This window comes from Teleopsis dalmanni, chromosome 2 (genome assembly GCF_002237135.1).
Source record: "Teleopsis dalmanni isolate 2A chromosome 2, ASM223713v2, whole genome shotgun sequence".
Lineage (NCBI taxonomy): Eukaryota > Metazoa > Arthropoda > Insecta > Diptera > Diopsidae > Teleopsis > Teleopsis dalmanni.
In genome coordinates, this window is record NC_051847.1 from 227444204 (window position 1) to 227505908 (window position 61705).

At 30.2% G+C, this 61705-nt stretch overlaps 2 protein-coding genes and 1 long non-coding RNA gene across 8 annotated transcripts; 1 reads left to right on the forward strand and 2 right to left on the reverse strand.

Annotated features, from left to right (window-relative positions):
• Nucleotides 1-2443: 2443 nt before the first annotated feature.
• Nucleotides 2444-25778, forward strand: LOC119677963 (putative thiamine transporter SLC35F3). 6 transcript variants are annotated; one of them, XR_005252303.1, is made up of 11 exons: nucleotides 2444-2629; nucleotides 9538-10033; nucleotides 10086-10524; nucleotides 10593-10771; nucleotides 10904-11032; nucleotides 11099-11288; nucleotides 11353-11442; nucleotides 12458-12587; nucleotides 17042-17071; nucleotides 21719-21932; nucleotides 24651-24723. XR_005252303.1 is itself a non-coding variant. In XM_038089556.1 (11 exons), the coding sequence occupies exons 2-11, from the start codon at nucleotides 9614-9616 to the stop codon at nucleotides 25035-25037; spliced, it is 2064 nt and encodes a 687-aa protein (XP_037945484.1). In that variant the 5' UTR covers nucleotides 2444-2629; nucleotides 9538-9613; the 3' UTR covers nucleotides 25038-25778. The 6 variants fall into 6 exon arrangements, 5 of the variants coding, with proteins under 5 accessions (XP_037945484.1, XP_037945479.1, XP_037945481.1 ...); XM_038089556.1 differs by lacking the exon at nucleotides 21719-21932 and adding an exon at nucleotides 12944-13013 and having other exon boundaries at nucleotides 24651-25778; XM_038089551.1 differs by lacking the exons at nucleotides 17042-17071; nucleotides 21719-21932 and adding an exon at nucleotides 12944-13013 and having other exon boundaries at nucleotides 24651-25778.
• Nucleotides 24998-28165, reverse strand: LOC119677964. The gene is made up of 3 exons (XR_005252304.1): nucleotides 27875-28165; nucleotides 27428-27806; nucleotides 24998-25083 (listed from the first exon to the last, which is right to left on the reverse strand). It is a non-coding gene; the product is annotated as an uncharacterized LOC119677964 (long non-coding RNA).
• Nucleotides 28166-30631: 2466 nt separating this feature from the next.
• Nucleotides 30632-37209, reverse strand: LOC119676803. The gene is made up of 7 exons (XM_038088062.1): nucleotides 36150-37209; nucleotides 35787-36082; nucleotides 35533-35713; nucleotides 35348-35465; nucleotides 34224-34753; nucleotides 33680-33797; nucleotides 30632-33598 (listed from the first exon to the last, which is right to left on the reverse strand). The coding sequence occupies exons 1-7, from the start codon at nucleotides 37061-37063 to the stop codon at nucleotides 33332-33334; spliced, it is 2424 nt and encodes an 807-aa protein (XP_037943990.1). The 5' UTR covers nucleotides 37064-37209; the 3' UTR covers nucleotides 30632-33331.
• Nucleotides 37210-61705: the final 24496 nt, after the last annotated feature.

The following is a 61705-nucleotide window of genomic DNA, read 5'->3' on the forward strand; positions in this document are numbered from 1 at the left end:
AGTTGATCTTTCTTTTAAATCTAATTTGAGCCCAATCGGCCTACCGGAACTACCCGAAATTTTTGTCCAAACATGGGGATTTTACCGTGGTCCCAAGATTACTTAAAAACAATGATAGGTAGAAAGCTGAATTTTGGTGTCCGGAAAACTTGCGTTATTATCTAGATTCAAAAATTTTTTATGGTTTTTCGCCCACTGCCACACCCACCCCCCATACAAAATTTTCATATTAAATCATTTATTATCGTTAAAAACACTTTTTGCACTTATTGGACTACACATATACGTGAGTTACATAGCAACACAACTTTATGCAAAAAATGGGCATGATCCGCCCATTAGTTCCTAAGTTATTTGCAGTTTATGCAACTTTAGCGAAATTATGATTTCGTAAAAATTGAACCAACTTTAAACCCTTATAGCTTTTTTACTATTTATTCAAAAATGATCATTTTTAATTTTTTTTAAAGCTTACAATATTGTTATTCATTATGTGAAAAAAAAATTTCAATTTTAATTATCAAAAAAATTTTATTAGCGAAATTGCACAAAAAGTCAGCATTTTTTTCATGGCTATTTTCACTTCTATCTGCGATACCCAAAAAATGTATCCGAGTTTTTTCATGAAATTTTTCCTACTAATAGCCAAATAGTTAAACTTTACAACAAAAAAAAATTGGCCTGCGCACTTTTTGTTTTACACCTATTTCAGGCCTGAGAAACCCGCGAAAAATTACGAAAAATATGACCTTCAATAAACCCCATTTATTTCAACAACAAATTTAATAAATAATAACAAAAAGACATTTATAATTTTATAAATATTTAATTTATTTATATTTCATATTTCAACTGAATCGGTTGAAGAATAACGAAGTTATAACACATTATGTTTAGACGCCTGACCGGAAGTGTTCATATTTTTAATACGCATTACTTGCTTGTGTGAAATTGAATAGCTGTACATTCAAGGTTAAACGCTGTGATCATATAATCTAATATTTATAGATTTATAGATTAGATAGCATGCAGTCATCTTTATGCAATTTCAGTTTTTTCAGACTCACTAAATTTCAGTAGACTCCCCACTAAAAAGTATTGCCAAAAGTTCAAAGTGATTTTTAAACCTCTGAGTTTTCTTAATACCAATATAGGTTAACAACACAATATGTGTCGTTAGGTCTAAGTACCTATAGGTTAAGTAAGTCATAACCTAACCTTTTCTAGACACTTTTTATGTGTCACGGAGTACATCAAATGATGAAATGCACGAGTAACAAATTTTCAATGACGGAATACCACATGTTATATCAGATAGTTGAAGATAATGCTTTTATATCTGTTATAAAATTGAAATTGTGTCGAAATTGTCTGATATTTAGATAGTAGTTCTTATTTAAATATCATAAAAAATGTTTTTAACAAAAATCAGCGCTACAAAGTCTATGTAATGGTTTGTTGTAATTGTAATTTTTGAAAATTGTTGATAAATATTATAAAACTAAAATTAATTAATTAACTTTATTTCTTAAAAAAATTTAAAACTATAGGGTTCCTATATATTTACGTTTAAAGACCTTACAATTATAATATTTTCTATAAACAGGGAATTAAATCTCAACTGTGAATGTATGTCAGTCCCAACCAAACGACGTCTAAGCATAAGAACTCACAAAAGAAAAAGTTCTATCGCGATTAAAATCATTTTAACCAACCAACTTAGGCATATAAACACCCATACTTAAAACAAAAAAAAAACAATAGCAGTGAAAAATTACCAAAAGTAAGAGAGGTAAGAAGAATAAAGTAAAACAAAAACAAACCGGAAGAAAAACAAAAGTGTGATTCCGGAAAAAAAAGTATTTTCTATAGAAAACCTCCCGTGAAACATTTTTAATGTTTGATTCTTCATTCAAATAGGCATGTTGTCAAAATATTGGTAATATTCTCACAAAACATGGTAAATTGTTGATTTGAGCCACTGTAGCTGCATCAATTATTAATAAACGCATTGAAATAATCATTCGTTGTTGTTGTTGTAGTGTTTTGGTGTAATTTATTTGTCCTCAAATAGATTCAAAATCGCCGGTTAGTTAGTCTCACGCAATATATTTGTGTTTGCTCCGCAATACAACAACAACAACAGTAGCAACAACAGCAACAAAAAGGACAACGAGAATGACAACAACAAAACATAAACAAAAGTATAGCCTACGGGGCGCTATTAGGAGGATATGCCAATCAGCATCGGAGCCGAGCCAATGCATGCATAACAAGTGTTTTTCTTCGAAGAGCAAACTTTCGCTCAGAGAATAAATAGAGCTCAGCAATTAATAAAAAGCTTTCAAATGTAAACCATTCTCTCGCTGGTCTGCTGTGTGGCTCAACCCACATGTTAAGCACAATTTAGCCTTTTCTCGAGAAATATGTGCACTAGGCAAACGGTCACTAGCCGAATTCTGCTCCTTTCAGTTAATGTTTAGTTCTCAAGTATTTCAGTTGTGATTAAGGTAAACGCATCTAAATTATTTCTACAGCGTTTACTACTCAATTAGGTTACAGAAAAAAAATTTTTAAGTTTATAAAATTATGAAAAACAGTTAAGAATATAATTTTTTTCAATATTTAGGTAAGTGTGTATGCATTGATGCTGTATATTTTGTTGTACTTTTAGTTTTAAGTTCAAATTGAATTGAATTTTAATTGAAAATTTTTAAACGTTATAAATTGATAAATGTCGATATTTTTGTATATATAATTTTAATTTTATGTATTTTCAGTCACAATTGAAAATTATATAAAAAGTGCTGTGTTAGTAGGTTTTCAATAGTTCATTGCTATTGATAGATAGATTGATAGAACTTGTGCAATAGTTAAGAAATAAAAAAGAAAACTAAAATTTAATTATAGAAATACAACATATAATCTGACATAAACTAACTAAAGAAAAAGAAACACATACATACATACTTACATTTGAAAAAATAAGAAAAAACTGTTAAAATGAAAAAATGCTACGGAAAAGTGTGCAAAAATGCAAAATGTAGTGAAAATTTGATTTGTGTAGGTATACGTGCAGATGTTCTGGGCACATAGAAGAAAACTCAAGTACATTGAAAATTTTGAACTGAATTTGCACAAACTCGGGCAGCTGCAAGCTTCGTGTACTTCGTTTGCATGTTCTATGATGTGAGTTACAATGCTCATTGAATTACCGAGCATTTCGAACATTTCGAGCGGGTTGGAGGTGTTTGGGACGTTGGGGGCGTTGTGAACAATTTTGGTACAGTATGCATAAAAGAAGATACTTTGCTTAACTCTTCTTAAGGATAACATCAAAACAAAAAAAAACTGTCTGCAGAATAAACACAAAATCAATCTTCAACAATTATATAAAATAATTTAATTATACTAATTATAGCAATTAATTTATAAATAAATATATGTATGTATATAAGTATATTTATGTTCACATATTTCAAAAAAATAAATTTGGATAAAGCTAAAGTCGATTCATAGTCGATTTTTTTAAAACCGCCACAAAGCATTATTCAAGAAAATTGCACCACTTAAAAGGCATTAAAACACAAACTATTAACATAAGTTAACCACTACAAATAAAAAATATACAAAAAATATACACACCTACAATGTAGCTACAATGTAGCCATACATACTGTTGTTCGCCAAAGCGCTCCGCTCTGCTGCCCCTGTTTTGCTTAGCATAGAAAGCAATACTCCCTCCTTTCATAGAATCCGGAATGAAAACCAACAGCTGCTGTTTGTTTTAATTTTCGACACAAGTAAGACATAGCCGTAGCCTACAGCGCCTATGAATGAATGAATTTAATGGATTCTTTTTCTCTTCAGAGCTTTCTATTGCATGTGTATGTGTGTATGTGCATTCGTTGCATTTAAAATATGTTTTTGTTATTGTCATTTTGTGGTTATATTGCTTGAGTTGAATATTTTTGGTTAGAATATCAAGTGCTATGCTTGACCATATCCATTAAATTGTCAAAGTTAATACATTTTACAATTACGTATACGCTGTGTTAAACCACACCGACGCATTCTCTCTCACTCTCATTCTTTTCCTACATGAGCGCTTGGTCTCATTTATGTACAGCTTGTCTAGGCAAGCATTTATACTATGCCAAACTGCGCTTTAAAATATTTTAATATTTACTCACAGTTAAGCTCTTTTTTAAATGTTAACTAAAAATTTACTCATAACCACAAGTTCCCGGGCAGTACTCAGCAGCAGCATAACTGTTGTTTGTTGTTGCCTTTTCATATTGACATATTTCTCTAATGTATTTATTAACACTTAGTCTGACGTACAGTCTCCTGTCCATCAATTAACATGACTGCTCAGCTCCATAAATTAGTGCGGATTACATTTTGAGTAGACACTCAAATGAAATGATGAATTACCGCAGAGCTTGATGGGCAACATTTTGTGGTTTCTGTACTTTCTGTACTTTCTGTGGTTCAAGTTCTTTCACAAACATTTTATAATCACTGACAAGGCACCCGGAGGATATTTTATTGTTGAAATTTGATATAAATCAAATAAATTGTAGTAAGTAAGTGTTAGTGTGTGCATTGTGTGATATGTAATTAAAATGATAATTCATGGCTCATAATTAAGCTCCAAAATTATTTGTAAAAATCATAGTTGAAATTTTTATTTATTTTATAATAAATTAATGTAAAAGTATGGGAACATTGTCAAATTGTAATAATTTTGATCCTTGAAGCGACATCGTAAGTTAATCCTAACTATTACTTACTGTAGCTAAACCTCTTATAGAAATAATAGTTAATTGTGTGTTGCAAACTTGTTGCAAACTAGGAGTTCACACATACAAAGACTTTTTCAAATACATTTTCCTTCCTCGCTTGGCAGAAAAGTTAGTAAAAGAGCCTGCGGTACTGTACTAAATATGCACTAAACTTTAAGTGTTATTCACTCGGAGGAATCGACTGCTGAGTTCGATAACAAACGCATTTGCAAACATTTTATGTACCCAGTCACACCTTTATAAGTTTTTTGTTGTTTTTACGGTAAGTAAATAGCCAGACTTGAACCCACCAAAACCCTTGATAATATAGTTGCAGTGAGTGTTCTACTGCAAGAGAGAGTCTCAGAAGCTTATGGTTGTTAGCTTTAAATGCTCATATATAGGTTATCCCAGGTGAATGCTTTTATGTTGGTGCAGTATCTATTCGAAAATGCAAGCACAATGCAAATTTATGACATTACAAATGTATGAGTGCATTATCGATAAATGAGAGTAAACTTCAATTAATAGGATGACTCCCTTGATGAGAGTTCTGGGCGGTCCATAAAGTAAATTTGAAATATGTTTGCTATCTTTCATTGTGGAATTCAATGCAATAAAACCTGATTGGCGTTATGAGTAAGTACAGTCTAGATTTTAAGATTTTTAATAGATGTATATAAAAGCAATATTTTCAATTGATGAAATTTATGCACGTCGTAAGTATATATATTTGTTTTGTTAAAATACCTTAAATAAATTATTGGACAGCCAAATTGACGCATTTAAAATAATTCATTACTTCATGAGTCGTAAGAATAAATTTTTATTTCAGATATGTGGGAACTTTTAGACTTCTTGAAAATTAAACCTTTTTGTTTTATATTTGAAATAAAGACCGTTAGCGGTGAAAAATAGTTTCAATTAATTAATTTTTTTTTTTATTTAAAAAAAAAATATTTTGAAATATCATTACAATATATTATTGTAGTGAAATACAACAACAAAAATTTATTTTTATATTATTTTAATTAATTGAATTTTTGGCTGACCATACAGCTGTTTCGAGTATTGCCAAATACCCATCATCAGTGGTCTTGGAAATAATTCTTGTATTTAATTATTCGTAAATAATTATTTTTTGAGACTGCAAGTACCAAAAAATAATTCTTGCAAAAAATTATTGTATTAAATTAAATTATTTGATATTTGTTCTTACAAAAAATCATTATATCTATTGAATCATAATATCTATTTAAAAAGAAACTAGAAAACATAAATAACAAACAATAGTATAATCTAAAGAAAAAGTAATTAACATTTATAATTATTTAATGCACACCAAAAGTACCAAACGTAATTTAGTTGAAGTCCCTCAGTTGTAAAATTATTTCCGCGGCATTGAGTAATTTAACAAATTGCCATTAAACATAAACACTTACAGTTTTTGTAGTTTCAAGGTAAAGTGCCTTGTTTACCATTCATGTACCAACACCCAAGGTACGCCTGTCATTTGCTCCACTCACACACACTCACACACACACACGCACGTTTAATACTCGAGTGTAGGCATTTAAAGAAGCCAGCTGCTCAACACGACACACAATGGAAGTGCTTAGTGCAGCACAAGCTTAAAGTGTTGTCCTTTCTATCACTTCTAGCACAGTTTCTTTTTATTTCCACTTGATTTGATTTTTTTTGTTTTTCGTACACAACGAAAGTTAAACAGCAGCCCATGTATGTGTGATGAAGCTTTTACCCAAAGGCGGCATATGCCATCATTGTCAACATTAGCGTCAGCATCCTGTTAAATGCTGCTATTTATATGCATGCCGCAGTGGTGTGCTTGAGTGTGTGCTGTTAAAAATGCTGTACTGTTACTTTTTAAATTGTCAAGCCGATGCGATAAGTCAAGTGGGTTTGTGTGTGTGTATGTGTGTACGATTAAAATGCCATAACAGAACAACAGGTGAACGGACATGTTGGCAATTGTCACAGTTGCTTGTGTTGTTTGTGGTCTCTTCGCTACTACACTTACAGCGTGTGTGTGTGGTTGTATATTGCATTTTATCGTCTTAAATGTCTGCACTTTCGTTTCAGCTTTGTGTGCTTCAAAGTATAAATTTTTTATATGCAAAACGTACTGCAATTACTCATGTGCCTGCAGGTCTCGTATAGCAGGCAACCCCATAGAAAGGGGTTGGTTGACATTACATTTTAATGAATTGTGTAACTGCATTGAAAGCAGCAAATACTGCATTAAAATTTTATATTAGAAAATGAACTTGCAGTATTTCAAAGAGACAAACATTAGTAAATTGTTAGTTCATAAACTTATGGAAGCATGAATTTGACAATAAAATAATAGCAATTAACCTTTAAGTTATGACCTTTATTCTGTGCATTTCAATTCAACAAAACTTTTGTGTTTTATAGAAAATTAATACTAATTCTAGTTAAACTGAACAGTATATTTATAAATTATATTAAGCCTAATCCATCAAGAACAAATACTACTTACATAGAATCGCCAGGTATGTTTAATGTTAAATATCTTAATCCATTAAATGATTTATTAGTTTCATGCCGGATGGTTCTTTTCCAAGGGCAGCATGACAGGCCTCTGCGTATGGTTTTCTTAGTTTGTGAGTTGCAGGCGCGTTTCATTGTTTCATATATTTCGCAGACATCTGTTGTAAAAGACTGCAGCATGCGACTAGTTTCAGTGGTCATCAGCCATGTTTCAGAGCTATACAGCAGAATTGATTTGACACATGCATTATATAGATCAGACTCTAACCTCTAGTTTAACTCTAGGTACCTAAAATCTTTAACTGAATGGATTAACATAAACAAATTTACAGAATGCAACTCGATAGACTGTTTTCATAATTCAATAAATAATTCAGCCCACTTATCAGTACTTTTTTCTTCTCTTAATTTATTAAGATAAAATACGTGAATATTTGTATTATTGTACGTAATAATTAGAGCTACTCATAAGAATAAGCGCACTAAAATATGCAACGAAAAAGTGTTATATTTAAAAAGTGCTTCGAAGGAAGATTTAGCAGATTTCAGTGATATATTGTTTAGACATGTTTAATAGTTTAGTTAGGGAGTAATATATTTAAGATAAATAAATTAAAGATTATACAATAAAACTGCTTATTACAATTAGAGTATTAAAACATGGTTTATTGATATTTAAATGAATTGCTAAGAGTTTCTGCAGTTGAACAATTAAGGTTGCAAGAATTTGAAACATCCTGACTACGACCAAAGATGATTGTATTCCATTTACTAATTTTAAAAAATGGTTCTAAAAATTATCTTAAAATTGAATTAGTCAAGATGATTGAATTTTTCACAATTATTTCGTAAAAACTTATATGGAATCAATTTTGTTATTATTTGCTGACTTTGAAGTTCTAAATGAACCTTCTAAATGAATGATACCTATTGTATTAATTGTGACCACTAGTTTCAAACTGGAAATACTTCGCTTCAACATGTTTGTGGAAGTAAAGCAATATTTTACGCAATCCAAACTTTCTCTCTCCAAACTTATGTCTGTCTACAGCAGTGACGACTGCTCTATGGTGCGAAGGTGTGCACCATAGAGCATAGAACATAGAACATAATTTGCAAATTGTCAAATAATATATATAAATTTATTAAATATCTTTACATCAAGAATTGATATTGTTTATTACATTTTCATATATTCATATATTCATATAAATTTTTAAAGATTAATGTTTTAGCAAAAACAATTAAATATAATTGTCTATGAAAACTCAATTAATTTTCTTCTCTTAGCTACCATATTCGTTAGTTATGCTCATAAGTTTGCAGCTCATATCGCAAAACATTTCTATCATATTTCGTCTTTCCCCTTTAAGCAATTGCATTCATAAATTTCTGTCATAAATGTACAAAAAAGTAGAAGAGCAAAATAATGTGCTCTAGCTTAAAATATGAGAAATAGAGATTGGGAATTGTATGAGAGTAATTTTCTGTTCTAATCGAATATCAATTGCATGTATAAGAATCCAACATGTTAACTTGCCGAAGCGGTTAGATGTGCAGCTAAAGTTTGCAGCTCATACATTTCTCTCAAATTTCGTCTCTCCCCTTTTAGCTGTTACTTCAGCGAATAATAGCCGCTTTGTGTGCGGAGTAGCTGGACGCACATTTATACGTTACAAGTGCGTTCGATTTTGTTTGATCACTATATAAACATGTATGGTTCTAAGTACAAACTCTTTTGTTTAAAAAAAATTTGGTTTTAGTCAAAACCTAATACTTTAAAGAACTTAATACATTATATTAAAATAAATACTAAAAACACGCGAAAAATTTTTTCTGTGGCCATCCACACACCGTCCAAGGTAGAAAAATAAAGTTGAATCTGAAATAGTTGACGTAGTGGCAAAATAAAAACAAATTTTCAAGCCAGTTTACTTATGAATAATGACCCCAACACGAACGCCAAGAAATGTTGTTTTTACCTTTGATATACTAAATTATTTGAGTGCTTAAGGTGCCCATCAAATGCTAGGCAACCTTTAAAGGTTTTACGAATACCTTAATTAGCATAGCCACGAGTGGTTTTGATGCACGTTTCTGATAAAGAAAAAAATTATTTTTAGCTTATTACCAAAACCTAGAATTTTTCTTTTTCATTATATTTAGTAGTTTTCACACACAACTAACAACTAAAACCATTTTATTTTTTTTTTTGTAGTTTTGCTCAAAATCAACTACTTTTTTCAACTGCTTATTAATAATGTTTAAGAGAAAACATACCTATCAGCGATAGCATGACCCGTGACGGAGAAATACCCGCCATTTTCAACCCCAAACGGGTGCGAACACCATCTGTGGTAGTGACGGGTGAATCTTCACCGAATGGACCACCGTATGGCGGTTTCACAAACATACTCAACACAAGTAACCCGCAAATTACCCACCAAGACTCAATATCATCGAGTCAACAAGATCCCAATGAGGTCATAACAATACATCCTGATGCACGTGAGTCCTGTCCTATCAGTGTCGGTGGTGGTGGTGGTGTTGGACCCACGCGTGTTACGATGTTAGGTGGTGCTGGTGGTTATGGCAGTAGCGGTGGCAATGAATCCGACACACCAACAACGGAGCATGGTCATGATGCTACACAGGTACATTTTCGTAGACTTAGAGCGTGTAAGCAATCATGTTGCTCTGAGTTAGCACAAAAGGTAAAACCAAAATTTCAAAATGGTCCAAGGTTCTACCTAAATTATTTTTCAGATGTACTTTGGGGTTTGCGTCACAATTCTAGTAACAGCATCATGGGTTGGTGCAACGCATTGTATAAAATTTCTATACTTAAATCGCAAAGCATACTCAATACTCGATGACATTGACACCACATCAAGTCGTGCTGTCGAGTTAGAGCTCGTCACTAATATGGATGATCGCAGCAATGGTGTATTGACCATTAGTGATAACTCATTAGGAGTAACTGAAGTCGAAGAAGATGCCACAAAAATCTTTCACATACCTGATAGTGCACCACAAACTAGCATATTCAGTGCGCCATTCTTCGCAGCATGGTTTTTCACAAATTTTTCATTTTTATTTTTTCCCATCTACGTACTGGGAAGAGTATCTTTGAGACAATGTGATAAGCCAAGCGAAATACTTGGTGATGTGTTGCGTGGCTTCCGAGACCGCGGTTTTACAATAGGTAATTAAAGTCATAAAAATATAATTGTCTTTGATTATTCTCATTTAACCTTCTGTTTCTAATTTTAGGTCGTTTTCTAAATCGTTGTTTATCATTTTGCATACTCTGGCTTATTACCACCTACCTCTACACACTCTCGTTACGTGTTCTATATGCCACCGATGCTATGGCGCTTTTTGCCACCAATGTGGCTTGTGTCTACCTCCTTTCCTGGGTCATTCTACACGAACAATTTGTGGGCGTGAGGGTAATTGTTGATTGTTGATGTGTTCATTTCACATTTTGTTTTCCATTTCAATTGATCAATAAATTATAATTACCCCTTGGCGATATTAAATGTACGAGTACATTGACTATATTCTATTACTTTGCGTTTCAGATTGTGGCCGTCATACTTTGTGATACTGGCATTGCGCTGCTGGCGTACATGGACGGCATAACCGAAAGCCCAACGCTCAGCGGCGTTGTGCTAGCAACACTCGCAGCAGCAGGCTATGCTGTTTTCAGGGTGAGTATAATAAGTTTCATTCATCAGAAACTATTCATCAGTATGTTGATATGTTTTTTCATATAGGTGATGTTTCGTAAAGTTATGGGTGATCCGCCGATTGGACAAATTGCCTTCGCATTTACGACGCTTGGCTTCTTAAATGCACTTTTAATGTGGCCAGTTTGTGTTGCTCTCTATTTGACCAGCACAGAAACTATGCCATCGGATAGAATGCCTTGGACTATTTTATTGATTGCTAGTATTCTATTACTGGGTATGTTTATATTTGGGGAAAAATGTGCAAAATGCAATTCTAAATACCAAAATTTTTGTTGTAGTTTTCCATATTCTAATGCAGTTCAGTGCAGCTGTCACTTACAATATGTTTGTGACTTTAGGCCTTATAACCGCAGTTCCAGTTTCAGGAGGTAAGACAATGTGTAGTTATAGTATATAGTAGTATACGATTTATAGAACACATAAAAGTATATATCATGAGTATGTATATGGGATGACGCTAGTAAGTATCCGGTGGTTTTTGTTACCAGATGGTGTTGATACCCATATATCCCATATATATATGTTATTTGTCGAAATATAGAAAGTAATATTATTTTGAAAATTAGTGAGCTTCCTCAACGTAAACCGGTGTATCTTGCTCTATTTGTTCAGTCTCTAAAAGAATCAACAAAATTTTGCAAGTAGCGAGGCAAGACCGACACTCAAGAAAGTTTTAAATTTAGAAATAATAGGCTACGCAAAGCAGCTTGATAGTTGGGTACCATATCTTGAATCTTGCATTGACAAAGAAATTAGACTGGTCGAATTACCATCAGTTAAACGCTGCTTAATTTCAACAAAATCGAATCATTTTGAAGCAAATCATTAGGGATCATGAAAAATGGATTAAAAACGAGAATGTCGAACGCAAGTGATCTTTTTTAAAGGCCAGTGAACTTCCAAAAACAATTTCAAACCCTAAATTGATTACAAAAAAGGTTATGTTGTGTGTCTTTTGGGATTGAAAGGAAATTGTCTAAAACAACTACTCACAACTCGACGCGGTACTGCTACAATATTACTACCAACTTAAGGAGTAAAAATTAAGGCCTGAGATGTTAAGAAGATTACATACTTTGATGTTTACGTGTTCCTATAGACATTTTAAAATTTCGTCTGTTTGTTTCTTAATTTTGTCTTTAACTCTCAGTATATCCAGGTCAAGATGTACCTCATCATTTCTAACGTATTGTGCTCAAGTGTTTCACCATGACTGTGGTCAATGACATCAGCTTAATATCTGAATATATCGATTTGAGTTGCGCACAATTAGTCAATCCACATTAAATAATTACAGATTCTAATATGTATAAATAAGATTACTTATTAATGCTAAGATATCTAGAAATACCAAATATTGTTGATTGGTTTTAATTATTGCAGCACTAGACGTCGTTTTGTATGGTGCAACCTTCGCTGGTATGAAACTAGCAGGCGTCATCCTGATAGCTGTGGGCTTTTTCCTTGTGATGTTTCCAGAAAACTGGCCAGATTACATCACAAGACTATTAAGGTAAGTACCGATAATATTAGAAATCGTAGCGTTATCTTAAAATTATGCTAGTTTAATATATATAAAAGTATGTATATTAATTGTATTAATTTGTATATTATGGTATATGAGTTGTAAGCTAAATTTCTATCAATTTATTTTATAAATTAATTATTATAAATAATGCTAAACATTAATCAAATCAATTTAATATGTATAAAAAATATTATTCAAACATTTCACTTAACCAAACTAAATTAAACTAAATTAAACTAAATTAAACTAAATTAAAATAATTTAAAATAAATTACTAAATTCATATTTGGTATTAAATCATAAATTTTATTTCATTTCTATACCTAAAATATGTATTTCAGAAAAAGTGGTCGTGCTATACTGCGTTACCAATGTTGTTGTGAATTAGAAGAGGTTTACTATCCCCATTCGGTAGGCGTTAAAAACTATCATAATTACATACCATAAAAGTTAAAATTTAAGTTTTTTTTAAAACAAAAGCAAAAACAAAAGCAAAAGTCAAAAATAAAAAATAAAAAATAAAAATAAGAACACTTTCAAACATCCTTGAAAGGCGAAGCTGCTGTAGTTAACGCTTTTTCAACCAATACCAAAAGGAATACTCGTCTAAAACCGGGCGCCTTGAAAATACACTGTAAAAAATTTACAAAATTTATGAAATTTAATGTAAAATTTTTGCAGCATTTTTTTTTAAATTAGATATACATACATTTTGTTTTAAATATGAAAAGTAAAAAAGTAAAAAAGAAACAGAGACTTTTTACTGAAGCGCTGAATTATTGTATACTTTGTTCTTTTCAAATTTATTTCCACCACTTTGTGGCTTCTTTATATCTTCAACTATACTTGAGACTTCGATGACCTTTGAAACTAAGTATATGTATTTTCTGTGAAGAGTTCATTTACATATTTTTATAATTTTTTATTATTTTTAAAGCAGATGAATTGCGATTTTTTCCATTGTACCATTGTAAAAATTTTTTATTGATGTTGTGCTCTCTTTCAAACAGCAATTGCCTTGCGGTATATTAGTCTTGCGGTATTAACGTCAATGTAGTACTTTTTGATATCACTGGGTTCTCAATATACGATTGCCAAATATCCAGCGGCTAAGAAGTTCAAGCGAATACTCGTACTCAATCGGTACTGATCAGTTCTAGAATATGAAACTGAACTGAATTAGCATTAGTATTTTTTACGAACTGTCTGATCCACCGCAGACTTTCAGTAAAGAATCTTTTAACAATATACCATAAGTATCTTGAACTTCTTAGCACTGACATAAGACGTAATCTTTTTGGCAGTTTCAAAATTTTGTTTGTTACATTGTTGGCTAAAATTATTAATATAATATATTTTACTATTTATATATAAAAAATGCATTAAAAGTTAAAATATTCATATATATATATATATATATATACAAAATATATATGTTAAGTGTATTTTTCTTTGAATATTTTATTTCTGTATAATTCTGTATAATTCAAAAAAAAAAAAAGCGAAACGTATTCCTACACAATATTTATAGTTGTTGCAATCATTTGTAAATAGATGTTCTATGTAAGAAATTATTTTGTTTTATGGTTTTTGCTGCAACTTTCGATTTTTGAAAAGGCGGGTCTTCTTCTTCTTCTTCTTCTGTTTTTTGTTGACTTTTCAATGCACTTTCAAGACACCGCTTAGCTTTTTTACTGAAGCACAAACAGAAAATATATCCAATCACGCATGCGAAAGATACTTTTCGTGTGTTTCACTATTGTTTTAATTTCCTCTTTTGTTTTTGATTTCCTTCATTTTTGTGTTCCTTTGTCCTTTATCTTTCTTTGCTTCTCAATATATATAATACTGTATATTACTATATATATTACTATACTATATAATATATATATTATTATAATATATATCAATACATACTACCTTAATCTCCTAAAAGATGTTATATTTTATGGCGAATTTGTAGCCACAGTGGTTTCGATTCAAGCTTTAAGATATTTTCAGCATAAAATGTGTTATTTTTAAAACTCTAACTCTATATCTATAAGATTTCAAAATGCGATTTAAGAATTGCATCACAGAATATATAATATATGGTGGGACGTTGGAACAGCGCACTGTCCAACAAGTGGCCCCACTGATGTGAAGGATTGGTCGAAGTAGACCACGAAACGACTTGAGTTCTTTTTTGTCCTTCGATTTTCGGATATCGTTATTGAGTTAAAGCAAAATATATCATATGTATGTAAAATGGAATATGGTCTTAGCCTCACAATCGATCGGAGCAGTTGTGATTATTGCATCTCTTTTTTGCTAAGATTAATAAAATATTTATTTAAGAACAGTATTTTTACTTAATAACTATATTTGCTTATAGATTTTTAACGATTTATACCCTTGAATATATTAAAATCACATGATTTAAACTTTTATTTAAAAATTAAAAGTTTATTATTCAGAGAGGTTTCGAAAAGTAGTGAACTACAACAACAAAAATTTTTTTTATTTTATTTTAATTAATTGAATTTATGGCTGACCATAATACAGCTGTTGCAAGTATTGCTAAATACCCATTGGAGATATTTCTTGTATTTAATTATTTGTAAATAATTTTTTGAGACTGCAAATACCAGAGATTAGTACTTGCTAGTATAGTTAACTAATTAATTAGTTGACTTTGAACACTACGAACCGAAGCGGATACAACTAAAAATGATGTTGAATATTAATTTCCCAATAAACAAACTGATTAATTTTATAAAAGATTAATTATTATTATAATTACTACTTATAGTATATATTATAAGTGCCCGTATATATAATATTACTACTTCATATCTGTTAATTTACACTTACTCATTCTATATTCATATCGAGTAATTTAGAATATAATTTATGATACTTTTAAAATAGATTTAAAACAATCTTCAGTTAAAAAAAAAAATTCATTGTTTCTAACGAACAATGATCAGTAAAAATTTTTGTTGGGCTATGGGCCATGACTAAATTGGCCAAGAGTCAACATGCTTAATATTATAAAAGGCCATGAAAGTAGTGAATGAATTGGGCTTCTATATTTTTTACCTTTCGGTATATATTTTCAAAGAAATGATCTCCAAATATATGACTGCAGAAGCTATTTACAATATATTGTAAAAGAGAACACCATTACAGACTCTTGCTTATTATTTCTTATTATTATTTTGAATTAATCATTTTATTATTACAAACAATTGATTAATTTATGTAGAGATATAATTCCCACATAAATTATTGACCTATGATTCAAAACACGCCTTCAGAAAATTGTGACGTTCCGTAAAAAAAAAAGAAAAGTATTTCGCAATATATCACTGGTAATAGTTTCGCATTAAGTCATAATTACAGTATAGTACAAAATTTCTTATTAAATTTCTAGGAATTATGTCTACTAAAATCCGTGTTCAGCGAGGAACTAAAAGGTGTTACGTTTCAATTAAATATATTCTTAACTGTATGGCTTTGCTATGGTAAGGTTTTTTAAATAAAGAATTTTAGTTCAGAACAACATCAAGAACTGAAGAGGTTACCGTATTACGATATACCGTAGCGTGCCTTAATCTGGTATAAACACTGTTATGGCTATACTGAACAAATATGTAGTGACAATTACTGAAGAAAATACTACAATTTATCAATTTGATTTGTTTGAATTATTTGAAAGACGACGTGTTAAAACATATATCAATATAACCTTTTATCAATTACATATATTCCCTTTTAAAACAATTGAACCTTTGCTTAAGTCATCCTATTTCTAATTTATTTCCTTCCTTATCTCTCTTTTCAATTTTTCATACAGAAAATCTGAGTATTTCATTAGATGAGTAAATCATATATTAATAGTAATTTTGTTATAATCATATGCATAATTGTATATAAACTCCATGACTCTCCATGACTTAAAGAACTAGTAGTAGAGAAAGAATGATGTAATATTCCGGTCATGCCATAAAAAATCGATGGGATATATCTTTGTATCCTGATTTAAAAAAATAAAGCGTCCTTAATTCTTAAACATACTTGCGAATATTTAGTTCTACTCCTCATTATTTGCAAATATGACAATTTATCAACTCACAGTATAACAATTCCACTTTATAAGAGCTCAGATTAAATATAATACTTGTAATAAAAACCATATACAATATATATAAATAAATAATATAGTGAAATAAAATCGTAAAAGAACTCAAAACCATATTTTTATGCATGATTTAAAACTATCGAAATTGGCTTATTAATTATTTAATTTTGTATATTCGTAATTAATTGTTTAAAATTGCTATTTATATACATAATTATGTATACATAACTACAAGCTATCTTTATTATTTATTACTTGGATTATTTTTGATTGTTCCTCATATAAAAACGGTATCGATATTTCATTATATTTGCAGAAATATCATCTTATTGGGTCACAACGCGAGGTGAGTTTCGGCGTTTCTATCGCGTTTAGCAAAACTCTACTTTATTTTCTATTTATAATATTTTTAATTCTATTTATGTTTAGTTTTAAAATTATTAACAATTAACAATTTACTAATAATAATAATAACAATAATAATAATAAATATTGTTTTACACCAAAAACTGCAAATTTTTTGTTTTGGAAGTTTCAATTTCTTGTTTGAATTTTTTTCTACTTTTTTTTGAATTAGTAGGTTAATACTTGTACATGTTTTTCTTCTTTTTTCTTTAAATATATATTTTAAACCTTAACTTTAGTTTAAAACCTTTTCAAAAGACTGTCTATTAAAATTTATTATTTACAGTGTATTTAAGAAAATAATGCTATTGTATTGCTTTGAAGAAATGTCCAAAATTACAGATTTGAAGCTGGGGAACAGAATTTTTTAGTACTTAAGATTAGATTTACCATAATCACCTCTTCGGAGATGGATTAACAAGTTATTACTGAAACCTGCTTAATCTGTTATTATTATTTTATAAGAATTTTTGCAATATTATCTGACACTATATTTATCCAAGGCAATAAAATGGCAGATAAACTTGTAAAAAGAGACGCGGCCTTAAAAATGATAGGCCCATAACCATTCTGTGGTCTAGCCAAAGAAACTGTATCTATTCTTATGAACGATGCAGAGGAAAAAGTAAGGCTAGCAAGACTTTCACAATCTAAAATGCTTTTAGTGGCTTACAACCTTAAACGCTTTAAAGATTGCATAGCACAATCAAAAAATAACCTAAGAATTATCACAGTGACCGGATTACTGACCAGTCACTATAGATTGAATAATAACCTATCGAATTTAGGAATTCAATCCAACTCAGACTGCAGATACTGTAGAGAAGAAAGAAAAACTGCATGCCATATGGTTGGGGAGTGCCCGGCACTAATGCACAACGGAAGAAACACTTAAGAGAGTATTTCATGGATCATAAGGATTCAAGTCTAGGAAAGTTAGGCTCTATACTATCTTTCATTAAAGAAATCGGAGAAACACTGTTATCCGACTAAGGGACATAATATAACTTTTAGGTCGCAGTGCACGATCCTTTCTTTTAATAATAATAATATATACCTATGTTTATGAAATAATAGAAAGTAATATATACCATTTCGTAGTTCCAATAGTCATCAACGCATTTAGATTGAGATTTCAATTAATTTTGTATTTTAAAATTATTTGTTAGTTAAGACATGAAACAATATTTGATCGTTCCCCAGGGGTATTTTTCAGTACTAGATCATTTGGGATAATTTATGATGGCTTGAGAGCACATAACTGGTGGCAACATATTGATAACATGGATGTTCATTTCTAAAGCACCCAAAATTTGAGGTTTCTCCACATAAAACAATCTTTAGCGCAGTCTCACAAAAACGAACTATTATTAAAAATGGATAATGAATTCAGGAAGCAGATCACGGAGTTATAGAAACAAGTTTAGAATAGAAAAATTCTGTTCCTTAATAATTAAAGAAATATTCCTTACATTTAATGAATATTAATACTAATGTATAATGCATTATTCTCCAAGAAGACACTACAAATGAATTGCTTAAGTTTTGGTTAAGATATTAAAATATCCATACTCCAATACTTTATTTAAAAAAAACTAAGAAAACTACAAAAAAAAAGTACTACGAACTCAATTACGCCTACAACTGCATTATCCTTTGCTGAATTGCAATGTGTCCTTTTTTTGATTAATTTTATTAATTAATTTGATTAATTTGAAGTTTCCTTACTTGAGTGCCATTACTGTTATTTTAAAACTGAAACTGAAACTAAAACTTAAATTTATTTTTTACATATTTGATTATAATAAATAAATTATTGTTTTTGTATTGTTTTATTGAAAAATATTTTAAATACTTTCTCGATTTATGCATAAAATATTGTTTGGTATGTAAATACTGTGTGTATGTGTGTATATGTTAACATATTGAAAATATATAGAAATATAAGTAAAAGTGACTTATCCCGAATAAATACAGACCATACTGCGGATATATTAACATATATTTCAATACAATATATCAGCTTATCTTGAACTTTAATCTGTAATTAAATTGCATTTTTTCATTTATTACTTGCTTAGCAGCTTTTGCTTCTCAAACTTTCATTTGATTAAAATTGATTAAAATTAATTAATTTTATTTGAGTTTCTGTTAAGATAAGTACCAAAATAATTTTTAATTTATGTAAGTCAAATAATAATTAATTTATACGAATTAAGCAAAACACGTATCACTTCTAGAAGCTGAGATATTAACAATGGCAAATCTTATGAAGAACCAAATCTTATTTTACTTAATAAATGATAAAAAGACAAAAGTATTTACAAAAAATACTTCTATAATAAAATATTATATTCAGAGTACACATTAGACAGCTTCTAATGACAGCTCAGACATTCAGAGAATTCACTTATCAAAACTGAGAACTTATTAACTTGCAGAATCAGTCGTAAGTTTTAGAAAAAAAATTGTTAACTTAAAGAATACGTTAAACGTCATACGTTTAATAAATTAAAAATGAATAAAAAATCAAAACAGTATATATACATATATATAATGTAGTACGGACTGCTCTCTGACAACCCTGAGAACTTCTAGAGAACTTCTGCTCCTGAGAACTTATTACCTTGAAGAAACAGTCGTTAGTTTTAGAAACAGTTTTCATAAGTTAAAGAATACGACTAGAATACGTTAAACGTGGAACATTTTATAAATATAAAAAGGAATAAAAATCAAAACAATATATATACATATTTATAATGTGGTACGGGCTGCTCTCTGACAACCCTGAGAACTTCTAGAGAACTTCTGCTCTCTGAGAACTTATTAACTTGCAGAATCAGTCGTTAGTTTTAGAAATAGTTTTTATAAGTTAAAGAATACGAAAATTAATACAAATAATCAAAACAGTATATAACATATATATAATGTAGTACGGGTTGCTCTCTGACATCTTCAATCTTTCTTCTTTGAAATCTATTACTAAAAACTTAAACTTATCAAATTGTATTTAAATTTATACCTCGATATAATTATATGATTTATATGCTTATTTTCAGTCATCATATTCATGATGAATGTTTCCATAGGGTTCTCATGTCATGTTTCCATAGGGTTCTTATTATGAGATTTCCGTCCTTCTCACAATTTAATATTCTACCTAGTGAGGATTAAAAAGATACTTGTATTCCTGGTTCTACAGTTATTTGCATAACTTTAACCAAAGTAATGTAAAAAAGAATCATCTTCGAGAACCAAGATAAGTTATCAAAAAACGATAAGGGCTCCATGGCATGTCGGTTTCATGACTTTCGATGTCAGTTTCTGATCGTTTTTTCGTGTCCTCGAAGATGGACTTTGTGTAATTTGCTAGTTGAATATTTAATAATTGAGAGAGGCATAAACATTTCCCTCTTGTATCTACATCTACACACACATACATACACATATATTTAAACATTGCCAAGCCGCTTTTTTTAACAAAAAATCCAATGGCGCTCTATTTTGATTTCAAATGCCTAACTTGCCTTTAACTATTATTAATTTTTTCGACTTTTTCTTCTGTTTCTGCTGTGTTTCTGTTATTTATATTTTAACTTTATTATCTATCAAATAAATAAATATAAATTCAACTTTTAATGTTTATATTTTAACCGTTGTTTGAAGAGCACAAGATAAACTGTAATTTGTTGAATTCTTAATGTTTTTGACTTAAATCAAATTAACATTATATTTTGATTAAATTTCTAAAATACTCATTACACAATATAATCACATATATTATTAATACCTACATATATACTATTATGAAAACTTATACCTAACTAACATTTACCACATTAATCTAGCTATTATTACTAAAATTTCTCTCTCACTTTCTTTTCCAAAAATAACCAAAAAAAAAAACAAAAAAAAATACGATGCATAAAATTTATTAAAAAAAATGACCATATTTACTAAACGTCAAATAATTAAATAATTTTAATAATAAAATTATAATTAAAATTTTATAAAAACAAAAAAAAACAAAATCAAAAAATAATTCTGCAGTCGGCCGGCATTTTGTAGACGAGATGTTGTGGTCGCCTCGCCGCCCACAACACGGTAGGCGGCATGCACCAGCACTTGCAACACCCTTAAGCCAATTATTTAGAGGACACAATTTTTTAAATGCAAAGCTAATTTTGATACCAAAAAAAAAAAAACAAAAACATATATGAAAAATTTTTAACAAATTCAATTTGCAAAAAAAAACATTCAGGCGCACAAAAACCCACTAAATTAAGCACTATTTCCGGTAAGTATATATACGTGTGACGTCATTTTTTGTTATATGAATGTACATAACATATATGTTGAAAATGAAGAAGCAGTTATAAGCCATTCAAGCTCTTATGGAGTTATATTTTCTTTATTTTTTTTGTTTATAGAAAAATTTTTTATTTGATTAAATGAAGAAAAACAAAAACTACAATAAAGACTTCAATTTTTATTTAATTAATTAATTAATTAATTTCTTCCAATTCATTTGATTGTATTTTTGTGTACGTATGTATAGTGTTAAGCAAACCCCTTTTTTAATTTGCAGATCTCAGCAAATATACGCGACAGATTTTAAAACAGATCGTAAGCATATCTATAGCGCCGTCAATACAAAAAGTTTTTAGTTAATTTATTGTAAAAAAATATATAAAAATCGAAAACCGAAACGATTATATAAGTATGTCAACAACATATGTAAAACTCAATAAATTAGCTCCCACTACTATTAAACTGGTGAGCAGAAGAAGGTTCCAAAAAATGTAAATATTTAACTAGCGAATGCCTAGGACTTACTATATTTAGTCCTTAACACTGTCGTTCTACTAGCTCACCCGCTGTGCCGCTATGTAAATACGCTGCCTACTGCCTACCATATTGTACATACACCCACCAATATAGCGCGATAACGCTTTTCGGAGCGTTTCTTACCATGCTATTAGTACTATTAGTAGTTCTCTAATATATTGCTCAGATACTTCTAATCACCGGCTTTATCACTACTCTCTACTCCTTACACTTTCCTAACTACTTTCTTAACTTTCAGTATTTTTGTAGAAATCCAATTGCAGTGCATGGTAATACGTAAAAATATGTATCACAGATTTTTTGGACTTGGTTTTTTGTTTGTGCATAAATTGTATCGAGTATTGTACAGTTAATTTGTATATAACAACCAGTAGCTTATATTAATGAATTGCCTATTTTATATGAAATACTCTATTATATTTTACAGCTTCTCTACTCTAATTATCCTTTCGGGCTTCTGCACTGTAATTTTTTTTTCAATTCTCGTACGATTATAACGCTTTTCGATTTCTTATAAATTCATTTTTCTACTCTTTAAGTTTCAATTAATTAATTTTTTATTAAATTGTTTTTATCAGTAAATCAGTAAAAATTCTGTAAAATATAAATTTTATGGAACACATTTTTACTTTATAATAACACAATAGGATTAAGAAAATAATTGATTAATAGAATAATAAAATTATATAAAGTAGGCGGCTTAGATGTCAAAAGTCAAAATTTGTCATTTTTTTATACATTTGTGTGACGCTTTAACTTATTTAAACCATGATTCTTTGAAATTTTCACCACCATCAAATATGGTCTATATTCCCCAATAGATGCCAAGATTATTGTTCTATTAAAGGTTCCGTTCTAAAATAACAGTTACCTATAAAGTGTCATATGACCGATCAGTAAGTGCAATAGACCAGCCCTACCAAGTGAATTTTTGATTTCTCGGTTTTGCGTTACTGCCCTAAACAGAAAGGGCAGTGATCTAAGTGATTTACAATTAACGCGTTCACACCGCTCTCTTAAATAATTATTTCAGTTCTTAACTAGAGCATATCTGATGAAAAGTTAAATTTTAATAAAGTTTATACTGAGAGACAACGTACGAGTTAATATAACATACAACATAACCACACAATAGTTGATAATGTCAAAATAGGAGATAAATTTCAATGATATAACTTTAGGGTTTTTTAACTCTGATATAACTCATCATACCATTGAAAATATATGGCAAAAAACAGAAAAATAGGTAAATGGAATATTTTAATCATTTAGAGTTTACCTACAATCAAATTTATAAATTTTACTGAATAGTAAATATCTCTAGCAAATTAGAATATATTAAGAAACTAATGATATAATTAATCATAGCTTAGCATATATAGTACGTAATAGAGTCAATAGTACTGGACGATGTTTCTTGGTACATTAGGACGAATGACATCCTCAGAGACCTCAAGATTGATTCCATCAAAAAATACATAAAGGATAGAGCCCTGAAATTATTTGCGAAATCTGACAGACTTACTAATAACGCGTTATCAAATCTCAGAATGGTTACAGGCTCCTCGGGGAGATATGCAGATCCGAGGTCAATTATTGCTTAGTCTGATGAAGTGATAAACAATAATCCAGTCAAGGCGCAAAGAGGGGTTTTGAAGAAACCTCGCAGTTAATAGAGAGTAAAAGTGCTCGGGTGCACTGACTCAACTAGCCGCAACATAATATAATAATAGTACTGGACGATAGTGTCCAAAACTAGAACAAATGTGTCTTCTGCTATAACTGAATAAGTGAATTGGAAAGAAATATATTATAGGCAATTCCATTTAAAGTGTATTTAATTATAAATTTGAGAGATATAAGAAAAGAAAGAGCTTATCACGTATTTTTAAATATATTGTTTGCAAATACATTTTACGATATAAATCATTAATATATTCCATCATTTTCATAATCATATTCTAACGATTATGTCCAACAATGTTCAATGCTGCGTTTAAATCTGAAATCAATTCCATTAAGATATTGCCATATATTGTAGATATGTGTGATCTCTTAGGTAATAAACTCAATAACCAAACTCAAGATATTCCCATATATTGTAGACATGTGTCATCACTGCTTTAAAAACGATATTCAACAAACCATTCATTAACTGTTAAGAACTTCAACTAAAATTATAACTCCTAAAGTTTAGCTTTATAAAATAATCCATTATTTGTTATTTTATTGCTCAAGACGTCAGTCTTTGTTGATCTCATAATAACTTTACTTATACCCATGGACTTGGCTAATATCATTATAGAAGAATCAAAATCATCAAAGACACACTATGTTCCTGTCCAAAGCAGAGTAAAAACGAATGACTTTTACTATTATTATAAAGTAATATATATAGTAGTATCTATAATGTCACATTACAAAAATTAGAAACAATTCCAGTTTGTTTTAAAAAAATGACAAATTTTTGATTATATTAAGGCACATACGTTCAAAACGACACAAGAGGCTTCAATACAATTTTCATTAGAACATTTTTCTTATTTATTCCTTTACACATTTTTACTAATTCTTAAAAAAATATACTAATATTTATTTTTATATAATTTTTTTATCGAAAACTTAACAAAAAACCATGAACGCTTAACGAAATAATGAATCGTCAAATTCAGATGGGGTCGCGGACCTCGCAGCGGCTCGCTAGCGGGTCATCATCCAACCATTATAGACTACAGGACGGGCTATATAAAATCCCATCTGCGCTCACCCTCGGGCCGTGTGAGATGACTGATCTTTCACCCACTGGCTTTTTATATAGCAACGCTAATCAACATACCTCCCATCACCAACAGCATTCAAATTATTCAACTTCCTCAGGGCAACCTACGAGCAGTTATAGCAGCAGCATACGTGCTCCGCCTGTAGGCAGTGGTGGCGGACGACTCTTCTCCTATTTCGGCAATGAATACGAACGGGAACGTAAAAAGTCAGAAACTTCATTCTTTAATTTAGGTTTTCGGCGTAAGTCGACTGTCGTTTACTATGCAGCTACCGATTGATTAAATGGAACCCATGTGTTCACACGCACATCAATCGATTTAGATGCTAGTTCAATTTAATTTAAGTTAAAAAAGTGATAAATTATTAATCAACCATTAAAAAGTAAACTAGTATTAAGTATTTAGTAATTAATGTAAGTAGTTAAGTGTACGTGTTGTAACTAGATGTTTTGTAATTGTAAACATTTGTCAAATTTTCTAAATGTATAGATTATAAGATTAAAAGTCTAAAACTTTAACAATTGACATTAAAATATAATAACACTTAAAACGCATTTCTAAGCTCAAATAACTGTTGGTATAAAGCAAACATATATAATAAACATTTATATCTTTTCTATACATTAATATTACAGCTGGCTTAATATATTATATCTGGATGATTGACATTTAGAAAGTAGTCTAGATATAATGTATTAACTTCAGTGAAGGTACGGTATGAGTCTTGCAATATCTACACCTTTCAGGTGTATTGTAACACTTTCATACATACTAGCTATGGATAATACGTGTAAACACATTATATTATATTGAGTCAATATTTATCATTAGTAAAATAGTCATTCAATATAATTAGCTAGGACATAAAATATAAATATATATACAATACACTTAATTATCCTCTCAATATTAGAAATCCTAATGCTAAGGAAGGAAAGCTGTTGTAGTGTAGTTTGACTGAAAATAATTTTTTTGTAAAATATATAATAATAATCGCAATAAACAAAATTCAATAAAATAAAAATTATTATAATAAAATTGTAAAATAATATAACAAAATAAAAATGTTAAAAGATATTCAATAAATAAGGTCGGCCTAGGTTACGCTAAAATAGTCCTGAATCCGCGACAATATTGTTAGAAAGTAATTGATTTGCGCGTTCAATTATATTAAGTAAATATTTATCGTATTGTGAGATAAGTTTCACTTAATGTAATTAAACAGTATTTATATATATTTATATTTATAACAATTCTCAAATTGAAACAAATTAAATTATGATAACAATTATCTTTGTTTATATATAGCAACTATATATAAACGAAGCAAATTATCACTGCATAAAATTTAATTTGTAATTATTTAATAATTAAAAGCTATTCGAATTATTATTTAAATCATTAGAAATATTTAAGTCACATTCTTACAGCGATAAATATAAAAGCACCAGTGCCCAATTTCATCTTGGCACAATGCAAGGCAATAAAAATATCTATTGCCCCGGATTTCTACTCATTTATTGAAAAATATTACATTATAAATATTTAACTAATTATACTATGTTAATTAAAACGATTAATTATTCCACTTTAACTGTATAAAAATTGTCAGTTTTTGTATTTAATAGGAAGGAAAAAAAATTTATTTTTAAAACTGTTCTAATTATTATATGTACATATTTATATATTTATATAGTTAACATAATTATTTTATATATTTTATAAATAAATAAATTTATCTTTTTTAATTTCCTTATAAATATTTGACAATTTCTTTAATTTTTGAACCTTAGAACCTTAACAAGAGAGAATCTAATAACTTAGTTGATAGGTGATTAGTCACCAAAATGAGGTAAGTACCTGAAAAGTAAAAGGAATCTACAAAAAACTGGGAAGATTGCAGAAAATCATTTGATTGAAGTCAAACTAATAATAAAATCAGTAAGTACAATAATAATTTGTTTTATTGCCAAGAGCGAAACATTTTCCCTAAGTCTGAAATTTGTAAAACTCAGACAAAAATAAGTTAAAAAACTGAAACACATGTTAAACCCCCTTTAGCTAGAAAGCTAGTTTTTACGACTAGAAACGTCTAAACTGTTTCGCCATTAATCAAAACCACACTAACATTGAATTATTATTTACTATTATTATTAGACCTTATCCTGTCTTATATTTTATTTTACTTTTACTGTGAGTACTTTGTCCTTGTTCTCTCTTGCATATATATAATACTTTGACCGCATATTCATAGAGAATATCTACTTCTATTCCTTTTCTTGTCCAGTTTTAATTGAGTAAAGGTCCCTTGATTTACAATTACTTATTATAGTAACATTGGAAGTAAGTAGTAAGTAAGTTAAATAGTTTAAAAACTTAATTACAAATTGTGGGTTACTAACAAAGAAGTGTGCATATATAATATTCAATGTAAAAATAAATGGTTTGACTGAAATATAACTATAGTACTAATAATGATGTATATACTATACATTGTAATAGTAAATTAAAGAAAAATATTGTAGTTAATTGAGATCCATTTCAAAATTTTAGTGATATCGCTAACACAACACAACATAAATACTGCATAATGTTTGCTTAGGTCTTTGAATGAGGAATATGTTATGAAGAATTCAAATTGAATTCTCTTGAATAATTTATTGAATTACCTTCTGTTATATTGTCTCTAGAGCTCTTGGAGAATATATTCAGTCTCTCATTCTTTCAATAATCTCTTTCAGGAATAATCTCCAATTCTCCTTGTCAACAGTTGTGTAACCACAATTAAACTTAATTGGAATGCATACATACATGTGTTATATGTAACACATGAAAGTATCTTCGTAAGTAGCCCATTATAAATATATACACACGTTTATTAACGTTTTTTAAGTCAATATAAAATCATAGAACCACATTATATATGTTTGTTGCAGCCAATGTAGTTTTAGTACTAGTTTCTTACTTGATTTGTTTTCTTCCCACACGGAAGTGAAGGATAACACTTGAGCAACGAGAGCAAAGTATTTCAAAAGGTGCACCCAGTCGCTACAAAAAAAACATACATCTATATATTATATGAATATAAACAATGAAATATACTGAACGTTTCTTACGAAATGACAAAACGCCCATATTTCTATCAGAAAATATATTCTTATGAAACACATATATTCTTATGGTGCATTCATTACTTAAAATTCCACTCTTGTGAAAATGGGGCCACTTTCTAAAAATCTTGTACCAATTCGTAATATAGTTCCAGATTTTCAATTGTTCTTAACAAAGAAGCTACTGTACAATACTCGGATCCTTATTTTCATCCGAGTACGTTTTGTGACTCACAGCTTCATTAACATTACATCACATTTTTTTTAAGAATTCGGAAAAATTTCAGTAACAAGCAAAAATTTGTTATTTTTTTTAGTAAACATTGATAATTAAATTTGACAGTTTAAATTTTAATTTAAATTTTCAGTTATATTTTCATTTACGAAAAGTGAAAATTTAATAAATTATCAGCGAGTCCACTGAGTATATTTACTTTGGCGGTGGAAGAAACGTTTGAAGTCAAAAGTCAAGAAGTAGTGATAATTGAAAAAGTAAGTAGAATCGCATAACTTCATATGAGGTGCTATGTGCATTTCGTAGACTCAAGTATTCGGTACTGAAAATCTAGTACAACTATTTATATGGTTGCTTCTGCACGTTTCATCTCTTACTTTATCATTGCAAAATTAGATTTACTTTAATTTTGGGAGTGATTAAGAAAGGATCTGTGACTTTTGAAATCCATGACTATTGAATATCATATTTCACCTAAATGCATCTATTTTGTTTCAAATCAACCCCAAAAATAAATAAAAATTCTTTGTTCAATCCATGCTAACAATCACTAATCTATTACTTTCTTACTTCCTGTATAGAGAAAAAAAAAGAGTAGGCGAAAATATTTTTAAAAAATCTATGTTCATAAGTTGAACTATAGAAAATCATTTTCAAACAAAATTTCAAGCAGATAGCATCAAAAATCAAAATTCTACAAAATTAAAACCTAAAACAAAAAAAAGGTAAAATTTTTTATAAATTATTGAAAATTGATTATATTGCGGCCAGACTGAGACGTTAGAAGTGTTCAGAAACTTTTGTCTTTCGTGGCGTCCCTTTAACCGTTCTGAATATACACATGCGCATTGTTTCAATACTGTTTCAAATTATATTGTAGACGCAAGAACGAAGATGTATTCGCCGGAGGAATTCTACTATCGCAAGACCTATGTTACCAAGTATGGTAAGTACACCAATTTTCGCTTTAGTTTTTATTTAATTAAAAATATAAATAATACATAATTATATATGTAAGGACTACATAACATACATATTAATTATATAATGAATTATATAATAATCATGTAATATATTATATAATAATTGCTAAAATAAATTTGTAGCCCTTTTAACTACCCTCTCATTCCCACTTGCACCGTTCGTTGTTAAAGCTAATATATAGCTTAATATTTTGTTCCGTCGACAATAAAGACTTCATTACGGAAAGGCTAAGCATTCACTTAGGGACTGCTTTAATCATTGTGAAATGGGGACTTACATATAACGCAAACAAAAACGATACAAAAAGTAAAAAAAAAAATGAAAAAATTTAGGAAATCAAAATCTGTCATTATTTGACATAATTTGATAGTTCAAATTTTTTCTTCAAAAATTAGAAGTCTAGTTTAAAAATATTATGTAGTTTTTGTTGTAACCAGAGTTGGAGATAGTGTACGGCACTTATATGTCTGAATAGCCCCGATCGCTAGTAGAGTCTATGACAGTTGTCGTTGTTGTTGTTATCAACTTCTATTTAGACTATTTGGTTTCGAGAAGATTAAAACGTTAGAACTCGTCGATTTTTGGCACCAAATCTAAAATTAAGCGTATTGATTTATAGATCTGAATTAGCTATGCTAACACATCAACATTAATTATATGAGCCACTACAATTGCTGAGGTAATTAGTTAGGATATAAATTAATTAGGATTAGGATAGGTTATTAGTGTTTAGTTAAAAATGTGAAATAATTAAGCTCAACATTTTTACTATTCTTTGAAAATTTATTGACATTTAATTGCAGTATTAAGTGTCCACTGTGTTGATGTTAGCCAGATATCACTTTAGCGGGGGAGCACTATATTGATAATAACTAATAACAAAGTCTCACTATAAACAAGCTTTTTTATTGCAGTTTTTGTTTACATTAGGGACTCTAACGAAAAATCACATCTGTTGGAATAAACTTAAGGTCGTTCAATAATATATTTAATTATTTAAATATATATATTATATTATGTATATATATATATATTATATTTATATATTATTTAAACATATATGATATGTATTTTTGTTATTAAGAAATGATAACATCCTTCGATATTATACATTTTGGCACTGCATCATCACTTTCTTACTCTAATTTCTATTTGAATCAGCTAACTGCCTAATATTGTCTTTTCTAAATTGTCAAATATTCTCAATTTTTAGTAATTTATATTGAAGAAGAATCATAACAAATACAAATAAATACATAACAAAGTCAAAAGGTTTGAACATAGTTAACTATCACAGAACTATTTACGTTATAACAATTTACAATTATATAGTTATACCATAAACGAATACAAATATAAATTAAGAATTACTAACTATAATATAATTTTAATTTGTCTTTATTAGAAATATAAATTTTCTATAAATTGTATTTGCGAACAAATCTTTCTTAATCTAAAAACATACTTAATTTTCTTACTACAACATAGCGTATATAAAAATTTTTTAATATAATATAATATAATATAATATAATATAATATATATATATTTGCATGTATAATAAAATTTGTATTTTAAAAATATAAAAAGGCACAATATATTTCCTAAACGTTGATTATTCGAGTTGAGACTATAATTTTAAAATTGGACGGACATTAGTCGTTAGTATTTAAAGTTTATAGTTTAGTAAAACAATTCAAGATCAAAGAACACCAATTATTCAGTACAAATATTTACAATACAAAGCATTACAGATTAAAGATAATACAAAATTAGATACTTCAAGATAGTATTTAAGTAACAAGTTTGTGGAAATGAATGAGAAAAAATATTCAGACCCGTTCAGGAGGAGGTACTCGTTCTACTGCTTTTCAATAGCCGCTTTCCGATTTGCCGATCAACTATTGTGACCGTTTATTGACTATGACTATGAAAAATGTGTGAAAATATTTAAAAACAACAGACGCGATATTTCGCTAATGCAACTATCGACACACTCAGCTACAGCTACTGCTTGCAAGATTTTTTGTTTTTTATTTCTCCTAGCAATGATGTCCTTACGCACCAAGTGGCGAACTGGTTTGCAATTTTTTAATTTTTTTTATATTAAATCATCATCGCCATTAGAATTTAAAATAAAAAATTGTATATATTGTGACAAAAAGTTCTCAGGGTACAGATAATAAAGTAAAATTACGCCGTTTTCATGTGTCCATTAATGATGATCAACTATATATCCTTTATATCCTCAAAAAAACAAAAACCAAAAAAAAAAAATTAATTCATGCAATTCGACCGACGTATAAATATTAAAGTATAATTTTTTGCAGCCGTTCCTCGAGATTCTCCTTTTTTACTTGGTTTGGCAACGGCTTTGCATTACGGGTGCTGCTTTTTTGTATCTGCAGTATTCGCCTTTAAGAAAAAATGTGTGCAAAAATTTGTAATAAGAAGCTACACACTTTTCAACCCTGTCTCCAGTTTTGATGTGTTGGACGGACGTGTCGCATTAGACTTTTTAGTAGTTTATTAATTTGGACAGTAAAAAAGCGGCTGTGCTCAAGCGCACCCTTAACAATCTAAACAGCCACAATATCGCCAAGGCTTAGCTGTAGCTATGCAATTATTATTATTTTTTCACTTTTAGATATTAACAGGTTTTTCATCCTTCCTGCCTCTGCTCTGCCTGTTGCCTGTTGAATCTGTTAAATCTGTTGAATTGAATTTGTCGCTCAGTGTCGGTCAGTGTGTTTCGTGAGCTGTCGCTTGCAGAGCTACAGCTGTTATCTTTCATGCCTATTAACATGAATCTTTGTAGTTTTGAGATACAAGATATACACAATACACGATTCACATATCAAATATAGGAAATATAGGAAAAAATTGTTTTCATTTTTTGTTGACATAGGAATTTCCGTTTTGCGCTTTGCGCCGTTTTGCCAATTATTGTTGTTGAGGAGAGCATGAATGAGTAACTTGAGTCTATGTTTGAGGTGGTGCTGTGGCATCATTTTTCATTTTTCATTTTTCATATTTCTTTACTTGCGCTTTTCTTGATTTTAACATTTTTTATTCCATTCTGAATGAAAAACTGACAAATAACTAGATGCTTTGTAATAGATTGTGTCTACAACTTAATCGCCTTGCATAAAAGACGGCATTGTTCGGGGAGAGATATATATCAATAATGATGATTCTTTGCTGTTGCTGCTTTTTTTGTTGTCACATAATTAATATATATACGATTCCTTGTTAGTTAGCATTTTTATTGGTGTAAAAAAAGTGGAGTGCGGGTGAAAATTGAGCAAATCAAATTTTCTAACATTTACTTAGTATGTCAGACAAGAGTGTTTCATATAGTTCTAGATATACTCCTTAATTATTCATATATCTAGGATCTTTAAATACTGCAAAGAATAGTTCTAGATTTTCTTACTCCGATCTTCATCGGTTTATTTATTTATTCTTGAGTTTATGAGAGCTGTTTTCTATTTTTGGAACTTGAATTTTTTGTACTGTATTGCAAATCTGTTGAAAAAAGTTTTTTGACATTTCGCCGGCTATTGTTTCATCCAATTGATTTATGTTATAATGGGTTTCCAAACACTTATATATATGAAGTTGTTCGTTGTTGTTTTAAATTACTTGGAATGTTTAATATCTTTTTATTTTATATTTGTTATAATAAATTTGTTTTTGTTTTCTTTGTTACTTCTGTAATGCTTAAAGTTGTTTCTATAATATACCTCTCCATCTGAAATTGTTTGATTTATTCTGAATTCAATATTCTTTACATTTTAAAACATATTTCATTCCATGGAATGTTTAATATTGTTTTTGGACGGATTTTTAATAAATCAATTGAAATGTTTTTTTTTCTGTGTCGTTTCTATAATACAGGTAACTATCTGTAGTTATTTCATTTATTCTGTAATTAGGATTCTTTATCTTTAATTATTAATTCCTTGGAATGTTACTTAATAATATTTTTGGACGGATTTGTTATAATAAATGATATTAAATGTTTATTTGCTGCTTCTTGCTGCTTTCTACTTATCTATTTAAGGTTGGTTAATTTGTTTTGAAGTGGAGATTTTTTATCTTTTTGAATTCCTTGGAATGCTTAATATTTTTGGACAGATTTTTTGTTATTAATTTTTATGTTAGATCTTTGTCCTAACTGCCCATTCCTTGGAACATATTACATATTTGGACGGATTGTTTAAAAACAATATGTTAGATTTTTATCTAAATTTATAAATTAATACTAGTATTAAACCAACTAATGATATTACAAGTGACACCGCTCCTTGCAGACCAGCTGCGCCCGCCAAACGGCATTTAAACATATCATAACGTGTTTCTGTGTCCGTTACAATATTTTGGTATTCAGCCTCTACCAATTGACCATCATAATATGTAATTAAATCTTCAAATGGATATTCATAACCCTGCAAGCATTCACATTTGTAACCACCAGTTTCATAGCCTCGTCCCATTATAGGTACGCACTAAAAATATAAGAGCATTTTATTACATTTAACCCTTTTTTATAATTAACCACTTATCTGCTACTAATATAATATACTTACATAAGATGTTTTCTCATCGCATTTGTGTGTATTTTTAAAAGCATTCGGCTCATAATACCAATCTGGGCATTGATTTATGTCCAACTGTAGCATGTCCATTGATACAGCGACTACACCTCTAAAGGGAGGAAATACGTAGACAAATTAATAAACATATTAACATAACAAACATTTTTTGGCATGAATAAACTAAATGTCAACACTTGAAAATTACCCAAAATAATTAAACACAAAACCCCTAAAATATAATTGTTGACAGCCACTTAATGTGTCCGATGTCGTTCTCGTTCCCGTTCCCGTTCTTTACATATTACTTCACAAATCTATTATGCACCCTTGCCAAAAAACTTATTATGATATTTTATTTTTTAGGGGTGACTGATTGACTTTTGGATATCCCAAAATTTCCATACTTAATAAGATCAGTATAACAATAAACATTTTTTAATTGTACAAATTATAATAACCTCCTCTGTCTATAACTCTCTATAATGCATCCCTTCTAACCCTATTTCATTCTTTTCATTTCATTTTTGTTACTTACTTGAATTCCAGTTTTACTTTAAGACTATCCCAACCAAAGAAGGGTACAGCATATGTTATTAGCCACTTTTTGACATAACCATCGCAGTCAAATTGCGGCTGAGTCCAGTATCCGTGTTTTATGCTTGCCGCACGATACGAATTCGGGAAGTGCTCATATTTCTGCAGGTATTCACCTGTTTCATTGTGACGTATTCTCATTTTTAGGTAGAAAGTTTCTAAATCATCGAAATTTGTCGACCACCGTTGTTTCAAAAACTTGAAATATTTTTTTTCGGTGTAGATTTCATGTGTCTTATTTAGACGTGCTAAATCTTCCACTTTAAATTTACGCGTATTTAAATCAGTTTTGTAAGCATAGGGTGCAAAGTATGTACGGTTCGTGAATTTATTACGTTCCCAAAAGGTAGCAGCAGACCATACTTTGGAATCGCCAATAACAATAGCGAGCGTTTCGCCAATCATTTGATCTTCGGTCAGAGGTTTGTCGGCCACACGTTTGCCTGAATATACCTCATTCGGATCAGAAATCTGCAAGAGACAAAAGAGACAATTTGTACATTACTTATTACAACAAATACTTTTCATCATAGATAAAGTAAGAGGAATCGCGTGGAGATTTGTATTTCAAACATGTGCATGTGTCAAAAAGTTTCTAAAGAATAGTGGTTTGTTTCATTCGTCTATTATGTTAAATGAAACTTGTTCTACAGGATTCAACGTTCTAATTTCTGTTTTATTTGCATAAAATGCTGATTTCTAGGATTCTTATTATATAAATGCAGGTTTTACGTACATATCATTTATTATTCATATTAGTAACTTGTGCAAATAAACTGTTTGTGACTTGTTTTTCAAGTCCTTAAATAAATGAATTTAGCATTTTGAAACGCTTTGACACTGCATACATAATTTTTATGAAGTACCACAATGAGCAAATAGATAAACTTGAAGTGATTTTGCAAGAAATTTGAGTATCTTGAAAACGCGTGAAAAATTATAATTTACACTTCAAGAGCTTCTACTTTGGAAGTTTTTTTTTATGGAATTTGTTAGTACTTAATAATGTTCAATTAGTGTTGTTAAATGATGCAGCAATCTTTGTAAATTCTCCTAAAGATTTACCTGAAGGAAACCACTAATGAAATTAGCAAGACGCACAGCCATTTTCGCTTCGTTTTCAAATTGTTCTGCAGCACCAAAGCTGACATCGCCACGCAATATCAAATCTTGTGGATGGAAACTATAATTATAATTATAATATTAATAGTAATATTGTCAATTAAAATAGGTAAATGTAACTCATTTACTTTTTACAAGTGCGATAGTTGACACCGTGTATGAACTTCAACACTTGGTCAATATTAATGTTTTCAGAGTGCAAGGATCGTGATCCTGTTGTGTAGTTACGGTACTCTGGATGCAGATCTAAGTATTTTTCTCGCACATGATATGGAGCACGTTCCCATTGTATCGGCACTTTCTGTACCCCTGTAGAAAGAAATATTAGTTATACGAAACAGAAGTCCCTTAGCTTTCAAATGTTTTAAATGTTGTTTCTTACATCCAATTTTAAGACAATCATATTCATTGTAGTATTGCTCAGCTGGAGCTCTTTCTACTATCTCGCCTAGGTAGGGACGCCTTACGACGTTAGGCAGTCGATACCCAGGCTTACATCTGCACTGATAACCGCCACGTCGAAAGCCCCAACCCTGTAACGGTTCACACTCTGTAGTTTCCTTCTTACATCGAGCGGTATCGGCAAAATGATTCGGCCCTTTATTACCTTCTCCCTTCGGACACTGATTTATGTCTAAACGCTCAAAGTCCATCTCTAACACAGCCACGGCAGTATATCTTTAAATCAAAACAAAACATTATTCATCTTTTTATCTTATATATTTTTATATATATTGGTACTTACTTTGGATATTCGATATGCCTGAATTGTGTATGACGCGGATATATATCAGCAATAGGAACTACAGCAGCGACCATCCATTTATTTGAACGTCCACAATCAAAATATGGTTTTGTCCAATTAACTGGTCCGGGAATTTCATCAGCTCCCGGCGGACCATGAAATGTATAAGTTTCATTTGTGTTATTTGCATAACGTATTTCGACTTGATAAGTAGTTTTTGTGTCATGTCGCCCTTCCACGTCATCAGGTAACCACAGGCCATACCACTCATTTATCTTATACAAATCACTGGTGTAATCTTTCGACATAGATTCTGGCGGAAAAGCACCCAAGTCACGCACATCGAAAGTGTTCCAAGTCGAAATTTTTTGCAAATGTATTGGATCATTAAAATCATCTAAACGGAATGTGCGCGGTGCAAAGCGTGGGAAGGTTTTGTTGAAGAAACCGCGATAAGTTGGTGAATATGAACTGTTGGGTGCAAAATATATAGCTGAAGCATTTATATGTGGATTAGCTGACACATCTGCAACAGTCGATAGCATATAGTACATCATGCCGGGATCATAGGTATCGTTTATGGCTGGGCGTATAAAACGTGACTGCAATATGTAACTCCAAAAGAAGCTGCGACTTAATGCCATGTTATGCAGGTGAAGCAGCGCGGTACGATTTGGGAAAATTGGGTTTATGTTTATTTCCTTAATGTCCGGTTTATGCGACACAGTGTCTTCGGGCATATATAAATCGTTGTCATGTTGAATGAGACAATTGTCACCATTTACTTTGTCAAATTTAACTTTTATTTCATCAAAAGGATCTCGCGCTTGCCATTCATATTGAGCGAGCACACCCACAATTAGCAGTGAAAGAAATAGAAAATAGCTACGTCCGATTATCGTAGTCGGATACATTTTATAACACACAAGTAAGGTGCGCTTTTATTTGCACCTTTGTCAAGAATATAATAACTTAAATAATAAAATTAAAATTATTTAATTAAAACAAAATGAGATGCACCAACAGCACAAATTACTAATTTACAATACACTTGTGGCTACGCCCAAACGAAGAAATGAAATAGTGAAACGACATGAAAATGAAACAAACAAAGCATTGATTGGATTTATTTGCTTATTTGTGGAATGCATGTGGACAGTGAAACAACACTTCAAAATTGTACATAAAATCAAATTGAAATAACAAAATAAATAAATATAATTATGGCATAAACATTAAAAATAATTAACCATAATTTTCAAAGAATAAATTGTATGGAACTGAGTTTTTAACATATTTGCTCAATGCGGCCACTATATATTGCCACTTGTTGCATTACTCATCTTTAAAATATTTTGATATAACTAACTTTTTTGTTTTCATTTAGAAAAACTTTTTATGTAATAAATTAACAGGTTTGCATTAAATTAAATTTCATTGATGTCATATAATTAGGATCAGTTGCGGCTTAATTCGTTTGTGGTGATTCTGGTGAATATAAAATGTAGTTTAACAACTCTGTTTTAGCATTTCTGTGTGTCATTTAAGATTTAACAGCTTCATTTCATGCAGTTGTCTTCAGCCAATCACAGTTTTTGAATTGCAAATTTCTTTAATATGTAAATGCATTTGTATTGGTCACTCGGTAAATTACAAATTATTCACTTACTAATATATGCATTTTAGCATGACAATATTTTAGGTTCAAATAGTTAACAGTCTTTGGTATACAATAGAACTTTGGCAAATACTGACTTGGCAAAACGTCAAAAAGCATACTGTTTTATTACAAGTTTAATTTAAAAGCATGCAAGACTGTTAATCACAAATCACGTCAGAATGTACTTTTCCAACTGCACCATAACGCTTTTGTTATACTTTTCCCGTTACGTTTTTATTTTGGCTGTAAATAATTACTAACAACACCAATCAACCGATGTGTAAAGCCACAACTGGGTCAACAATATTTTGGCAACAATTTTTGTCAAAATTTTGTTTCTTTTTTTGTGTTTGATTTTGTTCACTAAAGGCAATCGCATCACTTAACAGTTAACAGGCAACACCACTTCCTGGCGCTATCTCAAATGTCAATCTTCTGAAATAACAACGTCCTTTGCCGTAAATCAGCAAAAGCCGCCGAGTTGCTTGCCAAAACGTTTCCAGGTTGTGGATGATAATTGCATAAACAAGGAGAATTGTAACGTCAGCGGTTTGGTGGCGAAGTGGCGATTATTTCTTAAAGTTTGTGCTAACCAGCTGCATTTTAATATTTTTAAAATTTGTACTGTAGTTATGCGATTTTTATTTTATTGGAGTACCTCGAACTCGTATGTTGTGTTCATATACATTTATGTTCATTAATACATGAAATAAATTAAGATATTTCGAAACTGTTCTCACTACAATTTCAAATTTCTTCACTTTATATTTGTCTAATTAAGGTAATTTCCTTTTTAAAACAAACATTATTTCCTCGTATTCTTATCTTAATTCTTATTGAAAATTCATTTTGCGCAGAGTTGCATTCAGAATTTGCGTAATTTATATCTTCATTTAAAATAAATGAATCTGCGTTTTAAAATGAAGTTAAATCATAACATAGTAATAGTGATAGGAAAATGAATGGTCCCTTTTTTTGCTAGAGAAACATATACTTTTCAGTTCTAATAATATTTATGAACACTCTTAGTCCTTCTTATCTATGATAATTCAGAATATGGTATTAACTATTCGTGTCAGCAAAAAATATACTTGCTTTTTTAATATATTTTTAGTTACTTTGTACTTTAACATGCAGTTGCTTTTTGGATTTTCAAAAAATGTGTTTATTATGAATATTCTAGTTCTTCCATTTCACTCCGTGGAACAATCATAAGCTATCAATTTTTATATTATATAAAATCGCTTACTGTACAAAAAAATCTTTAGGAGATACAGATTGAAATCATTGACATATTCATTCTTAGCTTTCTTTAGTAAGAACAGTTGATTTATTTTTTCAGAGAATAGGTAAGAAATGTATTTATCATTCTTTACTTTATCCTGATTACAACTTTATTGTTCCGCTCTTTATTGTTTGCTACGATTTGCATTTTTCTTATAAAAGAGATTGACTGACATTATCTAGTGGATTTTGGCAAGTATCTGGGAATATAACGAACTACCTTATTATATTATCTGGAATATCTGTTTTATGTTTTAAATTTTTTAAGAAAAATTGAAATGTTGAGGAGGTCTCGTAATTTTCCAGCTTTCCGATTTAATAAGATTATATATTTTGTACATTATAGTTTGCTTTTCGTCGCATCCACCTAACATATATGTGTATAGTTAAATAGAAGTAACGTGTATACTCCTCATCAAAAAAGTATTTTTAGCAATTCTTTGCACTTTATTAAGTTTTAGCGCATATGTTTTCATGTTGAGTCCTTTACTTGCAGACGTTGTGTATATGTTTGTATTGTCGTAGGTCGTAGGACCCTAATATTCACGTGAACGACTTATTTTCAACACATCTCCAACCAATTAGGTCAATTCTGTATTCGTATTTTTGTTGATTTTTGCAACTATTCTCTGCGACAAGAGAAACTCAAATTCACCCTTGAATTAAAAACACTTGCATTTTTGTAAATAAGACCGGGGACGACTTTAAGGTAAACCTCCACAAATTGAATATGCAAGGAGCATGTAGTGACCGTATGGGCATGACATCTGGCCAAATGAAAAAATGTTTTTTTAAGGGACTTTTTATTGTTAATACTGCTGTAAGTTATTATATTAGTGTTCAATGTGAATTATTATTATTAAAACACAATAAAAATATTTTACAGAAATTAGTTCATTTAGTATCCTGTACACAATAAAGAGTAACAAATAAAACCTTAACCAGTGTTATAGTTAAGTGACAGAACAGAGAATAGGACTTAGACTTTTCTACATTGTTGTCATTTTGTTACTTTGTCACTATGACTTCGAAGTTTTTTTAACTTTGATTTGACTTCTACATATACGAGAGTATATATAATATATATGGAAATGTATATAGCTTGCAAACCAAGTTCTACGGCTGCATACGACAAGAAGAAGAATGCTATTTTAGGGTTCTACTTGTGGCTATTGCTACTATACATGATTAATTTTTGACTAAAAAAATCATTGAATATGAATACATTATAAATTTACTTTTTGATGATTATTTTATAACTATGGATCATCTTTTATTGTAAAATACTTCCACAAAAACTAATTTAATACTAATCCTCACGATCTGTGATATATATATAGGTAAATATATGTATATGTATATGTAAATAGTATATGTATATAAATATAGTTATGCTGTACATAATTTAATCGTAATTATAAAAATGGTTTAAATACATACTAATTAATTTCTTTTAATATTTATAGGCAAGAAACCATACCGCTCCGGTAAGTGCAAACAATTTTAATTTAGTGCTAATTTTAAATATATCCAAAAAAATCTGTAATTCTGTTATTAGAAGCGTTATAGAGATTAATAGTGGTGGCCATAGTTTTTCAAAACGATCAAAACTATCGATAACCACTCCGCTTTGAATAAAAACATTTGCATAGACAAAAAGTTTGACCAAAAAAAGAGATGATGTTGAACGTTATATCGTGTTGTTTATTTTTTATAGGCTAAATAGTCCTTACGTTTTTTTAAAGTCCTACACGCATATCGTCTTCATCCAAACATCAGAAATAGAGTAGAGTTTTTCTTGGCATAAATAAGAGTGTAAGAACAAAGAAAACTGTTATCAAAGGCATGAAATATAATATCGAATTATCTTTAATGATAAGATGTATTTTTAATCAGTGGTTAAGTCTCACCATTGCCGGAAGTTCATTGCAAACACAAAGATTTATTAGGATTTGGTCTAGCAGTTTGATACACTCGAACTTTTTTGTAAATAACGAAATACTGACCTATGGATCCGAACCTAATAATCGTGTTTATGCGAACGTTCTTTATAATTTTTATAACTTTATCATTTTCGCTGAGCTGCTGCTAGTTATATTCCAATAAGTCATCATTAATTACTTTAAATACATACCTTCCTTATTGTAAAATATCATGTTGTCTTTTTCACCTAATAAAATCTGAACAATCACTCATCATGTTATTGTATTTTGATCGAAATCTCAATCACATGAATATTTTATATACCTTTACTTTCGAAACCATAAAATGAATAACCCTATAATGAATTAACTTGAATATTGAGTGCTTACATGGAGTGGAGTCAATAGGTTTGCTTTGCAATTGTTTGTACTTCAATTATATACGAAACTTTATATGAATATTGCATTTTTAATATACGATTTGTTTACTTAATTACAAATAACATTGATAGCTGCGAAAAATGTAAAACTTGCTGGTGTCGATAATGATAATGATTAGTATACGAGAGTTTATCGAAAATAGTTTTTAAAAATTCCGACTCAGAAAGGTTGCAAATACAGATTGAATATCTGACGAGCGACTCTATATTGTGTGTATGTAGAATATAATAAAGATAACAATTCACTGATTATCGTAATAATTATTATTAGGCACGAATTTAAGTACAGAAAGTGAATCCAACTCTGCTTCTCAGCAACTGTCGCTCCAGATATAATTTGCTTCTCTCAATCATACATTAATCGTTCTACTTGGAGTTCTAATTTGCGTTCCCGGGCGATGACAAATTGAATCTCAAACTCTGTGAAGTATTTGCTAAACAAATTCATTCATACTTATAGATTTCAATAGGGGCAGATAATGTCTAACTAATTGGTCCCCATATATAGTTACATATGTCTTGGTAATTCGGATATGCTTATTGCCGGAAAACATACTTTATGGATACAGTTTTCGTTACTGTGGAATTGTGTATGAATTGAAGCTGTTTTTTTTATTTATCTTCATTCCTATTAAAAGTCGAAGTGGAAGTAGAAGTATATAGATCCTACAAGAGATTTTAACCGAAAAAAATACGGAACCCTTCTAATGGTGATTTCTATAAAAGAATGTGTCACAGAATCCAGGTTTCCTACTATTTCAATTTTGTTTATGTGGAGATAATTAGTTTTAGTTAAGCATCATCTATTCAACTTCACTATTTGTGGTAATTATACAGGAAGGAAGCCAATGTGGGAGGACGGAAAAAATTGCTTCTACCGTTGCAATTCTGGTAGAGTTTGTAATTTACTTACAGAGAATGATTTTTTCACTTTTCATCTAATTACCGCATTTGCCCCATTGCTAATGTATGCAAATGTAAGATTTTGTCATGATTGCGGTATAATCGCGGGTTGGTGGTGATTTGGCAACCAAGTGCAATGTACAAAGCAAAAAAAGTACAAAAACAAAAACAAAAACATAAAATAAAAGAGAGAATGAATTAAACAACAAAACAAACAAAAAAAAGAATAAATTGAAATATCCCACAAATGCGAATATCATGAAATTTGTATTGTGCGATTTGAAGTACAACAACAACAATAACAACAACAACAACCACATGTGCAAGAACAAAAGCAACAACAATAATTATAACCAAAGCACGCTAAATGAGGATGATGACGTTAGCTTATGTTGATAATGAAGAGTTGGGTCATTCACCTTTGGCAAACCAAACCAAAAAAAAAAATTATTTTAGGCTCTGGATTTTGCTGTTGTTGCCGCCACCACTTAATGTTGTTGTTGTCGCTACATTTGGTTGCTTCTGCATTTTGTTTTATTGTTGAGTTTTTGGATAGCCAAGCTTTGTATGCGCGGACTTGAAGGGAAAGCACTGATAGACAGATCGGATGGATGCATTTAGACGAACTTTGTTTTTCATTTTAAAATTTTTTTTTTAAATTTTTAGTGCACATTTTGTGATATTTCTCAAAATTCTCCAAAATATTCCTAATTCCATTTCAAATCCTGCTTATGTTTTGGTTTGTCTGTCCTTACCTGCAACTCGCCGCGCCTGCTCTTGTGTATCCCCAACATTTATAGTTTCTACTGCTGTATTGCTTTTTTTCTTCTTTTTTGTTATTATTGCTGAGTACTGTTGTGTTGTTTCGCTGTCTTGTTGTTCTTTTCCTTGTTGTTGTTGTTTTTGTTGTTTTTGTTTTAATGTATTTAACATCCGAAAAGTTTGCTAGTCAGTCGTACGTACGTTGTTCTTTCGCTGCTCGCGACTGCCATTGTTTTCACTTTTATTTTTGTTTGCTGAATTTTTTTTTTTTGTTGCTCAAATTCTTTTTTTTCACATGTACGGATATGTGTTTTAATTTCTGTCTGTACCGCCTGAGTCTTGCCTATATTCCGAGCACACAATTTTTAAATGATGGCTTTTAGCTACATTTTCAGATACATTTTAATGTTGAGTCTGTATTTGGTTTTTTAGCTGTTTTTTCACATACTTCAGAGCCATTACCCTCTCAGCATATCTAACTTTTACATTGCATCTGTAATTAATATAGTAAATTTGAAATATTTTGTTATAGTTGATATAAAATTTAAATAGGCTTAAATTATTTATTTAAGGGATCATCTTCTGTAGAGATTCACTTCGAATTTCTTCGTGTTTCAATTGGGTTTCACTGAAGGTAAATCGCGTAATCAAATCTCTTTGTGCGTTAATTTATGTAATATCCAAACCTCCAGCGTCTCTGAGTAGCCTGCTAGGTCCGAGTAATACGGTGGATGTTTCAAAACTACTCAATCAAGTACCGAGCCATCAAATATGAGTGTGGTCTAGCATTGTCAACTTATTTTCTATTAGCTATTTCTGGTCGTTTTTCTTTAATTGTTTCATTCTAGTGATTAAGATATGTGCAGTAGAGGACGGAAATAACCGTAATAACCAAACTGCACCAGTTCATCATAATCCATTTTTCATTGGTCGTAATGATTCGCATCAAAAATGCGAATGGTTCCATTTCGTTGCCTTTCACTGCTGGAAAATTCTGTCAATCAGGTTTCTATGTATTAAATCATATAGTACCCAAACATCCAACGCCTTTTTGCAATTTGTTTTTCTTTTTGGATGATTCCAGACTGTCATATAGCACATATTTATTGCCACCGCTATCCTCTGATAGCTTGCGTTTTAATCTTATTCCAAGTTGCAAAATTTCCATGTTTTTAGAGACTGGTCGATCTGCGCACACGGAGATATGAATTGCAGGGTCTTTCATTCGTAGAAACTCCCCAATTTGTAATATTGGTTTTATTTAAAAGGGACGTTTCTATAAAAGCCTATCCGAAAACTATAAAAAGCCGACTATGAAATCAGTTTTTCAACGTTATCGCTCTAGAGCAATATATATGACAATATTATATTTATAATATTTTTTTACTGTCCTTAATAGAGAATTATAAAAACCACCTCAGTCAGTCGTACAATGATAAAACCTTAAAATTCTGTAAATATGTTCTTAGCTAAATTTTTTGTCCATTTTTAATACTCGAAATATCCATATCATTAAGGTATACAATAGTTTCTTGTGTTTGGTTATATTGCTTCTGTTTTCCAAACTTTATATATCCAGCATTCAAAGATGCTTATGATCGAGCCCGTAAATTTTAAGAAAATGTCTATAGAGGTTTTCGTTTTATTACTTGTGTTAAACAAATTACTAACCTCAAAACAAAGACTCCTTAATTTTCAGTAAATGATATTTAAATATGAAATATATTACAAAAATTTATCAAAATTATGAGTTCTAGACTTTTTCTCACTGAATAAACTTTATAAGTTTGCATAAATAACATTTATAGGATTTAAGTCAGTATAATTTGTAGAATCCAAAAAAATTTTAAAAACGGCATGAAATTTTTTATCTCACTTTATTAAAGAAACAAAAACATAATTTTTTCCTCGTGCGATAAAAAGTGCATTATTATTATAATTCTGAATGGATAATGTAATTTCGTAAATTCATATTCGTAATATTTTATTTGGTACGGCCTCCTATCAATTCATTGCAAAACACATCCTTTCTTTGTATACTAAAATGAATAAAAGCATCATAACGAGTTTGCAATTATAAACACAAAACTGCATCTCATCTCAATTTTATCTTCGATATGCGAGCAGTAGAAGTCCTTAGTCCTTCAATTGCAGATTTTTTCTGCGTATTAATTTCATGCACAGCCTATCCATTTCCTGTTCTTCAATTCATTTAAATATAACTTTTTTCTTTTCTCTATCCAAAATTATTATTTCTTGTACGATATTTTTATGCATTTTTTTATAAATGATTTTTTTTATTTTTATACAATTTTTTTTCTTTTCGAAATGCATTCAAAATTATTCTGAAACTTCCATAAATATTTGACCAAATAAAAGAAAGGATTTGCATTGTACTCGCATTTAGTCCTGAATACACGATTATACAAAAGTGCACGCGGACTCTATAGTAATGAACCCCTCTAGTTTGGTATAAGAAGAGTACGTTATTTATTGTTTTTTTAAGTTCTTATATATTTTTGATATGGAAATTGTTTGCAATTTTCGTTATAAAAGTTTTCGTCTCTAAATTGAAGTTTTTTTTAAACCTGCCTGACTTAACTTCTGCTGCTCGTCTTTTTCTTACTTGCAATAATTGCATTTGATTTGCAAGACGGATTGTTGAGGTGCGTCAAGCAGAATAATAAATTGTATATTATGAAGGGCTCTCATAACGATTTCTTTTAAAGGTTATCGAACCATTACCATTAAAAAACTTAAATATTTTTTGGTCACTGCAATTCTTAAAATTATAAAAACCATTTCTTTTAATAAGACAGAATTAAAATAAACTGAATTTAATGGTGAGTTATGTCAGCAAAAGTCACAAGAACTTAGCAACTTCTCTATTAGATTTTGAAAAAATATATAAAACTACAAAATACTTTTTTTTTGCTATTTTGTAAATATATGTAAGTGAAACTATATATTATATAACAGCGTTCTAAGGTTCTTTCTCTAATTCGGACGAACAACAAATCTTTTCAAACTGTTTTAGGTAAGCAGCTTTTAAAGTATTATACGAGTGTCTTCAGAGAATCTCGCTGCTTGTCTAGTCCACCTAAGATCTTAAAAAATATTTATATGTGCATTATATTCTCACATCTTCTCAATATTTTCATCTACTATTCTTATAATATATATATTTCATGTTTTCTCAAATGATAATGTCTAACAAATATAAGCAAATATGGATGATAGAACAGTATTGTAAATGAATATATAACCTATATAACCTATAAATTGAAAAGTTTGGCTACTACTTCAATCATTTCTTGTTTAGTTATGGGGTTGGCTGGTTGGTTGGTTGGTTAAAGTGGTAAATCTCAATGAATTTAATTATTGATATTAGACAAATAGTTTTGTCATATCTTCGTTACCGACAAATTGTCCGGTTGCTTGTCTAGACAGCACGGTTAGATTCCGTCTGTATGATATAGGACCCTTTGAAGTTTGTTCATATTAATTGCTGTTAGCTTCCTAAAATTATTCAAAAACGACTCGCCTAGGGTAAATATTTTCTGCCTTCATAGAGCATGGCATGCACATAGTAAATGGGAAATAGTTTATTTTTTCCCTGTCTGGTGATAGATGTTATAGTAAATATTGGGAGGGTTTCACATTCTAGCTATCTGCCATTTGTCTCGGGAGATCCATCCTTTTTTTGTTTAAAAGCTATAGCGTTTGTTTGAGATTGTAACGCGTCCATAATATTCTGCTAGTCTTACATGTTGCAAGATGTTTCGATCTATCTGTTATTTAGAAATATTTGGTATTAATGACTCGAATTATCACTTCAAATGGTGTGTGTGAGTTGATTGCATGGCAGACTCTTTTCTCTCTAGTTTACTGGCTATTTCATTTTTTGCTTAATGGCACTTAATAAAAGGTTGCACTGGCTGAATTCAAAGCCTCAATTACAATGTTATTGTTAAATATGTAGTCTACGATAAGCATTCAATATGCGTTCCCAATTGAATACACCAGACGAATTCGTAACGCGCACTTTTCAATATTTAATCCTTTGAGATGTAGAACTGCTAGACACCGCAGTTCATTTTTAAGCTATCCATAAAGATTGCTGTGTTAAAACCGTTAAACAAAAATTTCATTTTCCACTCATTCAATTTTAGAACCGCAGTAAATTATTGACACATTTTTTTTCTTTCCAGCGACCTGCTTCTCTTAACCTTAATGGAGTTATAGTAGTCGTTTCTGTTATGCATAAGTTTAGCTCCGACTGCTCCCATATATGTTGCAAATCGCATACTATCAAGTTTGTTGATACTGTGCCTTATCCAAAGCTTTCTATCGAACCACTGAGCCACATGATGAAATTGGGCTTAGTTTCTATTGGATGCCCAATTTTCAACCAACTATTTGTTTGGAAGCATATAGGAAAGTACATGCTTCTTTTATATTGTAGTTTGTGTAAATCTGCAAATAAGTCTCGAATACTTGAATTAAGTCTCGATAATGTCTAATCACAGCATCTTTCAAGTTTGAATTGTATATATTCAGTGTCATATTGATGTTTGGATCATCAAGACCATTTTGCAGAAAATTTGGTTCTTTTGTTAGGTCTAAAGTGTTGTAAATATATTATCTATGGTATTTATGTGATTTTTTAGTGGTCACAAAGGAGTAATAAAGGAGTAAAGGGTATCGTTTTTAAATATATTTTATATGTGAATGCTGTTATTTCTGCTTTATGAACTTATTTTGTTTTTGATAAGTCCCGGGCACACTTGAAATAATAAAAAATCATTTACTTGAACAAAAGTGCACAAACATTACATGCTTAATTTGCTGAAATCAATAGTATGGCTAAAATAAATGGGTTAAATACAGAAAGGAAGAATGCAGTAAGCATCCAGCGTCTAAAAGAGATGAAAATAACTAAAGCATTTCAGGCACAAAAACGCATATTTCTAGGCAATACTTTTTTCTCATTGTTAAAGCTCTAAAAGAACTCGAAACAGAAATGCATATCAATCAACTGCAGCAACGGTGGGGAAGAATAGAAAGTATGCGTGTGTGCAGTTTTGTTGAGCTGCGGTGCATTAGTTTTGCTGGAACTGGTCACACATAAGCGTGTAATGAAATGCATTTTTCGCCATTGTTTTATTGCAGTTCAATTGTGATTGCAACGAACGATAAGGGATGATGTTAATGCAGTATGGCAGAATGGCAGTAATCAGAAGTTGGGCAGGAACTGCGAAAGAAAAAAAGCATAGGAATAATCATTGAATAAGACAGTAAGTCAGTCAGGCAAGTAAACGTGTAACGTTCGTAAATGCTTCTTGCTTCTGATGTTAAATTGAAGTTTCGTAAGGTAAGGCATTAAGTCAAAGGGGTTAATGTTACTCAACTTCCCGATACAGCTACAGCTGCTCCGATAGAATACTGCCCGATAGGGCAACACAGCATTTTAATTGTACTTTCATATCTATTAAGGCTGAAATTCGAAATTCCAAGAAAACAAATTAAAAATTGTGATTTAAAAAAATAATAAATGGCAAACTGTTGAAATGCTAAATGTGTTATTACAATCAATAGCTTTTGAGGGTAGAAAGAACTTCATGCGTAATATCCTTCAATTGTTGTGAGTAGTGCGTATGCTGGTGAATGAACTTTTATATATGATTGATATGGAAGAATGATATGGTTTAAACTGCACTTAGGCAGGAGTACAATAAAACAAATATTTAAAATAAGAGCGATATAAAATGCAATTCAAATGACGTGCTGCTGGCTGCTGACTGCTGGCTGCAGGCTGCAGTTGCTGACTGCATACACACTCATGGAAAATTTATTGTTGTCCTCAACTGTTGCAAGTGTGCTCCTTCGAGTGCAGTTGCGAAAGCTGTTAGGTTTTGACGACAAATGGCCTTCCACACTGTCAATGAACCCAAAATAATAATAATAATAAATTATTTTAACGGGAAGGGTTTAATTCCAATAAAAACAAAAACCAAGAGTTTTTTGAAGTATGTGCATAACGTACTTGAAATTTAATATGCACGCTTGCTTATAATATTGCACAAAAAACTGACCTATTCCCATAAAAATTATATTCGGTAGGGTTTGCTGTTACTACATCAATATACTTTTTTATATATATTTGCTTATGTTCAACTATATTTACACATTAATATTTTTATAAAATACTAATACTAAAAGGTGTCAGTGTGGAAACTTTAGTTTAAGTGTGAATAGTTTTTTTAATATCTGATTACGATAATTAAAGGTTTTACAAACAACTGTTACCATCACCAAAATGCATATAAGACAATGACATAAAAAAAGGCTGATTAAAAAATTCATAAATGCATAGTTTTTTCTCTTAATATCAATATAATTAATAGTAAATAGTATCTTTTATGAGTTTTTCTATATATTATTAGACTTTGCATATATCAATGTACAATTTTGAATTAAATCTATCAGCTAGACTTACACATGTAGTGCGAATCTTTTAGTATATATAACAGAAATATATATGTTAATTTATTCTTGCTGTAAGCGATTAATTAATTACGAAATTCCAATATTTCCTAAGACCACTGACAATGAATACTTGGCAATACTCGAAACAGCATTGTATGGTCAGCCAAATTTCAATAAATTAAATAAAATTTTTGTCTTTGTCTTTTCTTTGCTATTCGAATCCATCTTAGAAATATATCTATAAATTAAGAGAAGAAAGTACAAATGTTAGAATAACCCAAATGTTTCGATATCGGTTAACAGTCAGCTTAACTAACTCAATCTGACATTATGTTAATAGAAGAAATATAAGCTATGTTGACGAAATTATTTATACATATTCTAAAACGAGTAGTTTTTCGAGACAAATTTAAAAATTTATAAAAATACTAATACATATAATTTTAAGATCAATAAATTCTCATATACATATCCACATTAATAAATCTTATCGACCAAACTTCTTTAAAGTGAAGTCATTATGAGAAGGAGTTATTGCGTCCCGATTAAAACTTATCGTGTTCTTGTTTTATTTATTTATCTTTTAATTACACTTCATACGCAAGCAAGGAACCTATGTCGTGTTTACTATCCTTTTATGAATATTTAAATGAAAATATTTTCTTAAATGCACTTACCTGAAGGGTGAGTGAAGAAGCTTCACTTAATCATCAACTTGCATGGTAATTATATTAAGGAGCAGCGTGCAACCGTCAATAAATCACATTAATTTTAAATAATAATAATAATAAGGTAAATTTTAACAACAACAACAACAACAATATTAGCAACAGCAACAGCAAGAGCAGCTATAAAACAAAAACAAAATAAACATAAAAGTACGTTATTATGCATACAGGCATGTAAGCACACACTAACCTCGTTAATGCGCTAAGATAAGGTACAGTATGTACCAAGCGGTGCAATGCTGTTCCTGGTACTTTACTTTTTGCTCCTTGCGCCTTGTTGCTGTTGACTACACTCCAATATGATATGTTTTGCGAACGTTTGTGTGTGTGTTTTCATGTAACCGGAAACCGCCATTAAAAGTGCATTTGAAGTGAATATGAGTTTGGCTTGAGAAGACTTTGTAGGAAATTTTTCAGTGTGCAGTTGCTTGTGTGCGTCTGCTTATGCATGTGTCAATGGCAGTTTGTGTGAGTGTGTGTGTGGTGGTGTGTATGTGCGCCGAGTATATGCAGGATAATAAAAAGAAAGCAGTTGCGCATTGCATTGAAGTTGTAGGGATCCTTTTGTAATTTAACTCTTTTAATTACATTCAATACTGTCTAAGAAGGTGTTGGCTGTTTTTATTGTTGTTATTGCTGAAACCTTCTTTCTGTGCGAATATCGATTTTCTTATTACACCAAACAGACACAAATTGAAAGATTGTAAGAGCACCGAAGTGTTAAATGCTTTTAACAAAATCATTAAAAGTTTTTTGTATTATTCAAGTAACTTAAAGACTACACAATTTAATCAAGCTTAATTAATATTTGCAGGCCTAACAAGCTCAGCACTTACTAAAGCCGGTGTTATATTTCAAGTTACTACGATTAAACAATAAGCACAGATCCGCGATTGGGTACTGAGTTTTTTTAACAACAACAACTACAGCAAGGTTCATATAGATAACGATATTATTTTGACATTATTGTCAATAGACTCAACTTAAATACCAGGCGGTATACAAAATTTATGTATTTAAGTTGAAATATTTTTTATATATTCTTAGAATTATATTTCCGACTTATTTTTTGCACCACTTATTTATAATAAAATTTAAACGGGCATATTTAATATTTGTTACCAAGTAAAACAATACATAAAAACAAAACAAAAATATCTTAGGTCATATTACATCTTTCATTAGAAATATAGGAAATATGATATTTCTTAAATTCTACTAAACATTATTTATAGCTGATTGCGATACACCTTACACTTTACTTATTCTCATACCACTTTGATATAGACTTCAGATTTAAGTTCAACTGAATATATAAAATTCTCTAGAGTCATTTTAGAGAAATTATTCGCTTTTAAAAACCAACTACCACTATCTAATTAAGATTATCACATCACAGTACGAAATACCTTAGATTTGCTTCAAATAATTTGCTCTCCCATTAGTTATGTTAGGATTTCTTTCTGAAAGACTCAAGGAGTTCTTGAGTCTTTAATAAGTTTCATCAATTCTTCTTTTGAGGTCTATAGTCTATCTACCGATAGTATTTGTAGATTATATAATTTAAAAGTTGTAGGAGCTTAGCATGAATTTCACAGTGTACCGTTATGACTTCTACATAAATATTTGTTTTAAATATATACAGGGTCATTAAGAATAAACAGTAAGAATGCATTTTCTTCATTACAACGGCACTCTAAGCCACATCTCTTTTTATTAAGTAATGTTTGGCAAGGCATCAGAATTATTGTCACATTTGAATGAATAAAGACCCATATATTTATTTATTTTTTAATCAACACCACAGTATTCATACAATACAAAAACGCAAAGTTAAGTGTTTCTTTTTGCTTGCCAATTTCAACTGCTACCGGCTGTTTGCCTTTTGGCAAAAGATGACCATGCGAACGCAACAAATTATAAATGACACTCACAGCCACATCGTTCGACGCCCAAGCGACCTAGTGCAATCACTTGGTAACGATACCTTCTTCAACCTTGAGAATGTTTTCTTAGGTCGGTCCATGCCTGAAATCCATTGGTGTGGATTTGGCGTTTCAGGTAGCTCTTGTTGCCTAGCTGGCGAGAAATCATTTTTGCTACAATATTTTTATTGATATTCATATACAACCACGTATTCCAGAAAAATTTATGAAAATTTAAAAAAATTTAAAATACAGAAAAATTATTTAAATTATTTAATCACTTTTTGTTGTTAATGCAATTAAATTATAAACGAATAAAAATATATTACATTTATGTGATCTAACCCCTCTAAAAACATAGTATATATAATAATATATAATACAATAATATTATATAATATAATGTATAATATATATATATTTAATAAAATAATATAATATTATTAAATATATAATATATAATGATATTATTGATTCCACAATTAAAAAAATAAAAAATTTACCTAATAATTATACTTAAATATTTTTTTAATTACATCGTTTTTCACTAAATTTTCCACCATTAGAAGTGAAATTTTAGTAATTTCTAAAGATGTTGGATGTGTTTTTGTTAATATTACCTGAGACTTTATGAGTATAATTTCTTTTTTATAAAATAGATTAACTTAATTCTTACGGATAAATTTAAGTGGCTTTGTTGGTTTAACACAAATTTGTTTCATAAATCAAATTTTATGCTTTAAAAATTAGATTAGACCATTAGATACTAGTAATGGTTCGAAAAATATAGTTTAATAAAAGAAAACATTTATTATTTTAATTTTAAAACACTATTTTCCTATTTAACTATTTTAATTAGTAAACAATTACATATCTGAGAGTATAAGCACAGATACACAGAATGCAGATACTACCATATTTGATGTGCATATGTAGAAAAAAATTAACTTTTTAATTAAATAAATTCAAGGACTTCTCTGTTCTCTACTTGTTTAAATGACATGACAAAAATATCTAGTTGCAGCTAAGATAAAGAAGTACTCACGTCTGAAGATCAAAGAACGTACAGTTCTTGCTAAATGGGTGCTCCTTGTGCTTAGTAGTTCAGTAGTATAGCTTTTTTGCATATTAATACAGCACAGCTGTTGTTCAGCAGTTACATGGAAAACAACCTTTGCCGTTAAGTAAACCAAGCGGGAACTGCAGAAAGATGTTGCCAACTTTAATCCGTAAAAGCTAAGTTGCTGCATTTATCTGCAGCCCGAGCAGTACGTGGTTATGTGTGGACTGTGTAGATGGTGCATGCTGTTACTGCAGTTAACTACTGCACTATTTGTGGGTAAAGCCGGCCGGTGTTTCGTGTCGTATCTGTTGGCTTATGTGTCATTCGCAAATGGTTGAAAATAATGTAGCAGCAGTAACCGAGGTCACCGTGTTACTGCAACGATCAAGTTCTTATGAGGTTTTTGTTCTTGTTGAAATTTTTTTTGTTGTGTAACTGAAAGTTCCATGTTGATGTAGGTCCACTTTGGCATACATTTTTTAGGGCAAATTCAATGTATGTTCTTTTGTTTTTTGCATGTTGTATATATAAATAGCATGTAGTAGTAGCAGTTTTTTGCCCGCATATACATTTACTTCATTTTTCATTAAATATCAGTTTCCCCTTCGTAACGCTTCAATAGGTTTTTGGTTGGTTTTTTTCGTTTTGTTAAAGTTCAATACCTAAAGCATTGCATTTTAGTTAATGCTTAAAAAAAATGATTTTTCAAACAGAACACATTGCCATATGCACTTTTTTGCATTTCGTTTTTACTGCTTACTACATCAGATACTATCTTGATCTGTAAGATCGGCAACGAATATTAAAGTGAAAAGAATATCGGATTATTTATTGTATATAATATATAAGTACTCGTACATGTTTGGTCTACTTCTGTGTATTTAGTGCATTCGTTGCATAGGGGTTACTGTACTCCTTTGTTTTAAATATCTAAAGTAGGCCAAGTTAAAATTGATTTAAAGTCTTGATACATTGATGCACATTTTTTAATTTTATTTTTCTTCATGCATTACGTTTTCGATTTTAAAATTGATTACTTATTCAACTGAAAATCAACTGAAAAGGTGTTTAAAACTATTTAAAATGATCAAGGGAGCTTAAGAGATTTAAATATTTTGGTTAATAGTTCAGTAGGGCAGTGGGAGAGTTCTACTAAAGCAATATCTCAAACAGTATTAAATACTCATATAAATAAATTAAAAAGAGAGAAGAAGAGAACGAGAAATCGCCATAAGATTTATAAAACTCATAACGTCTAATAAATAAACACACTAAACCTTAATATTTGAAAAATCAACGAATTCAGTTTATTAGTAAGAAAAGGCATTATCTAAAGTTGTATTCAATAATGTGTTTTTAATAGTTGTAGTACGGGTACTATTCGTATTTCAAGTTAATTTTCGTTTAAGCTTGTAATTGCAATTACTCTATCAGTACAGATTATTATGAGTACCGTACACTACATTGGTCAATGTCAATAGTCTGTATTTGTGCAGATATTAAAAAAATGATATTTTAAATAAGTTCTGAAACAACTTAATTTTCAGTGCAATTGTTAAACTTAAATGAATTGCTGCAAGTTTACATAAATATTACTTAAGATATTTTCATATTTGAGTATACTCAAAAGGTTTAGTTTGAATATTATTTCTCACTTCACCTGAGTGTTTTATGTCTCATCGAGATTAGGCATTATGGACATATTAATTTTGTGAACTTGCAAAGCAAGTATCAAGCCCTAACTTCCGCAGGCCAGAGCACAGAATGCCTTTGGGCTACAACATGATTTCAGCTTATGTCGATAAGTGGATAAATTCACTTCATCTTAATAAATGGAAAGAGATAAGCACTTGGAGACAGACTAAACTCATAATGCCAAAACCGTTAGCCAGGGAAGCGATAATAGTGCTTAGTTATCCGCGGGGCATCCTAAGCTGGCTGATCTCATAGATTACTGGACATGGAAACTTTAAGTATCATCTCAAAAAGATAACTCTTGTTGAGGAAGACACTTGCAGACTATGTCTAGAAGAAAAGGAGACAGCGGTGCATATATTGTGCCAATGTCCAGCGCTGGCAAGCAGGAGGATGACTGTCTTGGGACACTATTGGGTTGGTGATGACTCGCTGTTTGCAGTAACAAGAGATGTACTTAGGTGAATTAAATCCTCTCTAGTTTTAACTCAATAACGACATCCGAGAAGTAAAGAACGAGTCGTTTCGTGGTCTACGGCTAATTCTTCACTTCAGTGGGATAACTTACTGGACGGTGCGCCATCCTAACATCCCACAATATATATAATTACGCGAGTTATAATAGAAGATAAATTTACTAGCTGACAGTTAATTCATTCTAAAGTGATACTCATCTCTTCATAAGTGACTCGCCGATAACAAACATTTCTGAGAAATCAATTTATCAACACTTGAAAATATTATGTATAAATGAAGCTATACCGGTCAATAATAAACTAATAATTTAAAATAATTACTGGACTTAACTAAACATACTTCTGTAAATGATCAACTTTTGTAATATTCAATCAAAGAAGGCTTATATATACATAGTTTTTTAAAATGCACAGTGAAACACTTACACCTCTTCTTGTTTTTATCATATGATTATCATAAAAAAATATCACTGATATAAAATAGAATTCAGCAAGCTAAATAACGTCAATATATTATACTTACTGATTGATTGAATAAAACATGTAAGTGGCAACACTTATTTATATTTATAAAAGATCAATTACAATATTTCCGAGAATTCTCTATAAATTTATAACCAAACACACTTGAATGAATCATAGATGGAGTTTGTGCGTATGTGTTAGTTTCTTTCTACGAATAATTTTTTCAAAACATATAGAAATTTCCATTGAAAAGATCTGTACAATTATTCGGAACGTAATAAAATATGGTTCTGGTCAAATAACAAAAATGACTAATTGACATTCTTAATTTTATATATATTTATATAAATGAATAATTCTTTAATATCATGGACAAAAACTTCACCGATCCAATTCAATAGTTTTTTCTATAAAAGAAAAAGAAAAGATTTTAGTAAATAGTTACAAAATGCAATTATAGAATATCTTGAATGATAATCACTTCTAGGAAAAAGGCGTGGTTGCCATAAATTTTCTTGTCACGTCATTTACATGTGAAATTTGTATTTCAAAATACCCTAAATCACGATAAAATTTATGTTTTCTTAGAACTATAACATTTCCTTGTTAATATTTTTTCATAAAACTTTAAATTAATTCACTCACCTAATTTGTTCATTCTGTCTGCCATCCTTCGTTGCATAAAACAAAAGGAAGTTTGTGTTTTTACAGGACGTTGACCTAACAACGACTTAAAATCGCAAAAACATAATATATATGCACACTTCTTAGTAAATTTATGTGTTGTAAAGTGGAGTGTAAAAGGTCGTAAATCAAAAAAAAAAGCATAGTTGTTTATTAGAAGTCCTTCTCTATAAATCACGGGTATTTGAATAATGTAATAACAGTAATTGGATTGCAGGATTTATTAGATAGTTTGGTAAGAATCTTATGAAAATTATTGCAAATAGAATTTTTATATAATAAGTAATTTTTGTTATAAAAAAATGCGTGAAAGATATTGTTAGATCGGCAACTTTATTTACAATTTATTTGTTTTTACATTTTATACATGAGTAAGAATATTTGATAACTGGAATATTAAAAAAATAGAGATCGCGTCTCTTTCTGAACAAAGTGATAACTAAACAAGACTTTGACAAGACTAGATATGAATGGTTAGGGTTTTTTACTGACACCAGACATCTCCATGTTACCACAACAGATCCGAGATTTAAGTCATTCCCAATACTTTCTTCGTAATATTATTTAAAAAATCATTCAATGCCAAAAATCAACTATTGTAGACAATAGGGGAAGCATTTTGTGACTCTGTAAACTTATAATAGGCGACAAACAAAAACATATGCAGTTTAAATATTGATATTTTTGACTACATATCGCAGAATCAAATTGCTTATATCGTCCTCAACAAAATCTGAATACACGCATTTTGTGATATTAATGTAAGGCCAGTGGCCTTTACGTTTATATAGGCGACTTAAGATTTAAAATCAAACACAAGGACAACAATACCAACAGAAGACAACAAACTCGTGAAAAAGTTTGCTAATCCACTCACACTGTCACATCATCAAAAATAGCATCTTAATGATGTTCATGGAAGAATTTGATCACAAACTATATTAACTGCGAGTTCAAGACGCATTCATTATAATTAAGAATGGGCGCTTCACTCCAAAGAATATGAAGAACCAAAGCCGATGAGCTATACAATATGATGCAAAAGCACAATGCCGCCCAATACACGTGAGATCAAGAACCAACATATTGGTACAATAGGACTCTTTTGGCCGCAGTACCGGCTGTGGGGCGATTTCAATAATTTTAATTATAATAATTAAAAAGAACCAACATTAAAAACAAAATCAGGCTGAATCACATTTATTCTTTTGTCATGCATTGAATATGTTTGATAGTATAAATCGTTATTTGACAACTTTGAGGACGACATAATCGCTGAAAGCGACCAAATTCTGCAGGGCTTTGCTGACCACAGTCTTTCCCCAGTAATAAAAAACGTAGCAACCGGAAATGCAAGTGTTATATTTTACGCAAGTCAGCAGAAAAGTTCAATAATATAATTATTAAATTATAATCCCCAAGGCAGCACACCCGGGACTCGACGCAATAAGTGTAAAAAATAAATCAAAACAAAGCTGACAAATAGATTTCGATGGAAAGTATTAATGGTGGCTCTATATTCCTTGTAAGAATGTTTAAAATGTGAAATTAGTAAATGTGATAAAATGTAATGCCCATTCTTACTAAAAAATTCTAGTTGCTAGCTGATGAAATAATTTTAAGAGAAAATGTCAACTGTAGCCGTTATTTTCAAATATATTATATATGTATGTAAAAAAAGTATAAACGTATAAATGTTTATATATATATGTGTGCCGATAAAATGTAAAAAAAGAAGAAAAAAAACGAATCCTTTGATAAAGTAGTACAGAATCCTTTTATATTTTAACACCTTCATCCAATTTCTTTATTGTTCTCTGTGTGGCACTATTTTCTTTTGCACTGGTAATTTATGGACTTTAGTTGTCTTTTGCCTTCATAAAAAAAGTGACGACAAAACATTCCACAATATGACAAACATTTTTTTTTTATATGATTTCATATAATAAAGGCAGTTATAAAAAAGAGAATATATATTAAAAAAATATTCAATTCAACGCAAAATTCTTGCATATTGTAGCACCATTGATGATTTAGATAAATTTTCCCACCAGCGGCAGCATCATCAGCAATATCAAATATTAACAGATATAGGATAAACAACAACAAGCAAAACAAAAGATATAGTAACACCCATCGAAAGGGTGCATTAGGGTGTCCATTTTTATGTACAAAGCCTTACACCAAAATATGCGATCTTTAAGACCCTTACCCTGTAGCTGATGTACTCTGCTCGCTCATCATAATCAAAAGCAGCAACAACAACAGATACTACGGCAACAACATCACAGTCACCAACGGAATTTCAATCACATTCGTGTGGTCATTTCATTATTTTCATATAATCGTACATGCGCACATGCGCACACAGACCGTATTTTTCATATAATATGAATATCCTTTAAATGCAAGATCAGTGCATTAATCGCGCTCAGCTTTCATGTCTCTATGTATAAAAGAACTCAGCTAAAGTGGAACAAACAGAAATTTTGATGCAAAAAATATATAAAAACAATTCTTATAAAGCTAATACGAAAAAAATATTTTTGATTATAAAAAACGTGCATTAAGTAAGACAACGCAACATCCTTCAGTTTCAGGTACAACTTACTCATATATCACACAAAGGATATCTCTGTGTGCTTTTCTTATTAAAACTGCTTCCTTTCTTTTTGTGTGCTGCGCTCGTCCTTACAGTATAAATAAATAGATATATTTTTTATACATTGCAGTCCTCGTAATAATGTACGCCCATAGTTTTTTCTGATAACGTTGGTCAGCTTTGATGACAATCAGTGGCTATAGAATATGACACCACATAAGGCAATAGCGCATCTTTGTACTCGCGAAACAAAAAAGGACCTTAAAAAACGCTGTAAAAAATGAAGCAAGAAAAAATGTAATAAAAAATTGAATTTTATGTTTAGTTTTGCATTAAAAATGCAAATGTTTTTGTTAGTTTTTATGCTTTGCAATTTATTCATTTAATTTTGTTTGAATTTAAGATTTTAGGTAAACAATATTGTTTTGTATGAAGATCCAAAAAAAAAAAACAAAAAAATTAGATTCTAAAGGTACAAGCACACGATGGCCAACCATCTTGCTGAAGGCATCGATTTATTATTGTCTTCCAGTGGTTTTTTAAGTACACAAATCTTTGAATGTAAAACAAAATTACTCTCCAACTACTGCATACACGACCATTCATACACATAAGGAAGTACTAATAATTGTTATCATTAGTTTAATTTATTCTATTTTAAACAAAAAATTATAGCCAAAATATCAAAAAATATTTAAGAAAAAGATAAGTTAGCCCATTTAGTATTTTAATTAAATTTTAATTTAACGACAAAATGGAAGAATTGCATTTTACAACCGCAATTTAATATTTTGTAAATGATACATTAATATCAGGAATATGTATGAAATCTGCTTGAGTTTAAAGCTTATAAATTATTATATATCCATACTCTATTAGGAGCTTAAGGAGTCTACAAAAGTTTTACACAGGTTTCTATTTTGTGATATTGCACTCAACTCGTTGCTGAACTGTTCTTCTCCAGGTCATTGCTGGTCTGCCTCTGTGTCTAGTCCCTTGGGCTTCCAAGTTAGTGTAGCATGCGCGATATCTTCATAAGGCTTCTTTTATCTCGTTGAAATGTTCTAGGCCACCATATCCCTAATATGTTGCTCAGGCATCGATTGATAAATGATTGCAATCTTCTTTCGATTTCGGAGTTAGCAAGCCAGGTTTTCGATACATATAGGCATACCGATTTGACGCATGCGTTAAAAATTTTTACCTTGTGTTGGTACGTATGTTGTGTACCCGCCATATGTTGCGCAACCAAGCAAATGATAGTCGCGCTTTTTGAATACAACTATTGATGTCCTTTTTCGCACCGCCATCCACCTATAGAAAACTTCCTAAATAAGTAAAGCTCTCAGTGTCTACGATATGATGATGCCCATTGATTGTAAATCATGTTAAGTTTTCGGTTTTTATACGTATTGCTTTTACTGATGTTTAACCTTCGATGATTCGTCTTATAATAGATTCATCTTGTAGGTAGTTAGCATTTCATTAAAAATGCTTTTAGATTTTTACAGAATAATATTCGCAGCGAATTTAATAACAAATACGATGATGAAAGATAAATCTCTTAACGAAATCCGAAATGACTGTATTGTATTTTTTTAGTCCAAATAAACTAAACTGATCGAAATATCACTTCTTAGTAGGCTCTTTTTGTTATGAAATATTTCTCTTTGGACTTATTTTTATAGACTGACCATAGCCTTATGTGAACCACTTGACTACGCCTACTACGCCCCGCTTCGTGCAATGCGTTTCGTAATAATAATAGTGATTTTTAATCTACTTTTATGTATATCAAGATGGGCTATTAAAGGACCTGTTACCATTTAAATAGCTTTTTTAAAAATTACGAACTATTTTTTTCCGTTCTCTGAGTAGTAAAAACTACTTACCCAAATGTTTGAACTAATAACTTAAATTGTCTATAAAAGAGATCTGCTCACTGAGATCATGTGTATAATTATTATAATCGTAAGTGTATATCCAAAATGCAAACTCTATGGACAATGTCCATTTATTTGTCGCTTTTACCCTTGAGTTCCTGCGCGCAGTGTGGCACTATGCAGAACTCAAATCAAATGCAGACAAGTCTTAGCGTTGAAAATAATGATCAACTTCTCTGCTGACGTGCCTCATAAACTAAGATAATTGCTCGAAGAAAAAATAATGATAAAAACTTTATTTCAATACTCCTTTTTTGTCATAGTATCTGCAATATCTAAGTTGGGTTATACTTAGAACACTTACCCGAGAACGAAGGCTTTAGAGCATTGAATAGGAAAGAAGTGTTGGATGTCATCCTTTTATTTCAGACACAAAAAACATGCATACACGGACGTACACATGCTCAATTATAAATAAATGTACAACAGTGTGTCGATCTATAAAAAAAACTGTGGGAATAAAAACAGGATTTTCAAATTTAAATTCAAAATCGCGATGGTCATCCTTTTTACTA

Coding starts and splice junctions, on each gene's coding strand:
- LOC119677963 (XM_038089556.1), top strand. CDS start 9,614: ATGACCCGTGACGGAGAAATACCCGCCATTTTCAACCCCAAACGGGTG. Junction 10,772..10,903: donor AACAATTTGTGGGCGTGAGG/GTAATTGTTGAT, acceptor TTTGCGTTTCAG/ATTGTGGCCGTCATACTTTG. Junction 11,289..11,352: donor TGCTAGTATTCTATTACTGG/GTATGTTTATAT, acceptor TTTTTGTTGTAG/TTTTCCATATTCTAATGCAG.
- LOC119676803 (XM_038088062.1), bottom strand. CDS start 37,063: ATGTATCCGACTACGATAATCGGACGTAGCTATTTTCTATTTCTTTCA. Junction 34,754..35,347: donor TCATTAGTGGTTTCCTTCAG/GTAAATCTTTAG, acceptor TGTCTCTTGCAG/ATTTCTGATCCGAATGAGGT. Junction 33,798..34,223: donor AAAGTAAAACTGGAATTCAA/GTAAGTAACAAA, acceptor TCCTCCCTTTAG/AGGTGTAGTCGCTGTATCAA.